Source organism: Ahaetulla prasina, chromosome 8 (assembly GCF_028640845.1).
Source record: "Ahaetulla prasina isolate Xishuangbanna chromosome 8, ASM2864084v1, whole genome shotgun sequence".
In the NCBI taxonomy this organism is placed as follows: domain Eukaryota; kingdom Metazoa; phylum Chordata; class Lepidosauria; order Squamata; family Colubridae; genus Ahaetulla; species Ahaetulla prasina.
Genome location: NC_080546.1, coordinates 85,990,313 through 86,062,401, shown reverse-complemented (window position 1 = coordinate 86,062,401; position 72,089 = coordinate 85,990,313).

The following is a 72,089-nucleotide window of genomic DNA, read 5'->3' as shown; positions in this document are numbered from 1 at the left end:
AGTCCAACATACAAAGGAATTATTGACTCTGTCATCTACACTTCCATAACTTCCTGGATTGGTTTTACAACCCAACAAGACAGACACAGACTTCAGAGGATCATTAGAACTGCAGAAAAATCAGTGGCTACCAACCTGCCTTCCATTGGAGAGCTGTATACTGCACGAGTCAAGAAGAGGGCTGTGAAAATATTTACAGATTCCTCACATCCAGGACATAAACTGTTTCAACTCCTACCCTCAAAATGATGCTATAGAGCACTGCACACCAGAACAACTAGACATAAGAACAGTTTTTTCCTGAACGCCATCACTCTGCTAAACAAATAAATCCCTCAACACTGTCAAACTGTAATGATTGTAACTTGTTGCTGTATCCTTACGATTTATATTGATTGTTTCCTAGTATGATTCGATTGCTTATTTGTACCCTATGACTATCATTAAGTGTTGTACCTTATGATTCTTGTCGAATGTATCTTCTCTTTTTATGTACACTGAGAGCATATGCACCAAAGACAAATTCCTTGTTGTCCAATCCTAGGCTTAGAAAACTTGGAACTCCGTCGCCTTCAACAAGACCTAAGTTTAACTCACAGAATCATCTATTGTAATGTCCTTCCTGTCAAAGACTACTTCAGCTTTAATTGCAATAATACAAGGGCAACCAATAGATTTAAACTTAATGTTAACCGCTTTAATCTAGATTGCAGAAAATACGACTTCTGTAACAGAATCATCAGTGCTTGGAATACTTTACCTGACTCTGTGGTCTCTTCCCATAATCCTAAAAGCTTTAACCAAAAACTTTCAACTATGGACCTCACCCCATTCCTAAGAGGACCATAAGGGGCGTGTATAAGCGCACAAACGTGCCTACCGTTCCTGTCCTATTGTTTTTCTTTTCTTCTTCCTATATATATATATGCTTATACCTCCTAACATTTACTCATATATATGTTTATATACTATATAATCTTTTTGTATAATGTTGTGACAAAATAAATAAATAAATAAATAAATAAATAAATAAATAAATAAATAAACCACACTTGGCCAATAAAGAATTCTATCTATCTATATTAAGTTTATTTGAAATTTCTTTAACTCTTACCATTAGAGAAGGAAAGGGAAGAGGAGGGAGGACAACCAAACCAATTTTGCAAGTTGCATAATTGCTTAGAAAGCAACATTTCTCTCTTGTTTCCAAATAATCTTCCATATTAATCTTCCTAAATATCTCATTAGTAACCTAATTTGATTTTCCAATTGCTTTTTAATATTAGAGCACATCTTAATTTGCTATTAAGATAAACACAAAGATTTCAGCTGCTTTTCTTTTCCCTATCCATTCAAGAGTATCAGTTTAATGGCATTTGATAGAAAACTTTATGTTATGAATAATCCGAAAGCTTGATTACTTGCAAGTAATCGAGCTTTCAGATCAAGTTATGAATGACAAACATTATTATTATTTTTTTCAGGGGCATCTAGAATATATTTAAATGTTTTCATTTTCAGAACTTCAGAATCAACAATTTGATTGTGTTCAGCGCAGTGTATCTGCAATGTTGCATGTTTCATGTGTATGCTAGTAGATTATAATCAACATAACTTTGTCTAAACTGCTGGGAATTATTTGTTTGTTTGATATAATGTAAGGGTTTAATGACATTTGTTTCAGCATGCTTCAAATATTCTGCAATTAATTGTATACTAATGGTTGAAAAGTTTAGCCTATTTATTTATTTATTTTGCCGAGCTGCTGGGATTTATTTTAACAGAGATTTTTTATTTTGTTTGCTTAATTAAAAAAAAAATGTTTGACACACAGCTACCAAAATAAGAAGAGGTGAGTAGGAGTCACACCAACAATTTATGAACATATTCCAAGTCTTGGGAAAGAACATCTAAACACCTGAGCCTCTGTGGCTCAAACTGGTAAGACAGTCTGTTATTAACAGCAGCTGCCTGCAATTATTGCAGGTTCAAGCCCCACCAGGCCCAAGGTTGACTCAGCCTTCCATCCTTTATAAGGTAGGTAAAATGAGGACCCAGATTGTTGGGGGCAATAAGTTGACTTTGTATATAAATATACAAATAGGATGAGACTATTGCTAACATAGTGTAAGCCGCCCTGAGTCTTTGGAGAAGGGTGGAATATAAATGCAAAAAAAATAAAAATAAAAACTGAATTATGCATTTCAAAGACGCTATTACAGAATATTTTTACAATGGTTGGAATGGTTTTCTATAAATGACATAGGTCTTCTTTCGGCGATATCTATAAGGTAAAGTTAAAGGTTTCCACTGTCCAGTTGCGTCTGACTCTAGGGCAGGGGTCCCCAACCTTTCGGACCTCAGGGACCACTAAATTCATAATTTTAAATCCTGTGGACCACTAATATGATCTGCCTAGTGACTGGCTGGGTGGATGTGGCTAGGCGGTCATGTGATTGGGTGGGCGTGGCCAACTTGATGTCACTCAGGTTGAGGGGTGCCTCGCCAGCCTCTACTCACCCCTCCCCTCCCAGCCACTTTTCGCCTCCCCGCCGGGGCTCCTTAGGGCCCCAACAGGAAGCAGTTTCTGGAGCTAAGCAGCCACCACGAGAAAGAGTTGGCAAAACAGCTGGCTCAGTTCAAATTGGATCTGGCCGAGAAGGAGGCACAGCAGAAGCACCTCATTGAGGACTACGAGCATAGGCTTTCCAAGCAGAGGGAAGACCTGAGGGAGTGCAAGGCCAGGTACCGGCATCTGGCAGCTCAGCAGACTGAGATGGTCAGCAAGTTCCAGGCCATGATGCAGTCCCACTGGAACAAGGCCCTCTGGCTCTTCGCCACCAGTGGTGCTTCCCTCCAGCCTTCCCCCAAAGCTCCACACCAGGAGGTTGAAGCAGACCCCAAGTTGGAATTTCTACCCCCCTCTGACCTGCACAAAAAGACCCCAAAGGGGGAGATTCTCTGCAGTAACACAAGCGTTCATTGCACGTATCCGTCCCAGGGGCCATAGTTTGAGGACCCCTGATTTAGTGCAATATAAAAAATGCAAATATTGCAGACCATCAAAATTTTCTCATGGACCACCAGTTGGTGACCGTTTCTCTAGGGGACCATGCTCATCTCCATTTCTTAACTGAGGGAGCCAGCGTTGTCTGAAGGTATTTCTGTGTTCATGTGGCCAACATGACTGTAGCCTAAGGCACACAGAATGCTGTTACCTTCCCACCAAAGTAGGAATATTCTGAGATGGAATGTTTGAAGCAGGGGTGAAATGCTCCTGGTTCGGTCTGGTTTGTCTGAACCAGTAGCAAGGCAAATTCCTTGTGTGTCCAATCACGCTTGACCAATAAAAAATTCTATTCTATTCTATTCTATTCTATTCTATTCTATTCTATTCTATTCTATTCTATTCTATTCTATTCTATTCTATTGAGTTTGGTTTTCAATAATAAATTCAATAATTTGTTTTTGGAGAAGAAGCGTAGCTTCTTCTCCAAAAACACTACACTACTAACCAGAGCATATAAAACATTTGCTAGACCAATTCTTGAATACAGCTCGACTGTCTGGAACCCATACCACATTTCTGACATCAATACAATTGAACATGTCCAGAAATATTTTACAAGAAGAGTTCTCCACTCCTCTGAATACAACAAAATACCTTATGCCACCAGACTTGAAATCCTGGGTTTAGAAAATTTAGAACTATGCCGTCTTCGACATGACCTGAGTTTAACTCATAGAATCATCTATTACAATGTCCTTCCTGTTGAAGACTACTTCAGCTTCAATTGCAACAATACACGAGCACACAACAGATTTAAGCTTAATGTTAACTGCTCCAATCTTGATTGCAGAAAATATGACTTCAGTAACAGAGTTGTTAATGCTTGGAATAAACTACCTGACTCTGTGGTCTCTTCCCAAAATCCCCAAACTTCAACCAAAAACTGTCTACTATTGACCTCACCCCATTCCTAAGAGGTCTGTAAGGGGCGTGCATAAGAGCACAAACGTGCCTACTGTTCCTGTCCTATTGTTTCCTTTTGTTATATCCAATTAATATAGTTATTACATACTCATACTTATATAAATGCTTATATACTGTATAATTATTTCATGCTTATGCTTATATATACTGTGTGACAAAATAAAATAAATAAATAAATAAAACATAGAGAAGAATATTTTTATTTGTTGATATTGTTAAACAATTAGAAGTGCTAAGAGCTTGTTTATTACTGTGAACAGCAGAGGTCCTGACTAATCTTCTGCCTACTGTTGAATGAGGAACTAATTAACATGACCCAGTTGTTAGTTGAGCAGGACGACAAATTTATTTATTTATTTATTTTATTCGATTTTTATACCGCCCTTCTCCCGAAGGACTCAGGGCGGTGTACAGCCAAATAAAAATCCACAATATACACTTTAAAACAAGACTAAAACAAAACATATTACAAGATGGCCAAAATTTAAAACAGTTTAAAACCCTAAAATATAAATAGCCCCAGTTAAAATTTAGTAAAACTTCTAAGCCAGTCCCGCTTGAATAAATAGGTGCGTTTTCAGCTCACGGTGAAAAGTCCGAAGATCAGGCACTTGACGTAAACCAGGGGGAAGTTCGTTCCAAAGCGTAGGAGCTCCAACAGAGAAGGCCCTGCCCCTGGGGGCCGCCAGCCGACATTGTTTGGTGGACGGCACCCTGAGAAGGCCCTCTCTGTGTGAGCGTACGGGTCGGTGGGAGGCATAGGGTAACAGCAGGCGGTTATGAGTAGCTTTATCAGCTCTTTCCATCTTTCTGGGTCCACTTTCCTGAAAGGAAGGAGAAAAATATCTCATACATAAACACGTACACACACAAACACACTCATACACATAGACACAGATAGACAGGCACTCTGGACCGTGGACACATGTCAGTGCCATGGGCTGGAGGTTTGTGGCTGCGCAAGAAGCCCACTTGGGTGGGGAGGAACATCCGTCTGGCGCCAGGGTAAGAGGCATGCCAGCCGGGAAGCGGTCATGCTCCCTTCGCAGAAGTGGTGGGAGGGGGGATACACTGGCTTGTGGCAGGCTGGGGGGGGGCTTCATTGACACTCTTCCATTTCCCAACACGTGCATGCATGCCAGAAACAGGAACACCAGGTGCCATGCTGGAAACCACAAGAACGTCTTCTCGGTGAGCGCATGTGCACCGGGCGGCTGCTCTTCCAGTCTCTGGCTTGCAGACGTGCATGCGCAAAGACGCACACTCCCGTTTTGGCACTCGGTGTCGAAAAGGTTTGCCAACACTGGAGTAGAAAATGTGTTCACCTCGACTGGCTTATGTTGAGGTTCTTCATAATAAGGTGCATGTTATGATCTTCTTCTTCTTCTTCTTCTTCTTCTTCTTCTTCTTCTTCTTCTTCTTCTTCTTCTTCTTCTTCTTCTTCTTCTTCTTCTTCTTCTTCTTCTTCTTCTTCTTCTTCTTCTTCTCCTCCTCCTCCTCCTCCTCCTCCTCCTCCTCCTCCTCCTCCTGGAATTCTGTTGTACTATGGTTTTGTACTTTAATTTTTAGGTTGCCCAGAGACACTGTTCAGTTGGATGGCCATTGTTGTTGTTAGTTGCGACGTCGTGTCCGACCCATCGTGACCCCATGGACAATGTTCCTCCAGTCCTTCCTATCCTCTACCATCCTCTGGAGTCCATTTAAGCTCACGCCTACTGCTTCAGTGACTCCATCCAGCCACCTCGTTCTCTGTCGTCCCCTTCTTCTTTTGCCCTCTGTCTTTCCCATCATTAAGCTCTTCTCCAGGGAGTCTTTAATATAACATCAGAGTTGTAAGGGGCCTTGGAGGCCTTCTAGTCCAACCCCCTGCCCAGGCAGGAAATCCTACACCATCTCAGTCAGTTGGTTATCCAACATTTTCTTAAAAATTTCCAGTGTTGGAGCATTCACAACTTCTGCAGGCAAGTCGTTCCACTTATTAATTGTTCTAACTGTCAGGAAATTTCTCCTTAGTTCTACGTTGCTTCTCTCCTTGATTAGTTTCCACCCATTGCTTCTTGTTCTACCCTGAGGTGCTTTGGAGAACAGCCCGACTCCCTCTTCTTTGTTGCAACCCCTGAGATATTGGAACACTGCTATCATGTCTCCCCTAGTCCTTCTTTTTATTCAACTAGACATACCGAGTTCCTGCAACCATTCTTCATATGTTTTAACCTCCAGTCCTCTAATCATCTTTGTTGCTCTTCTCTGCACTCTTTCTAGAGTCTCAGCATCTTTTTTACATCGCGGCGACCAAAACTGAATGCAGTATTCCAAGTGTGGCCTTACCTTCCTTCTCATTTGGTGGCCAAAGCATTTCAGTTTCCTCTTCAGGATCTGGCTTTCTAAAGAGCAGTCAGGGTTGATCTCCTCTAGGACTGACCGGTTGGATCGCCTTGCAGTCCAAGGGACTCGCAGGAGTCTTCTCCAGCACCATAGTTCAAAGGCCTCCATTCTTTGGCGTTCAGCCTCTCTTATGGTCCAACTTTCACAGCCATACCGATCTATAAATAAATAAAGTAGAACAGGTAGAAGTTATCTTGCTAGCAAGAACATTCAGACACTAATAATGAGCATAGTTGTAATTGCTGGCTTGAGAGTCCAGCAAAAATCCAGTTTCCGTGTAATAAATAATGCAGGAAAAAAGAAGAAGAATAAGGATCCACTGCCAATGCGTAACCATGGATGTATCAGAGTGTTCTGCAGACGCATTTCAACTAGCATATTAACGATAATACTTCTTAACCAATACCATTTCTGCATTTCTTTTCTCCCAACTTTCTTCACCTTATCAGCATCTGCCCTTTCCATAAATTATAGAATGAACTTTAAATAAAACATCGTAATGAACCCAAATTATGATTAATGGCCCCTAAAATTCAGGCCAAATCCATTTTTAGTATTTGAACGATTTTTCTCCCTTTCTGTTACTCTTTAGTAACCAGCCTGCTTGAGTTAATTTATGTTTCAAGGTTTTGTGCAAAGCCAGAAAATTAATTAATTCAACAACCGGCTTAAAGTGCTCTCCGAACACAGCCACATATTGATCAGATAGGGATGATGTATTTTTTCCGAGTTTTAACAAAAATGAAAGGATGAACTGGGTAATTTGTTTGTGCTGTAAATCATGGCACCCTCAGGTGGCAAATGCACGCATACACGCTAAGACACGTAACGATTGATTTCTAGATATGATCAAAATACCGAGGTTTCTTCATGAAAGTGGCAACTTTCTTTAACATCCTCCCAAATGCGTAGAAAGGAAAATGCAGTAACGCGAGTAGCAGCAGGTGTAAAGGTGACAGTTGCAATTTTTTTTCTGAATTCATATGTTTACTTTAAAACGAATAGTCTTGGTAATGTTGTGGTCCACCAGCAGTGTGCGGAGCTGGCAGCAGAGGCGGACAGTGAGGAGGCTGTGGGGGGACCATGGGCCAGTCCTGGAGTCTTGGGAGGGCTTTGCATCAGAGGCAGAGAAAGAGCCATCTGGGAGTCAGACTTCAACGAGGCAGAGGAACAAGGGGACCCTGTTCCCAGTGCGCACATGCGCATAGCTGCTAGAAAGCAAGAACAGCTAAAACAAAAGGGACAACTCGGGAGCAGGGCTGGGAGATGATTGGCCCCTCCCATAAGACTTAAAAGAGGAGCAAAGGCACATGGGCCTTTGCAGGAAGCAACGTTGTTCATTCTGTGCAGCTTAAAGTCTGAAGCTCTGTTTGATTCTGGACTCCATGTGGCTTTACAGATCCCTCACATCCTGGACATAAACTGTTTCAACTCCTACCCTCAAAACAACGCTATAGAGCACTGCACACCAGAACAACTAGACACAAGGACAGCTTTTTCCCGAACGCCATTACTCTGCTAAACAAATAATTCCCTCAACACTGTCAAACTATTTACTAAGTCTGCAGTATTACTAATCTTATTATTCCTATCATCCATCTCTTTCCACTTATGACTGTATGACTGTAACTTTGTTGCTGGCAATCCTTATGATTTATATTGATATATTGACCATCATTTGTGTTGTAAATGTTGTACCTTGATGAAGGTATCTTTTCTTTTATGTACACTGAGAGCATATGCACCAAGACAAATTCCTTGTGTGTCCAATCACACTTGGCCAATAAAAAATTCTATTCTATTCTATTCTGTTCTGTTCTGTTCTGTTCTGTTCTGTTCTGTTCTACATTCCATTATTCAATTCTATTCTATTCTTCATTCCATTATTCTATTCTATTCTATTCTATTCTATTCTATTCTATTCTATTCTATTCTATTCTATTCTATTCTTCATTCCATTATTCTATTCTATTCTATTCTATTCTATTCTATTCTATTCTATTCTATTCTATTCTATTCTATTCTATTCTATTCTATTCTTCATTCCATTATTCTATTCTATTCTATTCTATTCTATTCTATTCTATTCTATTCTTTGCCAATTAGGTCTTTGGCAGGTGTTAAGGGAGATAAAGGTGGGTGATTATCCCGAAGGACTTCTTTATAAGTAATTGGGACTCATCCAAGAATGAACAGAATTCACAGCTGTTGCAATAAAAGAGGTTTTTGGGACTACTCGTGTGTTTTAATGACTCCAAAGTCTAGATCAGAACAGGTAACAAGAAAAATATACTCACATCAAGAAGTCACAAAAGTGCCTACTTTAGCCACATCTAATCCTCAAACCCCAAAGTTGACAGTGAAATATTGCGCCTTTTAAAATATAACTAATTATACATGATAATTATGTATTAGATTAAATTTAAGAGAAGAATTATACAGGTGATCGTCAATTTATGACCACAGCTGAACCCCAAATTTCCGCTGCTAAGTGAGATATTTGTTCAGTGAATTTGGCCCCATTTTACAAACTTTCTTGCCCGGGTTGTTAAGTGAATCACTGCAGTGGATAAGTGAGTAAACCGGTTGTTAAGTCCCCATTGACTTTGTTGTCAAAAGGTCACAAAAGGGGATCGCGTGACCTTGGGACACAGCAATGGCCATCAGTATGAACCAGTGGCCAAGCCTCTGAATTTTGATCACAGGATCAGGGGGGTGCTGAAAGTGTTGTAACTTTGAAAAACGATCGTGAGTCATTTTTTTGTAACTTTGAATGGTCACTAAGTGAATTGTTGTAAGTCAAGGTCTACCTGTATTATGGATGTTGGTCTTTAGAATGTTGGTTATTAGAATAGAATAGAATAGAATAGAATAGAATAGAATAGAATAGAATAGAATAGAACAGAGTAGAGTAGAGTAGAGTAGAGTAGAATAGAATAGAACAGAACAATGGAATGAAGAATAGAACAGAACAGAACAGAACAGAATAATGGAATGAAAAATAGAATAGAATAGAATAGAATAGAGTAGAGTAGAGTAGAGTAGAGTAGAGTAGAGTAGAGTAGAGTAGAGTAGAGTAGAATAGAATAGAATAGAATAGAATAGAATAGAATAGAATAGAATAGAATAGAATAGAATAGTTTATTGGCCATGTGTGATTGCACACACAAGGAATTTGTCTTAGGTGTATACACTCTCGGAGTACATAAAAGATATCTTCATCAAGGTACAACACTTACAACACAATAATAGTCATAGGCTACAAATAAGCAATCAGGAAACAATCAATATCAGTATAAATCATAAGGATACAAGCAATAAATTTACATTCATACATTCATAAGTGGAAGGAGATGGATGATAGGAACAATAAGATTAGTAATACTGCAGACTTAGTAAATAGTTTGACAGTGTTGAGGGAATTATTTGTTTAGCAGAGTGATGGCATTTGGGAAAAAACTGTTTTTGTGCCTAGTTGTTCTGGTGTGCAGTGTTCTATAGTGTAGTTTTGAGGGTAGGAGTTGAAACAGTTTATGTCCAGGATGTGAGGGATCTGTAAATATTTTCACAGCCCTCTTTTTGATTCGTGCAATATACAGGTCCTCAATGGAAGGTGGGTTGGTAGCAATAGTTTTTTCTGCAGTTCTAATTATCCTCTGAAGTCTATGTATGTGTTGTTGGGTTTCAGAATTGTTGTAAGGCAAGGTCTACCTGTATTATGGATGTTGGTCTTTAGGATGTTGGTTATTAGTATTTTAATGATTGATTTGTTTAAATCAGTAGCTCTCAACCTTTTCTTCACCACGGAGCCCTTTAAATACCTTTTGTGGCAATCATATCCTAAGGTTATGCTTGCCATTGGTTTACTTACCAACAACTGAAAGAAAGATTTAAATGGGATAAAAAGTGTTACGGATTTGACTTTGTTAAAAATAAACTGGAAATTTCATTATGTGGCAATAATGAACGTATTATTGCTAAGATATATAAAATGTTGTTGAAATTTAATTTGGAAAATGAACTGCATGATTCAGTGGGCAAGGAATTTTGGATATAATTTGATGCTTGAAAAATGGGGAAATAGGTGGATGAAGGGTTTTAAATTTACATGAAATTATAATCTAAAAGCAAATTTCTATAAGATGATATATCGTTGGTTTTTAAAACCAGATATCTTTTTTTTTAAAGTTTATTTTTATTTTTTTACAAACATATCAATGCATGAACAGTGTGGCACCTGGGTATCATATATTCTAATACAAATAAAATTAGTAGAATTAATCATAGTTATTACATTCAATCAACATTATATATTTCTATTAATAATACACATTTATATTAAGTTGCAGTCTATCATTATCCAATTATTCTTTGTTTTCTCATTATTGCTTTTATTTTATTATATAGAAGTATATATACTAATATTCCCCCTTCTCTTATTTCTATCTCTTATTCTAACTTTTAATCATATCACCCTTTATTTAAAAAAAATGTTTTCTTTCTATCCTACCTAACTTCTAGTCATGTCACCTGCCTAAAAACAGCAAAGAGAAGAGAAAAGAAAAGCAAGTCAGAACAACAAAAAGGAGAAATCATCTATCCATCGTCTCTTGTCCGCTTCAATACTTTAATTGCTATATTTTTTTTTTTGACTTGCCTCCCATATTCCTTCCTTGGAACCCTATTTCTATCTACATCTACTTCTTGGTTGTTCAATCTAGATATTTCTCCTACCTCTACCCTCTTCCACAACCTAGCTTCCTAACTTCCTGTATTTCCAATTCTCTTTTCAACTCTCTGAATATGTTTTTTCCCCTCCTTTAATTCATCAGTCACTGTTATTTTCATTTCAAATAATACGTCAGATGAATGTTGGAAGTATAAAAGTAAAGAAAGGTCATTTTATCATCTATTTTATTTTATTTTATTTTATTTTATTTTATTTTATTTTATTTTATTTTATTTTATTTTATTTTATTTTATTTTATTTATTTTATTTTATTTTATTTTTCATATTTGTATATCTCCCAAGGGACTCAGGGCGGTTTACAGCCAAGTAAAAATATACATAAATACAAGTTAAAACCCCAATTAAAAAACTTATTAAATACGGCCGAATATTAAAACCCCAATAGAATAGTAAAAACCCCATTAAAACCAAATTTAAAATTTAAAATTCTAGCCCAGTCCTGCGCAGATAGAGAGATGTGTCTTAAGCTCGCGGCGAAAGGTTCGAAGGTCAGGAAGTTGGCGAAGTCCTGGGGGAAGTTCATTCCAGAGGGTGGGAGCCCCCACAGAAAAGGCCCTTCCCCTGGGCGTCGCCAGCCGGCACTGCCTGGCTGATGGCACCCTGAGGAGTCCCTCCCTGTGAGAGCTTATGGGTCGGTGGGAGGCAATCGGTGGCAGTAGATGGTCCCGTAAGTATCCCGGCCCAATGCCATGGAGCGCTTTAAAGATAATTACCAAGATCTTGAAGCACACCCGAAGGGCCACAGGTAGCCAGTGCAGTCTGCGCAGGAGAGGTGTCACATGGGAGCCACGAGGGGCTCCCTCTATCACCCGCGCAGCCGCATTCTGGACCAACTGGAGCCTCCGGGTGCTCTTCAAGGGGAGCCCCATGTAGAGAGCATTGCAATAATCCAGACGAGATGTCACAAGGGCATGAGTGACCGTGCATAGGGCATCCTGGTCTAGAAAGGGGCGCAACTGGCGAACCAGGCGAACTTGGTAAAAAGCTCTCCTGGAGACGGCCGTCAAATGGTGGACATGTGATAAAGCAAAGAAAGAATTGGAGTATGATTCATACTTTAATACAGAAAATTTTGAAATGAAACCAAATTTTTTCCTTTTGGGCCTAATGGAAAAAGACCTGGAGAAAAAAATTGGAACTTTGTTACTATATATGTTGACAGCAACAAGACTCTTGTATGTGAAAAAATGGAAGGACACTTCGATTCCTACTTATGGATGAATGGTTGCAGAAGTTGATAGAGTTGGCTGAAATGGCAAAATTGACTGTTTTGATTAAAGAAAAGAACACCTTTGCTTCCGCATGGAGACCACTTCTGACCTTCGAGCTTGATGTTGAAAAGAATGAAACGGTTGTGGTCCGCCATCAGCCTGCAGAGCTGGCAGCGGAGTCGGGCAGTGAGGAGGGTGGGGAGGACTATGAGCCAGTCCTGGAGTCAGGGGAAGGCCCGGACAAGGGCTCTGCATCAGAGGAAGAGGTGGGGCCAGGGCCATCGGGGAGTTATGTACGGATTCTGGACCCTCCAGAGGCGGAGAGCAGAGAGGTAGAGGAACAGGAGGGGCTGTTCCTAGTGCACATATGCGAAGAGATGCCAGAAGGCAAGAGCAGCTAAAGCAGCTAAGGGGTAAAATGTAGAATTTGTTACTACCAGTTCTGTGGGCATGGCTTGGAAGTGGTGGGTAATGTAACTGGGTAGGTGTGGTCAACTTTTTTTTTTACTTTTAAAAGTATTTTTTTTTTGGCCGAAGAGGTTGTAGAAAAAATGCTTTTAAAGGGTTTTGACGATCCCAGCTGAGCTGCCTGATCACCAGAACCTTTTAAAAGCATTTTTTTTTACTGTGGGCGTGGTGTGGCTTGGTGGGCATGGCTTGATGGGCTGCAAGGAGGCTGCAAAATCCCCATTCCCTCCCCACTACTGGGGGAAGGATATTGCAAAATGTCCAGTCCCACCCCACTCCAGGGGAAGGATATTGCAAAATCTCCATTCCCACCCAAATCTGGGTGCCAGCCAAAGGTGGTATTTGCCGGTTCTCCGAACTGCTCAAAATTTCTGCTACCGGTTCTGCAGAACCTGTCAGAACCTGCTGGATTTCATCCCTGCACCCAGCTATCTATCACTACATTGCCAGTTTGATGACACATGAAGCTAGCTACCTTCCACTCTCTTTTTCTCTCTCTCTCTCCCCCTCATCAAAACTTGGGGTGTGTGTGTGTGTGAAACGGTCCAAAAGACATTTAAATAATAATAATAATCATTAAAAAAAAAAAACGGAAGGGAGAAGGTTAAAGCATGAAATGCACACGCCGAAAAAGTGCAGCAAATGAGCTCCAGCAGAACTTTCTGCTGCTCTTAGAGGGTCTCGGTGACAATATAATAATAAGCTCCATGGCAACCAATTGTGCTATCACAGAAAGGGGATTAGGAAGACTTCAAGTGAACGAATAAGCAGCAGGCGAAATCCTGCTCACAGCAAGCCGTGCTCTTGCATTCATGTAATTTTCTTGCTGTTGTAATAAAATTAGGGACGGGGAATGTGCACGCAGAGGTAGAAGAGAATGTCAAATGAAGAGGAAGGGGTAGTGCGGTGTTTTCCCTGCATCCCAAACCTTTTATTTGTCTGACATTTCTGCAAACTGGTTCTTCCAACAGCACGTTAATACCACCAGATATGCAAAAACTCTGTAGAGATTCTCCGTCATCCAGCTCATGGTTGTCCCAAGGGGGCTTTATTTTTTTTTTTTTCCAGAGGCAACTGGACTTTTTTTTCTTGTGAAGACGTTTCGCTTCTCATCCAAGAAGCTTCTTCAGCTCTGACTGGATAGTGGAGAATGGAAGATTTTGTGCCTCGTCCTCCTCAGCCGGGCCCCTCCCGTCTCCTCCTGGGCCTGTTATCAGACTCTGAGTCTGATAATGAAGATGAACAGCCTGTCATGCCTCCAACCTCCAGCCCTGGCCCCATGCCCGGAAAGGAGTCAAGGAGTGAAAAGAGAAACCCAATACAGCTCACTCATACAGTGTGTGTTCCTTCGACGCAGCCTTCAAAGCAGGAAGTCAGCCAAGTGGTGCAATTACCCGGACCTGCTCCCTCTGACCCCTCCCTTTCCCAGATGCCGACAGTAGATCCAGCTGAAGACAATTCAGGGTGGGAGGATCCTCGCTTCCGGAGATCTGAGAGGCGACGCCAGCAGAAGGAAGGGAGGGGCAGGCCTGGATAAACGCTGAGTCATGGAGCCACACCCCACAGCCTATATAAAGGACCTGTTTGTGGCATTCCAACCTTGAGGCAAGCAAAGTCTCATCTAGTTTGCTGAAATCACAACGTGGACTCCTGCCTGCCCAGAGAAACCTCGAAGGAATTTGGCAAAGCTGCAGAGGCTTTGTTGCCACGTTTGATACGGACTTCCTTGACCCGGTCGTCGGAGGGGGAGTGGGACACGACAGGAAGGATTGAAAATACTGGGAGACAGCTGGTCATTTGCATCCTTTTAGAGCAGGCTGTCAAACTCCTGGCGAACAAGCCGGATGCGTCACATGCTGGCCACGCCCACGCCTTGTTTAGTGAAGGGGAAAAATGTCCCGATACGTCACGTGATGCTGCCGTGACAACGTGAGTTTGACACCCCTGTTTTAGAGGACTGCTGACACACTTGGAGGTTTACCTGTGTCCTCAGGGTCACCTGAGTGGCTCTCCTGGTTCCTGTAGTCTGCAATATTTCCTCTGGAAATCCATTCCTACTCCCACACCATTCCAAGGGTGTTCATCTCAAATTGCATAGCTAAAAGTCCGTAGAGATTCTTAGTCATCCAGGTCATGGTTGTCCCAAAAAGGTGCTTTTTTCAGGAGGCAGGTGGACTTTTTCTTGTGTTTTTTTTTTCTTTTGAAGACGTTTTGCTCCTCAACCAAGAAGCTTCTTCAGCTCTGACTGGATAGTGGGGAATGGAAGGATTGATACTCCTTGCAGACAGCTGGTCATTTGCATCCTTTTAGAGGGTCGTTGAAGCACTTGGAGGTTTATCTGTGTCCTCAGGGTCATATGAGTAGTGTAAATGGTTCTTGTAGTCTGCTATTTTTTCCTCTGGAAATCCATTTCTACTCCCCCACCATTCCAAGGGCGTTCATCTCAAATTGCATAGCTAAAAGTCCGTAGAGATTCTTAGTCATCCAGGTCATGGTTGTCCCAAAAAGGTGCTTTTTTCAGGAGGCAGGTGGACTTTTTCTTGTGTTTTTTTTTCTTTTGAAGACGTTTTGCTCCTCAACCAAGAAGCTTCTTCAGCTCTGACTGGATAGTGGGGAATGGAAGGATTGATACTCCTTGCAGACAGTGGTCATTTGCATCCTTTTAGAGGGTCATTGAAGCTCTTATAGGTTTACCTGTGTCCTCAGGGTCACCTGAGTAGTGTAAATGGTTCTTGTAGTCTGCTATTTTTTCCTCTGGAAATCCATTCCTACTCCCCCACCATTCCAAGGGCATTCATCCCAAATTGCATAGCTAAAAAAGGGGGCCTCTGGTGGCTCAGACTGGTAAGACAGTCTGTTATTAACAGCAGCTGCTTGCAATTACTGCAGGTTCTAGTCCCACCAGGCCCAAGGTTGACTCAGCCTTCCATCCTTTATAAGATAGGTAAAATGAGGACCCACATTGTTGGGGCCAATTAAGTTGACTTTGTATATAATATACAAATGGATGAAGATTATTGCTAACATAGTGTCAGCCGCCCTGAGTCTTCAGAGAAGGGTGGGATATAAATGCAAATAATAATAAAAAAAAAGTCTGTAGAGATTCTCAGCCATCCAGGTCATGATTGTCCCAAAGGTGCTTTTTTTCAGGAGGCAACTGGACTTTTTCTTGTTTTTTTTTTCTTTTGAAGACGTTTCGCTTCTCATCCAAGAAGCTTCTTCAACTCTAAATGGATGAAAAGCAAAACATCTTCAAAAGAAACCGAGAAAAAAAAACAAAAAACTAAGGAAGTCCAGTTGCCTCCTGAAAAAGCACCTTTGGGACACCAGATATGCAATTTGAAATATAAATATATATATATATATATATATATATATATATATATATATATATATATATATATATATATATATATATATATATATATATATATATATATATATATATATATATATATATATATATATATATACAAATGGATGAAGACTATTGCTTAACACAATGTAAGCCGCCCTGAGTCTTCGGAGAAGGGCGGGATATAAATTCAAATAATAACAATAATAAAAAAAAAACTATCCGTGTACATTAAGCTCTTTTATTTATTTTATTTTATTTTATTTATTCATATTTTTATACCACCCTTCTCCGAAGACTCAGGGTGGTGTACAGTCAATAAAACGACAAGAATCCCCAAAAATTTAAAATACATTATCAAATTTAAAAAACTAATTCAATCGCTGTAAGATTAAAATATTAGCTAAAATTTATCAAAACTAAAACCTAGGTAAAACCCTATAAAAACCCACTAAAATCCCCATACTAAAATCAATCAGGCCAGCCCTGCTTGGTGAAAAAAGAAAGTCTTGAGCTCGCGCTTAAAGGTCCGGAGATCAGGGAGGAGACGGAGTCCCACCGGCAGCTCATTCCATAAAGCCGGGGCCCCCACAGAGAACGCCCTTCCCCTGAGGGCCGCCAGCCGACATTGACTAGCCGACGGCACCCTAAGAAGACCCTCCCTGTGGGTGCGCACTGGACGTATTGGACAATGGGAGGTAACTGTCAGCAGCAGGCGGTCCCGTAAATATCCCGGTCCAATTCCATGGAGCGCTTTAAAGATGATAACCAACACCTTGAAGCGCACCCGGAAGACCACCAGCAACCAATGCAGCCTACGCAGGAGAGGTGTTACATGGGAGCTACGAGGAGCTCCCTCAATCCCCCGCGCGGCCACATGTCAGCTATCAGAATTTGCCCTATAAATGATATCTATTATCTGTGTCAAACAATGACCAATTCAGTCCCTTTGATGGTCTCTTTCTAGTCCACATAGATTTTTTTTTCTTGTTTTGAAGACAATTGCTATTTTTTATTTCTTTCCAATTTATGTATGTGTATGCAGGCGGTCCTACTAGTTTGACCAGTGGTGAAATATAAAAGTTGTTACTACCGGTTCTGTGGGCGTGGCTTGGTGGGGGGGTAATGTGACTGGGTGGGCATGGCCAACTTTTTTTTTTTTTACTTTTAAAAGCATTTTTTCTACAATCTTTCCAGCTGAAGAGATTGTAAAAAAAATACTTTTAAAAGCCTCTGACGATCAGGCAACTCAGCTGGGATCCCCAGAGCCTTTTAAAACCATTTTTTTACAAAAAAAATGCTTTTAATAACCTCTGACGATCAGGCAACTCAGCTGGGATCGTCAGAGCCTTTTAAAAGAATTTTTTCTATAACTTCTTCGGCCAAAGATGTAGAAAAAATGCTTTTAATAGGCTCCTCTGACGATCCCAGCTCAGTTGCCTGAGCATCAGAGGCTTTTCTTTTCTTTTAAAAGAATTTTTTTTGCCTTTAAAAGAAAAAAAGCATGATCATCAGAGGCTTTTTTTTAACTTTTAAAAGCATTTTTTGGCCAAAGAAAAAATACTTTTAAAAGTAAAAAGAAAACAAAAAAAAAACCCTCTGATGAACGCACGGTCAGCTGGGCATGGGGGAGGGCAGGGATTTTTGCTACCGGTTCTCTGAACCACCCACAGCCATCACTACTGGATCGGGTGATCTGATCTGAACTGGGAGTATTTCACCTCTGGGTTTGACCCTCCACAAAAATCCCAGTTTCTCGTGTAGTTTCTCGGAAAAATGAATTGCCCACACCTGGTCTATGTGCTATCACTTACTATTCATGTTTCCCTGAAAATAAGACCCTGTCTTTTTTTTTTTTTTTTGCCACCAAAAAAGGTACCAGATCTTATATTTGGGTGGTGGGTGTCATCCACTGAGTCACTTCATTTGCGTGTGTCGCCCCCAGCCTCCTTTTCACTGTTAGAGACCTTCAGGAATTTGTTCTGAATCCGGCAAGACTTTCCTGAAGGCTTCTGCAGCTGATGATGGAGGTCCGCATTGATCCAGAGCTCTGTGATTGGCTATAGAGGCCTTCAGGAACACCTCACAGGCCTTGCTGGCTGTGGAAGAAATGGGCTGGTAAGTCAGGTGTCGGGTTGTGTGAGGCCTGGCTGCAACTGTCTAAAGCAAGGGTCCTCAAACTATGGCCCATGGGCCGGATACGGCCCGCTGAAGCCATTAATCCAGCCTGCATGGGACCACAAGACTGCCCTGCCCACATTGCCCCACCTATCCACCAGCCTTCACCCGCCTTCTGGAAGCTGAGGTGAAAAATGGGATGCGCGGAGGCCTCGGGAGCTTCCCCAGCCTCCAGAAAAGGAAGGAGGAAGGGACACACACACACACACACACACACACACACACACACAAACTGAAGCCCCTCACACATACCCCAAGTCAGCCACATTCCTTTACTAATCACTTTTCCACCCCCGGGAGCATAACAAATGAAAGTTTAATTTGTGTGTATTGTTTAAGGACCGCTAAATTGACAACGCCCACCCAGTCACATGACCACCTAGCCACGCCCACCCAGCTGGTTCGCCCTCCCCCCAGCCATCAGAGGGACCATGAATTGGCCCGCTGTTTAAAAAGTTTGAGGGCCCCTGGTCTAAAGGTTAGTAGTAATTTTTACCTGTGCACCCTGGATTAGGGTTTATTTTGTGGGGTAGGTCTTATATTGGGTGCATTTGTAAAAAAAATCAAGCTACGACTTGCTTTCTGAGTAGGTCATATTTTGGGGAAAACATAGTAGTAGGTATTTACAAGTTTTATTGATTTTTTTTTTCTTACACATACATGTTTTATGAACAGAGTATTGACCGGGTCACATCTTTTATACTCTATTCCAATCTTCTTTTTTGTTTCCCAATACAATTTGCATATTCAATTTCTGCCAAAATATTATTTTCCCCTATTTTTTCCCCCTTACCTTAATACCTTCTATACATAATGTACATAATATATTAAAATAATTAATTGACATTGTTTTTAAGCTAAAGAATGTGACGGGGATTTTGAGAAACATAATAAATGGAAAAATAAGATACAGTGAATATTAACTATAGAAGATAAAGGTAAAGGTAAAGTTTCCCCTCTCACATACATGCTAGTCGTTGCCGACTCTAGGGGGCAGTGCTCATCTCCGTTTCAAAGCCGAAGAGCCAGTGCTGTCGGAAGACGTCTCCATGATCATGTGGCCGGCATGACTCAACACCAAAGGCGCACGGAACGCTGTTACCTTCCCACCAAAGGTGGTCCCTATTTTTTCTACTTGCATTTTTACGTGCTTTCGAATCTGCTAGGTTGGCAGCAGCTGGGACAAGTAACAGGAGCTCACCCCGTTACACGGCAACACTAGGGATTTGAACCGCTGAGCTGCCGACCTTTCGATCGACAAGCTCAACGTCCTAGCCCCTGAGCCACCGTGTCCCTTTTATAGAAGATATTAAGATAAAAAAAACAAAAAAAAAGAAGAAGAATGGAATTGATTATAAAAATTAATAAATAATTATGTTAGGTGTTTTCAATAATTGATGTTAGAAATGGAAATTAGGGTGGACCACTGATATTGTGTGTTATGTACCAAGAAGAGATTAAGATAAGATGTGGAAGGTTAATTAAGCTAAAGGGTTTTAATGTAAGAATTGAATAAGAAATAATGCTAAGAAATTAGGACTTGAAGAATGGATGGTGATACTGTTTATATATTAGGAAACACAGTAGTATGGATCAACTATTCTATAGGGATTTTTAAATACGATTCGGTTGGGGATCTTGTTTGATGTGAATTCAATTTTCTTTTTCAACCGGCAGCTGCATGGAACGATGAATTCAAAAGGCATCCACAGTACAGATAACTACATTCTAAACTCTGTATGGTGGCAAGGAGATCTCTTCTAACTTGCGTTAATTTTTAAAATACTTCGCATGGTTCCAATTGTGCGAGAAACTTTTCAAGTTAGAAACTTCTCTGCGGTTTCCTTGAAAGAATAATGAGACAACTGACTAGTTGAAAAAGTCCAGGGAAAGAAATCTGTATTCATCTGCTGAGAGAGAAAATGTCCCCTGGCAATTTCAGTCTGTCCTGTATCTTTTGCGTGATTTCTTCCCAGTGGATTAACAAAACAAAAAAATCTGGAGAGAATATTTGAAACAGCATAATGTATGACACCCACTCTCTTGGGGTTCTGGAAGGTCCTGAAGATTTGGAACTTGGGGTGCCATGGAAAGCCTGCAATGCTTTTAGTTGCTTCAGTTTTTTATTATTATTATTATTATTATTATTATTATTATTATTATTATTATTATTATTATTATTATTATTATTATTATTATTATTAAAGTGCAGGCTTTTGTTCTGATCTTTTAAATGTTTAATTATATCTTCTGGTGATGCAAGTCACCAAGATATTTTTGAAGTAAATAAGAAAGGAAGGAAGGAAGGAAGGAAGGAAGGAAGGATTGAAGGAAGGAAGGAAGGAAGGAAGGAAGGAAGGAAGGATTGAAGGAAGGGGAAGAAGAGGGGGAAGGGGAGAGGAGGGGAAGGGGAAGAAGAGGAGGAGGAGGAGGAGGAGGAGGAGAAGGAGAAGGAGAAGGAGAAGGAGAAGGAGAAGAAGAAGAAGAAGAAGAATGTTTTCAGTACCAATATCTGATATTGAAAGTCTACAGAGAATATTCTGCTAGGAAAGCCTGGGAGAACAAATTAACCCTCCTTCAAGTACTGGCTACTCTTCATATATTGGAAGACGCTATACATCTCCAGTGAGCCTTCTTTTCTTTAGGCTAAACATTTCTAGTTCCCTTAACAGTTCATTATATGGTTTAGCTTCCGGATCTCTTATCATCTCTATTGCTCTTCTCTACATTCTTTCTACGGCCTCAGCATCTCTTTTGTACCATTGTAAAATTCACTTTTAGAATAGAATAGAATAACAGTTGGAAAGGACCTTGGAGGTCCTCTATTCCAAACCCCTGCTTAGACAGGAAACCCTACACCACTTCATACAAATAGTTATCCAACCTCTTCTTAAAAACTTCCAGTGTTGGAGCATTCACAACTTCTGGAGGCAAGTAGTTCCACTGATGAATTGTTCTAATGGTCAGGAAATTTCTCCTTAGTTCTAGGTTGCTTCTTTCCTTAATAGGTTTTTCATCCATTGCTCCTTGTCCTGTCTTCAGGTGCTTTGGAGAATAGCTTGACTCCCTCTTCTTTGTAGCAGCCCCTGAGATGTTGGAACAATGCTATCATGTCTCCCCTAGTCCTTCTTTTCATAAAACTAGACATATCCAGTTCCTACAACCATTCTTCATACATTTTAATCCCCTAATGATCTTTATTGCTCTTTTGTGGAAAGGAAATTGGGTAGACGTGTATATCTAAGTATATATGTAAATAAAATAATCAGAATAATATAATATATTATAGTGATATATATATAATATATTAGAAATATATGTATAAAAGATACATTAGGATAAGAGAGAGAAAATGTATAAGTATTGATCACCGACGCTGATGTATAAGTATTGATCACCGACGCTTTTCAACAGTTTCAACAAAACTGTTGAAAAGAAGAAAGTGCTAATATTTCTTTTTTTCTTTTTTCTTTTTTTCTTAAAAAAATCTGTTTAATAAAAAATTATTTTTTTAAGAAGAAAAAAAAATGGTTAAATAACTTTTTTCTTCCGCCAAGTTCGCGGAGGCTGACGGCACGCAAACCCTCTGATTAGCTTTTAGCTGTTGGGTTTAATTATTGCAATTTCTCCTATTGTAAAGCTGCCTCACGTCGCTGCCTCAAGAACTAGGCGGGAAAAATAAAATGGAGAGGAAGCTAAGTGGATGAGAGAACCTCACGGTTGGACGACCAACCTTTGATTCCGAAGGGCTCGTTTCCTGGGAGAGGCTTCCAGCCGCCATCTCTCTTACGGCCTGCTGTTTTTGTATACGCAGAAAAACTGTTGCTTTCCTAGAAGCAGCCAATCTCGCCCCACCTGCAGTTTCCAGACTAGACAGAGGTTTATTATTTCATAGAAAATGGAGCCTTCAATTGCATTTAAAGATCATGGACTTGACTTTTATGAGAAAGTCATTTAAAGAGGCAGATTTCTTCCTTGGCGCTGTGGAGAATTTAGCTTCACGTACAGCATTTAAGGCAGGAAATGTTCCCAGCTGTCAACCTCGATTATGGTAACTGGTTGAGGAAGCCAGCGTAACATGACAGTTAGTGTAACCAGGTGTGACATGCCATCCCCATAATACATCAGGTTTAATAAAAGAGCTCTTTTTTTATCCCAAACCTTCTCCAACTTTGTTTTATTATTTTATAAGTTTCATCCTATTGAATGTATTTATAAGCAATAATAAAATGGACGGGTTATGCTACATAATGGCATGCCTCGGGCAAAGTCTCGAAGCAGAAGACCAAAAGCGAAGTAGCTTCAAATCGCCAAAGTGGTCTTCTAATTCACTGTCAGGTCTGCTGTATGCCATTGATTTAGCTGTGCGTACTTTCTCATATTTATACCAGAGGTGGGTTTCAGCAGGTTCTAACCAGTTCTGGAGAACCGGTAGAGGAAATTTTGAGTAGTTCGGAGATCTGGTAAATGCCACCACTGACTGGCCCTGCCCCCATCTATTCTCTGCTTCCCGAGTCGCAGCTGATTGGGAGCAAATGGGGATTTTGCAGTAACCTTCCCCTGGAGTGAGGAGGGAATGGAGATTTTGCAGTATCCTTCCCGGACAGAATGGGGATTTTGCAGTATCCTTCCCCCAGGAGTGGGGAGGGAATGGGGATTTTGCAGTATCCTTCCCCCAGGAGTGGGGAGGGAATGGGGATTTTGCAGTAGCCTTCCCCTGATATGCCACCAAGCCATGCCCACCAAGCCACACCCACCAAGCCACACCCACCAAGCCACACCACGCCATCATCCATGGGATCACGATGGGTCGGACATGACTTTGCGACTAACAACAACAACAACAACCACAAATCACCACTTGATCATCACCACATAGCAGTAAGACTATAGGTGTAGAATGTGACTCAAGCATGTTGAATCTATATTTGATTGTAATTAGCTAGCAATTGTATTTGTTATTGCATTTTTTTCTTTTCTTTCTTCCTTTCCTTTCCTTTCCTCTCTTCCCATCCCTTCTCTTCCTTTCCTTTCCTTTCCTTTCCTTTCCTTTCCTTTCCTTTCCTCCCTTCCCATCCCTTCTCCTCCTTTCCTTTCCTTTCCTTTCCTTTCCTTTCCTTTCCTTTCCTTTCCTCCCTTCCCATCCCTTCTCCTCCTTTCCTTTCCTTTCCTTTCCTTTCCTTTCCTGTCCTGTCCTGTCCTGTCCTGTCCTGTCCTATCCTTTTTTTTCTTTTCTTTTCTTTTTTTCCTTCTTCTGCTTTATAAAATTATGACAACGAAAACCTGGTCTGTCAGTCTTAATGCTGAACCTATCCACTTGTTAATTGTTAATGCAAATCCACAAAGTGGGATTATGTATGCACTCATCTGATTTATTTTTCTGCATGGTCAGAGACAAAGTGTCTTGAGGGATGTACCATCTGTATGAAGTTCTAAAGCAATGTAACAAGTTCAGACTTCACCAGGAGACCCTTTGTGATGAGAAGATAAGAAAAAGGTTCTGCTGCACAACATATTGGTTAAATACTTCAATATATATAGATATATAGAGAGAGATTCTGGAGTTTTGAATTTGTTTCACTTTGAAGAATCTGTACATTGGATGGAATCTTATTATGTTTATAGGGAGAAGGATGTGATGACCTGCGGCTTGGCACAAAGGCAATGCAGCCAGAGAACCGGTATGAGTCCCTTTATTGGCACCAACTTTACCCCCAGTGTCCTGTTTACTCTCTGGCCTGGAGAAAAAACTTTCCCGCAAACCTGCAGCAGCTTCTGGCTGCAGGATACTCCAGTCCAAATGCTGTAAGCAGAATGACTGCAATCCAAGGGTGAAATCCAGCAGGTTCTGACAGGTTCTGGAGAACTGGTAGCGGAAACTTTGAGCAGTTCAGAGAATCGGTAGCAGAAATTTTGAGTAGTTCAGAGAATCGGTAGCAGAAATTTTGAGCAGTTCAGAGAACCGGCAAATACCACCTCTGGCTGGCCTCAGAGTGGGGTGGGAATGGAGATTTTGCAATACCCTTCCCCTGGAGTGGGGTGGGAATGGAGATTTTGCAATATCTTTCCCCTGCCATCCCCACCAAGCCACACCCACTGAACCGGTAGTAAAAAAAAATTGGATTTCACCATTGCTGCAATCAATCACTCTAGCAAGGCAAGATAACGAGTCCCAAAAGTGAAGAATACGTGGCAATAATTCCAGCAAGACAAAATAAGCATACAGAAGCTCGGCACTGATTCAAACAGTCAGGAGGAATGCTAGGAATGCAGCCCCATTCTCAACACTAGATGAATTCAACAAATGCCCCTCCCAACTGCCTCTCCTTTAAATTCCATCCCCAGGTGTGCCTTGTGAAGGGAATCGTGGCCCTTTCCTTCCTCGTAAGCCACACAACCCACCTTGCTATCTTCTGGTGTTCTTCCCTGCGCGTCCTAGGATGAGGAGGGAGTGGACCTTGGTCTTCATCTGAACCCCCTCTCCCTTGTTCTACCTCTCCCCTGCTCTGTCCAGCCTGACTTTGCCCTTCCCCAGTTTCCTCCACAGCCAATGGAGCCACTCTCTCACTCTCTGTCAGCTGTTTGTCTTCCAACTCAGATTCAGACTCCGATGGGGGCATGACAAAGGGTATGAATGTAATATGTAGAATAACAGAGTTGGAGTGGACCTTGGGGTCTTTTAGTCCAATCCACTGCTCAAGCAGGAGATCCTATACAATTCTAGACAAATGGCTGTCCAATCTCTTCTTAAAAACCTCTAGTGTTGGAGCACCGGCAACTTTTGAAGGCAAACAGTTCCACTGATGAATTGTTCCTACTGTTTGAGAGTATGTCAATGAAGACCCAATCATACAGGCCAAGGGTATCTAAAGGTTGAATCATGGCAACTAGACCAAACTTTGTTAATCTGAGATGTCTCGTTGTTCATCCAAGCAAGTTCATCAATCAGAGAATTAGTCAGGCAGAGTCAGCGAGTCGTTGGAATGTACCGATTCTTGCCAAACCAACTTCAGGGATTGGCTGTCAGGAAATTAATTCTAGGTTGGTCTTATCAAACCTCTTTCTTTGAGAAGTTTCCATCCATTACTTCTTGTAGAGCATTTTCATTTCTGTTTAGAATGTCTTGTTTGTCAGGGTTCCAAGGAACACCCCCAACGAAATAAAGCTCTGAGGCTTGAGGTTCCTCAAAGTTCCAATTTATTAGAGATGTCATGTTGGCACAGTTGGGAAAACTCGAGTCTGAAAGCTTCCAGGTTTTCCACACCCAGTTTGACAGTTCACAGCTCTGCCCCACACCCACAAGTTCATCACATTATCCAATCAACTCTTCACACCCAATTGGATACAATCTTCAGGCAGCCTCCATCAGACGCAGGATGTCCTTGAATGCAGAATGTTGTTATGACTAATTTTCTACCGCTCCAACAACAACCCCCTCCCAACTTCCCCAGCTAAAATATGTGGCAGTTAAGAAGCAAAAAAGACAATTGTCTTCCAAAACTGACATTGGCATCTTTGGAGGTCACTCTCTTAAATTCTCCTTTACCTTACCTTGAAAGATTCGCTCATCCAAGTATGTCCACCTTAAAACTGCCATATATGTCCTCCTTTCAGATAATAGCAACGGGGAGCTCAGATAGTTGATGAATGATGAATGATGGTTGGTGAATAATTGAAAATGAGTGGGGAATGAATTCTCCCTTCATTATACTGCAAGATCAACAGAATGGCAGGAGTCTGATTGCTATCCTGACGTTGACAGATATGGAATTCATACTAATCTCCAGTGGTGTTGATTCTCTCCTCTAATGCATGAATACAATGCAGGCTTAGTGATTTCAGTTATTACATGCAATCAAATTAAGATAAAGAGTGTAATTAAAAACAATATTTTTATGTATTTATATTTAACTCTACGCAGAGTTCTTCCTCAATAGAAAAACTGTCTCAGAAATGGCTCTCTCTAGAAATGCTTGAAAAGCATTTCTCAGCAATGCTGATTTCTCTTCTTTCAACACAAAAAATTCAGCTAGCTTAAATGTCATTATTCTTCGATTATCCGTGTTTTCCCGAAAACAAGACCCTGTCTTATATATATTTTTTGCCATCAAAAAAGGCACCAGGTCTTATTTTCAAGGTGTGTATGTGTGTATGTGTGTCATCTACTGACTCACCTCACTTGCATGTCGCCCCCGGTCTCCTTTTCACTGTCAGAGGCCTTCAGGAACTTCTTCAGCTTCGATTGGTTGCAGCCAGGAATTGGACAAGCTGCAGAGGCTTCATTGCCACATTTGATATGGACTTCCTAGACCCGGTCGTCGGAGGGGGAGTGAGACACGACAACAGCAATCTCCACACTTTGGCAAGTGCACACAAGACTCCACAGATTCAATGTTTGTTCCCGACAAATGCCCCTCTCACCGGCACCTCCTTACATCTTGCATACCTCAGCCCATATTTTCTGCAGCCGGCAAGGCTTTCCTGAAGCCTCTATAGCTGATAACAGAGCTCAAAATCGATCCAGAGCTCTGTTATCAGCTACAGAGGCCTTCTTGCCAGCAGCAGAAAATATGGCCCGAGGTGTGGCTGCAACTGTCTAAAGGTAAGCAGTAGGGCAGCTCCAACCCCACATCCTCACCCTAGCTTAATTTTTACCCGTGCACCCTGGAATGGGCGGGGTCTTAATTAGGGCTTATTTTTTGGGGGTAGGGCTTATATTGGGTTCTGTCATTACCCGGAGTGTGGCACGAAAGTCTAACTCCTCTTTATTGCTCCAACTGTGCCCCAAAACGTTCCCACAGTCACTACAAAGCTCTCACATGCATCTTCAGAAGCCTGTGGCTTGCAAGTAGTCCAGTAAACCAGGTTAACCAAACAGCAACCAGGGCCAGCAGTCCAATAAGCCAGGTTAGCTAAACAGTAACTAGAGCAAGACGTTCAGCAAAGCAGGCAAACTGGCAAGCCCCACAAGACAGAGTACAGCTGTTGTGCCTCGTCCTCCCTCCTCTCCTCAGCCGGGCCCCTCCCGTCTCCAACTGGGCCTGTTATCAGACTCCGAGTCTGATAATGAAGATGAATGGCCTGTCATGCCTCCAGCCCCCGGCCCTGGCCCCATGCCCGGAGAGGATTCCAGGAATGAACAAACAAACCTGATAAACCTCATTCCTACAGCATATGAGCAGGAAGCCAGCCATGTGCTGGAATTACTGACAGCAGATCCAGCTGAAGAGAATTCAAAGTGGGAGGATCCTCGCTTCCAGAAATCTGAGAGGTGATGCCAGCAGAAGGAAGGGAGGGGCAGGCCTGGATAAATGCTGAGTCATGGAGCCACACCCCACAGCCTATATAAAGGACCTGCTTGTGGCATTCCAACCTTGAGTCAAGCAAAGTCTCATCTAGTTTGCTGCTATCAGAGTCTATCGCTGAAGTCACAACTTGGACTCCTGCTTGCCCTGATAAACCTCGAAGGAATTGGACAAGCTGCAGAGGCTTCGTTGCCACATTTGATATGGACTTCCTAGACCCGGTCGTCGGAGGGGGAGTGAGACACGACAACAGCAATCTCCACACTTTGGCAAGTGCACACGAGACTCCACAGATTCAATGTTTGTTCCCGACAAATGCCCCTCTCACCGGCACCTCCTTACATCTCTGTCCCCCCAGGTGTGTCTTTTTGAAAGGGGGAGGGGCACTCTCCTCCATCCTAGCCGTCTCAATCTGTATTGATCTCGCCATCTCTCTTCCCTCCGTGCTTTCCATCTCTGTCAGTTCTTGTTCCAGCTCATCTCCCCCTGCAGATTTAGACTCCGAGGGGGGTATGACAGGTGCATGTGTAAAAATCAAGCTAGGACTTATTTTCTGAGTAGGTTGTATTTTCAGGGAAACACGCTATTTATATTCCACCTTGCCTCTAGAAAGATTTGATACACATCATGTATAACATCTGGACCTTGGAATTGAATTTTTGAAGGTAATCATGCTTTTCTGAAACTATATGTGGATCAGTAATCAGGATTTCAGAAATCATAGTTTTGCTGCACACGGAACATTAATAAACACATTAATTATGGAAAAGACATTAACAAAGCCAAAGCAATGGACACCTATTTTAAAACAAATTATAAACAGAATCCGGGGAAGAATGTCTACATGCAGACTAATTTAAGATTAACTTTGAAATGAAAAACAGGGTGAAGAAGAGACTCCAATTTAAGAGTTAACGTCAATGGATGATCAGCTCAGAAACATATAACATAAGGAAATTATTTAGCATTTAGTGAAGGGAAATTTGAAATTTAAGAGGATAAAATCATGATGCTAAATATGTGGAGATGACAAAGGAAACAACCATTAAGGACATTTATTTGTAAATGCGTTTATTCAGTCTTAGCTTCATTTTAGGATATTAGTCTCATAAAGCAAGCTTCAGAAAGCATTTCTAAGTAAATATCGGCACAAAATACTTATCAAATAGTGACCTAAAATGATTTCTAAAATCCATTTGACAAGTTGGAATGTCAGGATGCTAATTCCAGTCGGAACATCTGGCTGACTGTGTGATGAACCATAATAATAATAATAATAATAAAAATAAAAATCGGGAAGACTTGCAAGAAATACAATTTGCCTGCAAGCAAGAACTGGTGGGACTATAAAATAGATGAGGTAATAGAAAATGAAGACGCTAAAGTGCTGTGGGACTTCAGAATTTAAATAGACAAGCATCTGCTACCTAACACCCCAGATTTAACAATTGTTGATAAGAGAGACAAAAAAAATATCTAGTGGATGTTGCAGTATCTGCAGGCAGTAGCACAAAGAAGAAAGAACTGTTATGACTGAGACCCAAGTAGTGATTACCAAACACAGTTCAATCCTGAACAAACTTATTTTATTAAAACAGCTGAGAATTCATTCATTCTCGGCTTAGTCCAAAACAAATTATTTATAAACAATCCTTCCACCTTGTCACCAACCTTTGTTGTCTTTGGCAACCCGCCAAAGGCTTTTCTTGGGAAAACCCCCGCAAAGTTCAAGGAGCTCACAAGAAGCAATGGAATTCAACGTTGCTTTTCCACAAAGAACCCACCAGCTCGTTGCTGCTCTTTTAAGCTTTATGGGAGTGGCCAGTCATCTTCTGGCCTTACTCCCGAGTTGTCCTTTTTGCTTCAGCTGCACTTGCCTTCTGGCAGCTCTTTGCATGCGTGCACTAGGAACAGGCTCCTCCTGTTCCTCTGCCTCTCTGCTGTCCGCTTCTGGAGGTTCCGGAGTCCGCACATTTTTCCCAGATGGCCCTTGCTCTATCTCTGCCTCCAACACAGAGCCCTCATCCAGGCCTTCCCTTGACTCCAGGACTGGCCCATCGTCCTCCCCAGCCTCCTCACTGTCCGACTCCATTGCCAGGTCCGCAGGCCGGACCACAACAAGAACTGGAAAGATCACAAAATATAAAGCGCTGCAAACAGAAGTAGAACAACTGTGAAAAAGGAAAGTAAAAATAGTATTCGTAGTAATAGATGCCTTGGGTACAATACCAAAACACCTGGAGCATTATTGAACACCACTGGCATTGACAAAATCTTATGAGTCAATTACATAAGGCAACTTATTTCCTCATTGACTAGTCTAGAGAAAAGAAGGACTAAGGGGTGACATGATAGCAGTATTCCAGTATTTGATAGGTTGGCACAAAGAGGAGGGGATCAATTTATTTACCAAAGCACCAGAAGGCAGGACGAGAAACAATGGATGGAAACTAATTAAGAAGAGAAGCAACTTGGAGTTAAGGAGAAATTTCCTAACAGTGACGACAATTAACCAGTGGAACAGCTTGTCATCAGAAGTTGTGGGTGCTCCATCACTGGAGATTTTTAAGAAAAGACTGGACAGTCACTTGTCTGAAATTGTAGAGGGTCTCCTGCTTGAGAAGGGGGGTTGAACTAGAAGACCTCCAAGGTCCCTTTCAGCTCTATTCTGATTGATTGATTGATTTCTAACTTTGAAATCATCAAACAAAAACATTCCCAGGTCCTTGGGAAGGACTCACTTGGCATACAAAAATACCAAATCCACTATAACGTCTGGCTGACTATGCAACCAACCACAATAATAGAGAAATATATTTAATAATCTGTCCGCCAGATGTTTAGATAAAAGGTTTGCATTTGCTTTGGATGAGGACAATGAATGAATGACTTAGTTAGCTCATGAGTGGAATACGCCAAGTTCCAAAATATATCTGGGATGTCATAGAGTCAAAATTCCAAAATATATCTGAGATGTGATGGAGCGAACAGGGGGAAAGTGAGAGAAATCATTTCCTAGAAATAACAATGATGTTAACCATTTCACATATTTCATATTTCTGTAGCTGATCACTTCCCCATTCTTATTCATTAAATGCTGAAGATTACAGCGAGCCCTTAATTAAGAACCTTCTGGCGTATTATTCGGGAAGTTACTCCCAGATCATATAATAAATTGTCTTTCATTCCCCATGTTTTCTAGTTTAATTCTTAATAAATATTCACATTCTGAAATCAGTACATGTTGCATCGTTTTCTCTAGAACTCAGAATGTGCCGAATTTTAGGACCCAAACTCAAAAATAAAATTTAATCTAAATTAATGATCATGTAACGTTGTGATTAATCATTCACAGTATGTTGGAATGCTAGAATGTTGTCACCAGCATATAAAAAACAGTATGTTATATTATTATATTAAGCAGGCACTGTCATACCATAACTATCATACTGCCAATGCTATGCAGTATTCTTCTGTCTTTATTGAACATATAAGTTAGCCTGGAATGGAATGTAAAGGACACAAAGATTATCCTCATAGATCTCAGCTAGACTCAACGATGAAAAATGGCTAAGAAGATAGAATAAAAAATAGGTCTCAGCGGACAAAACAATTCTCAGAACCGAAGATGTTTCCTGAAATAACAGATGGTCCTCTTGTCAACTAGATAAGGTGAAGTCACTTGGAAGAACACCTTGAGAAGATCGGCAAACCAACAGAAGACTCCACAATTGCTGTAACAATAGTGCCAAATTCCCTCAACCAGGTGTTAGATATATTTTTTTAATGCCAGAGTCTAAATTATCTTTGACGGCAACCTCTTCTGGTCTACATTTCCACATCTGGTTTGGATGTCACTACTGTATTGAGAACGACAAATATATCAGATTTGTCCAGAAAGTGAAATATCTATTCTAGGACATACCAATCTAAGTTAATCAAAAGTATTGTTAATCATTAACACTGTCCATGTTTCAACATTAACAGCATATCAGAACTTCCATCTCCAAAGTAAGTTATGGGGAAGGACTTATCTCAACAATGTCCATGGGACTGGGTTTAATGGGTTTAAATATAGTTATTGTAGCTAGTTGCAAAGTCATGTCCGATCCATCACGATCCCATGGACAACGTTCCTCCAGGCTTTCCTGTCCTCTACCATCCCCCAGAATTCATTTAAGCTCACACATTTAAGCTTATCTTTTCTAGCTATTCTCTGGAATTCTGCAGTCAATTGGGTGTAGCTTTCTCTTTCTCCCTTGCCTTTCATTTCTCTTCTTTCCTCAGCTATTTGCAAAACTTTCTGAGACAGCCATTTTGCTTTCTTGCCTTTCATTTCTCTTCTTTCCTCAGCTATTTGCAAAACTTTCTGAGACAGCCATTTTGCTTTCTTGCCTTTCTTTTTCTTTGGGATGGTTTTAGTTGCTACTTCTTGTACAATGTTGTGAACCTCCATCCATAGTTCTTCAGGCATCCTGTTTATCAGATCTAATTCCTTAAATCTATTTGTCATCTCTATTGTATGTTCATCAGGGATATGATTTAGTTCATATCTGAGTGGCCTAGTGCTTTTCCCTACTTTCTTCAATTTAAGCCTAAATTTTGCAACGAGAAGCTCATGATCTGAGCTACAGTCAGCTCCTGGTCTTGTTTTTACTGACTGTATAGAACTTCTCCATCTTTGGCTGCAGAGTACATAGTCAATCTGATTTCTGTGTTGACCATCTGGTAATGTCCATGTGTAGAGTTGTCTCTCAGGTTGTTGGAAAAGAGTATTTGCTATGACCATTGAAATCTCTTGACAAAATTCTATCAGCCTGTGTCCTGCTTCATTTTGTACTCCAAGGCCAAACTTGCCTGTTCTAGTTATCCTTTGGATTCCTACTTTATGAAACATGGAGGCCTCTGGTTTAAGGAACAAGTGACAGAAACAATAGTACACAATAGTGAAGACAACACTAAGCTGAGAGGAATAGCCAACATCCAGAACACAAGCTCAAAAGCCAAAAAGACATTGACAGATTTGAACATTGGGCCCTATCTCACAAAGTGAAATTCCACGTAGACAAAAGTAAGAAAAACCAGCTGTATAGGTATAGACTAGGTGATACTTGGCTTAAGGCCAGTAACTGTGAGAGGGATTTTTTTAAAAAAAATTGCATTTATATCCCGCCCTTCTCCAAAGACTCAGGGCGGCTTACAGTGTATAAGGCAATAGTCTCATTCTATTTGTATATTTTTACAAAGTCAACTTATTGCCCCCAACAATCTGGGTCCTCATTTTATCTACCTTATAAAGGATGGAAGGATGAGTCAACCTTGGGCCTGGTGGGACTTGAACCTGCAGTAATTGCAAGCAGCTGATGTTAATAACAGACTGTCTTAGCAGTCTGAGCCACCAGATGCCCAGAGGCACCAGAGGATCTTGGGCACCTCGTGGAGAATCATTTAAATATGAGCCAACAGTGTGCAGCAGCAGTCAAAAAAGCCAATCCAATCCTAGGCTGCATTAATAGAGGGATCGAAACAAGATCACATGACATTCTAGTACTGCTTTGCAAAGCCTTAGAAAGCCGACACTTGGAATACAGCATCCAATTTTGGTCACCACAATATAAAAAAGATGTTGAGACTATGAAAAGAGTTCAGAGAAGAGCAATAAAAACGATTAGGGGACTAGGAGCTAAAACATACAAGAACGGTTACAGGAATTGGGTATGTCTAGTCTAACGAAAAGAAGGACTAGGGGAGACATGATAGCAGTCTTCCAATATTTGAGGGGCTCCTACAAAGAAGAGGGGGTCAACCTATTCTCCAAAGCATCAGAAGGCAGGAGAGGCAGCCATGAATGGAAACTAATCAGGAAGAGAAGCAACTTAGAACTAAGGAGAAATTTCCTAATGGTAAGAGCAATCAACCAATGGAATGGCTTGCCTTCAGAAGCTGTGGAGTGTTTCATCACTGGAGCCATTTAAGAAGAGACTGGACAGCCACTTATCTAAAATGGTATGGGGTCTCCTGCTTGAGCAGAGGGGTGGACTAGAAGACCTCTGTGGTCCCTTACAACTCTATATTCTATGAAACCAAGTCTTCCACCTGCCCATTTTATCTCTGAAAAATGCTCATCGCCCTAAGGGGTTGTTCCGCTGCCTTCATAGGGCTGCAGTAACCAGACCTCTTCCGAACTAAAGGATATGCTTTAACATTTTCTTGACAGCAGCATTCAGACTGATGGGACTGAAGCCATATTTGCCTGCACTGCACCATAATTGATACCTGAGACCTGAAATTAATGTGGCAGTTCATAATTCTGTGCCTTTTCAAAACATCGTGTCACAAAGAGGCCACAGTCACTGTATTTTCAAACCCCCCGCTATAGCTGAATTGATTTATACACGGTCTATTTGCATCCAGGATAAATTGTGGCATGGTCTGATCTGGATGTCTTCATTTTTTTTTCATTTTCTTTTTGCTTATGGCTTCTCTCTCTTTCTCCTTTCCCTTCCTGTCAAGCTGTTGTTGTTTTTAAATGCGCACACACACACACACATACACACACAGAGAGAGAGAAACACACACACGAAATATATATTTGCTGATAAAGAAATAAAGGGAGACTAGTATAGATCTATTTCAAGCTTTTTAGCTTTCATCGGCTAGCCATACCCTTACTCGGATTCAAACTTACATATTTATGGGTGAAATCCAGCAGGTTCTGACAGGTTCTGGAGAACCGGTAGTGCAAATTTTGAGCAGTTCGGAGAACCGGTAGCAGAAATTTTGAATAATTTGGAGAACCTGCAAATACCACCTCTGGCTGGCCCCAGAGTGGGGTGGGAACGGAGGTTTTGCAATGTCCTTCCCGCAAGAGTGGGGAGGGAATGGAGATTTTGAAGTATCCTTCCCCTGGAGTGGGGTGAGAAGAGATATTTCACAATATCCTACCCCTGGAGTGGGGTGGGAATGGATATTTTACAATATCCTTCCCCTGGAGTGGGGAGAGAAGGAGTATTTTGCAGTATCCTTCCCCTGCCATGCCCACCAAGTCATGCCCACTAAGCCACACCATGCCCACCAAGCCATGCCCACAGAACCGATAGTAAAAAAATTTGGATTTCACCACTCATATATATAGGTGATAGATAGATAGATAGATAGATAGATAGATAGATAGATAGATAGATAGATATAGATATAAATATAGATTGGTCCTAGAAACATGATATAGATTGCTCCTAGAAGCATGAAGCTGATAACACCAGCCTGAAGATGACAAATGAGACTTCGTTGAAACGTCACCAAGTCACTTCCAATTTTGCGCGGGAGAAAACTCGAATAACCAAAGACCTACATAGATATAGATATAGATATAGATATAGATATAGAGATAGAGATAGAGATAGAGATAGAGATAGATAGATAGATAGATAGATAGATAGATAGATAGATAGATAGATAGATAGATAGATAGATAGATAGATGTATTCAGTATCCAATAAGAGGTTAATCACTTTCACGGCTGACTAGTTTAATACCCAGATGATCCAAAATGTAGCTTTTTGTGCATTCTGAGCTGCATTTCATGACAGTTCAACAAAATTCATCAGCAGTTCATCAAAAGTAGCTTAAGAGCAAAGCTCATTAGCACTTCAGTGGGAGTTAAGTATACATGAACTCTTGAGAGCTAATGATGAACTCTATCCACTGGGGTGACTTATGCCCCCAAGTCACTGCAAAAGCTGATAATAATTGCATAATAAGGTGAATGAGCCTTATGCAATCTGCCTAGAACTCTAACCAATAGAGACTGAAATGTGGATGTCAAAGGCTATGTTAATTTTATTTTAAAGTGCATTTACTTGTATTTCAAGGTACAATTCTCGGGGAGGAAAGGAGATTAAAGTTGGATCTGAACAATTTCACAGGTTCAGGACCTTATTTATATCTTACAGTGTTATTTATAGAGCACCTTTTTTTATGACACAGACATTAAAAGGCAGACTGGCATACTGTATTAAAAACTTAGAGGGACACAGTGGCTCAGTGACTAATATGCTGAGCTTGTCGATGGAAAACTCAGCCGCTCAGCGGTTTGAATCCCTAGTGCCGCGTAACGGGGTGAGCTCCTGTGACTTGTCCCAGCTTCTGCCAACCTAGCAGTTCGAAAGCACGTAAAAAATGCAAGTAGAAAAATAGGGACCACCTTTGATGGGAAGGGAACAGCGTTCCGTGCATCTTTGGCATTGAGTCATGCCGGCCACATGACCACGGAGACATCTTCGGGCAGTGCTGGCTCTTCGGCTTTGAAACAGAGATGAGCACTGCCCCTAGGGTTGGGAACGACTCTACCTTTACCTTTATTAAAAATTTGAAGTGGAAATTGTGTGTGCCTTCCACGCATGATTCCAGCCTTCTGTGCATGCGCTTTGCTTGCTCATGAGCCTTCCACGCATGCGCCCAGCCTCAAAAATGTGCCTAAATAGGACATGATAGAGCTGGGGCAGGGAAGTGAGGGATGGGGGCGATCTCTGCTACCAGTTCGCCCAAACTGGTACAAACCGGCTGAATACCACCTCTGGTTATGTTATATGGTATTAATAAAATCTAGGAGAACTTAAACATTGCAAATACATCCCTCTTTCTTGCTCAATTAGGCAGCGTTAATTTCAAGAGGGAGGAATACGGATTTTATGTTAGCTTGCTAAAACTGTGCACCAGTTTACGAATGAATGTATGAATTCTCAGTTAATTTAGGAGAAACCCTTCCATACTTCCACCTCTGACAATACTAGACAACACAGTATCAACAGTAGAAACCATCAAATTTCTAGGTTCTATCATATCGCAAGATCTCAAATGAACAGCTAACATCAAAAACATCATTAAAAAAGGACAACAAAGAATGTTCTTTCTGCACCAACTCAGAAAGCTCAAACTGCCCAAGGAGCTGCTGATTCAGTTCTACAGAGGAATTATTGAGTCTGTCATTTGCACCTCTATAACTGTCTGGTTCGGTTCTGCAACCCAACAAGAAAAACACAGACTTCAGAGGATAATTAGAACTGCAGAAAAAATAATTGCTACCAACCTGCCTTCCATTGAGGACCTGTATACTGCACGAATCAAGAAGAGGGCCGTGAAAATATTTACAGACCCCTCGCATCCTGGACATAAACTGTTTCAACTCCTACCCTCAAAACGATGCTATAGAGCACTGCACACTAGAACAACTAGTGAACAGTTTTTTCCCAAAGGCCATCACTCTGCTAAACAAATAATTCCATCAACACTGTCAAACTATTTACTGAATCTGCACTACTATTAATCGTCTCATAGTTCCCATCACCAATCTCTTTCCACTTATGACAGTATGACTATAACTTGTTGCTGGCAATCCTTATGATTTATATTGATATATTGACCATCAATTGTGTTGTAAATGTTGTACCTTGATGAACGTATCTTTTCTTTTATGTACACTGAGAGCCTATGCACTAAGACAAATTCCTTGTGTGCCCAATCACACTTGGCCAATAAAATTCTATTCTATTCTATTAATTGATTTTACTTACATTTTATTTTAATCATTCTGCTGTCCCAGTACAATTATCCTCCAGTTTAAAAAAAAAAAAAAAGAGGACACATTTATTAAAGTATGAAAATGTGCAGTGGTGAAATCCAAATTTTTTTACTATCAGTTCTGTGAGTGTGGTTTGGTGGCCGTAGTGTGACATGGTGTGGCTTGGTGGGTGTGGCAGGGGAAGGATACTGCAAAACTTCCATTCTCACCCTACTCCAGGAGAAGCATACTGCAAAATCTCCATTCCCTCCTGGGGGAAAGATATTGCAAAATCTCCATTCCCACCCGATTCTGGGGCCAGCCTGAGGTGATATTTGCCAGTTCTCCAAACTACTCAAAATTTCTGCTACCGGTTCTCCAGAATCTATTAGAACCTGCTGGATTTCACCCCTGAAAATGTTCTGAAAAGGGAGGGAATGCCCTTGTAACTATAAGGGGGGGGGAGAAATAAAATAAATAATCATAGAGTAATAATTTTAGACAGATGATAGAGGAGTGAAAAAAAGGCACCAGCCTAGAATCATTACGTAGCCACAAATGTACTAAGTTCAACCTTCCCCAGTTTATGAGTGTTGAGTCTTCCATTGTACAATTATCATTCCTGCGGGCAGCAACCTCCTAGCAATCTCATTTTTTTTTGTCCTCAATGTATAGAAAAGCATGAAATCAAGATCACCCAAGTTTCTTTCCAGAACTTTGTGCGCTAACTCACCCCAAATATTTTACTTTCATTGCCCGTGGTTTTGTGGCCCAACGGAAAGTTGAGAGGAGAAAAAATACATGCAGTTATCTCTTGCATTCTTTAAGATGAAACAGCGTATGGGGGGGAGGTTCAAAAATTATCCACATGGTGCTTGGAAAACAACCTGCACCTGAATATCAGCAAGCCAAAGGAGATGGTGTTAGACTTCCGGAAGAAGAGAGAGGAATCGGCCCCACTTTACATCGAGGGAGGCTATGTGGAGAGAGCGTCTTCCTTTAAATTCCTGGGAGTCTACCTCAGTGAAGACCTCACCTGGAAGATCAACAAAACCCAGGTGGCCAGAAAGGCCCAACAGAGACTCCACTGTGGAGCAACACCTGATGACCACCTTTTACCGGTCCACAATAGAAAGCGTCCTCACTCAGTGCACTACGGTGTGGTATGCCGGCTTGACAGCCACGGATAGAAAGACATTACAGAGGGTGATCATCACAGCACAAAATATCGTGGGCTGCCCCCTGATTCCACTAGAACAGGGGTCACCAACCTTTCAGACCTCAGGGACCACTAAATTCAGAATTTTAAATCCCGCGGACCACTAATATGATCTGCCTAATCACCGGCTGGGTGGGCGTGACTAGGTGGTCATGTGACTGGGTGGGTGTGGCCAACTCAATGTCACTCACGTTAAGGGACAGCTCACCAGCCTTTACTCGCCCCTCCCACAAACTCCACTCCTACCCGCCCGGGCTCCTTAGGGCCCCAACAGGAAGCAGTTATTGGAGCTAAGCAGCCACCGTGAGAAAGAGTTGGCAAAACAGCCCAGTTCAAATTGGATCTGACCGAGAAGGGGGCTCAGCAGAAGCACCTCACTGAGGACTAGGAGCATAGGCTTTCCAAGCAGAGGGAAGACCTGCAGAAGTGCAAGGCCAGGTACAGGCGCCTGGAGGCTCAGTGGGCTGAGATGGTCAGCCAATTCCAGGCCATGATGCAGTCCCCCTGGAATGAGGCCCTCCAGCTCTTTGCCACCACCCCTGATTTAGTGCAATATAAAAAATGCAAATAATTTTTCCGGGGACCACCAAAATTTTCTCACGGACCACCAGTGGTCCATGGACCGCCAGTTGTTGACCGCTGCACTAGATGACATCACTAGGGCTCGCTGCCTTAGAAGAGTGGGGAAAATCCTCAGGGACGACTCACACCCTGGTCAGCACTTCTTTCTTCTCCTTCCAGGGTCTTGTGTTTTGTTTTGTTTTCAGTGTATAAGCATTAATAGATTTTGTGTTGGAGGTGTTTCGTTTTGCAGTATATTTAAAGGTCACAATGTACTCTGAGAATACAAGAGAAATCTATTCCTCCTGATCTGTAAACAATCTTGCCTACTCTTATCACAACTGCATGTACTTATTTTGCCTTAACTTGCTTATAGGATTTCAAGATGTCAATGTTTTCATGCTTCTATAGCATAGTAGCCGCAGAAGGTCACTTGGATTGCAGTGAGGTTGTAATGGAATACAATTTATCCCCTGGCATCTCCTGGTTTATATTTATAAATACCTGTAAAATCCTTCCTTTTTAATGATCTTTCGCCCCTAATTGATTGGAGAATAGGCATTCTTTATGCATGGATATTTCTGTTCTCTTTCTAATTGATTATTCTTTATTTATTTATTTTTATATTACCTCTGGATTGTTTTGCTGTGTTGTGCACAGCATAGAATGATAAGCTAACTGCAGTGAGTAAACAAAACTGAATAAATATTGAGGGATATACTAAAAGAAAATAAGCAAACTCAATAAAATCCTGCATCCAAATATTTTTTCTACTTGCATTTTTATGTGCTTTTGAAACTGCTAGGTTGGCAGAAGCTGGGACAGGTAACGGGAGCTCACCCTGTTACATGGCAACACTAGGGATTCGAACCACCGAGCTGCTGACCTTTCGATCAACAAGCTCAACATCCTAGCCCCTGAGCCACCACGTCCCTCACATAATAAATAAAATCTGTCAATACCTCCATTTTTTCCCCATCTATTTGCCAGGATTGAATCTGAACTTGTAGGGAAAGATATGAAAGTATCTGAGATACTTCCTGCTCATTTCATTTCCAGTATGCCTCAGTGTTTTGTTTTGTTTTCAGTGTATAAGCATTAATAGATTTTGTGTTGGAGGTGTTTCGTTTTGCAGTATATTTAAAGGTCACAATGTACTCTGAGAATACAAGAGAAATCTATTCCTCCTGATCTGTAAACAATCTTGCCTACTCTTATCACAACTGCATGTACTTATTTTGCCTTAACTTGCTTATAGGATTTCAAGATGTCAATGTTTTCATGCTTCTATAGCATAGTAGCCGCAGAAGGTCACTTGGATTGCAGTGAGGTTGTAATGGAATACAATTTATCCCCTGGCATCTCCTGGTTTATATTTATAAATATCTGTAAAATCCTTCCTTTTTAATGATCTCTCACCCCTAATTGATTGGAGAATAGGCATTCTTTATGCATGGATATTTCTGTTCTATTCTATTCTATTCTATTCTATTCTATTCTATATTGTATAAGATTCTATTTTTCATGCAAACTGTTTCCTATTCTAAACAGCTTATATGACCAAAGGCAATCAAAGGTATTAGTCTATGTTTCTCCAACTTAGATAATGGGGAACCTGAGCTCTGAATGTCCACAGTTAGTGAATCAGGAACAAACTAAGATACCGAGTTTGAGGATGAGATCATGAAGTGAGCTAAATGATCATTGAACAGCTGTAATGTATTTCGTGCTCGACCGGGTCTTTTTTTTTTTTGGCCACCAAAAAAGGCACCAGGTCTTAGTTTCAAGGGCTGGTGTTGCCCACTGATTCACCTTACTTGTGCATGTCGCCCCTGGACCAGGGGTGAAATGCTACCGGATCGGACTGGATCGGGTAAGTAGGTAGCGGAGTTTGGGGCTGGTTCGCTGAACCAGGAGCAATGGCTGGCTGGCCACGTCCCTGAACCGATCCACGACCTGCAGTCCTGCCATGCTTGCTTGCCTTCCATGCTGCCTTTCCAGCGGTCCCCCATGCCTGCTTGCCTTCCTCTTCTCCTTGGGTCCTGCTGCCTGCATCCAGACCATGACGGGGGAACACTTTCTTCCTTCTCCTGCAGCAGCCGCTGCTCAGACCACTGTGTGTGTGTTTGTGTGTGTGTGTCTGAGAGAGAGAGAGAGAGAAGAAAGAAGAAGAAGAAGAAGAAGAAGAAGAAGAAGAAGAAGAAGAAGAAGAAAGACATGAGTGACGTCATGTTGGCTGCACCCACCAGTCATATGCCCAAGCCATGCCCACTAAGCCATGCCCACAGAACTAGTGGCACAAAAATTTAGATTTCACCCCTGCCCTGGCCTCTTTTTCACTCTCAGAGGCTTTCAGGAACTTCTTCATCCAGCAAGGCCAGCAAAGTTTTCCTGAAGGCTATTCTAGCCGATACCAGAGCTCTGGATCGATCCGGAGCTCTGTTATCAGCTACAGGGGCTTTCAGGAAAGCATTGCCAGATGCAGAACAAATGGGCCGAGGCATGGAACTCCTGGCTACAACTATCCAAAGGTACGTAGTAGGGCAGTTCCACCAACCCCATCCCCACCCTAGCTTAATGCACTCTGGAATGGGTGTGGTCTTAATTAGGATTTATTTTCAGGGTGTAGGTCTTATATTGGGCGCACGTGTAAAAATCAAGCTGGGACTTACTTTCTGAGTAGGTCATATTTTCGGGGAAATAATATATATATATTATCCATCCCTTTTAATAATCACAGGCAGTGCTTTTAAAATAAATATAACCAACTTCTCGCTGTACTGTTATGAATTCTCCATTTTTGAAATAGTTGTGTGATGACCTGCCTACTGCTTCTCCTCAGGTGGTTCTTCTGGTTTCCTTGGACATTCTATGGACGTTCCAGATAACCATTGCATGAGAAGTAACAATGTTATGAAATCCAGTTTCTTAAGTCTAGTATTATTAGTATGATTAGTTTAAGTATTCTAGTATTATTAGTTTAAGAAGAAAAGGATAATGTTTGTAACCTAAAGGGCTCATTAATTAATTAATTAATTAATCAATTAATTAATTAATTTTCAGATAGCTGCCCATGGAACATGACAGTATGGAGAAAGTGTCCATGAGCGGGCAGATTTCACACTGCAATTGGCAACCCAAGGAATTGCTGATACAGTTCCACAGAGGAATTATTGGAGAATTATTGAGTCTGTCATTGTGCCCAGGTTTCAAGTAACACCCCCAACAAAAGACGACTCCGAGGCTTGAAGTTCCTCAAATTCTATTTTATTAGACATATTGGCACATCTAGGAAAATCTGAATCTGAAAGCTTCCACCCAAAGTTTTCCCCACCCAAAGAAAAGCCCAAGTCCCTGCACAACACCCACATGTCCATCACATGGTCCAATCAAAGCACCGATCCCAACTGGAGATGCCTCCCAATTCCAACCCTCCAGGTGGAGGGAAAGATGTCCTTGATCCTTGACTCTCTGAGAAAGGAATGTTATTATGACTATAGATCACCCATACTCCATACAATCCCCCTCCCAATTTCCCACAGTAGTGAATGTGGCAGGCCTGAAGGCCCAATGCAAAAGATGGCTTCCAGGCCTGACACATTGTATGTTGTATGTACAACATACATTGTACATTGTATGTCTGACTGGTTTGGCACAGCAATCAAACAGGACAGGGACAGAGGTCAACAGTTAGTTAGGACTGTAGAAAAAACAATTACAGCCAGCCTGCCTTCCACTGAATACATCTGTATAATTCACAAGCTAGAAAGAGGGCTGAGAAAATAGCTATAGACTCCTCACACCCTGGACATCAAACAGTTCCAATGTTGTGTCTGCGCCCCCTGAGCCGGGCCTCCTGCCAGAAAGTGACTTGGAAAGTGAGGGGGAAGGACTGTCAGGATTTATCTCGGGAGCACCGGCTTCCCTGGCTCAGCTCCAGGAGCCAGAGGCAGGCCAGGTGGAAGAGATAATGAGGCCTCCATCCCCTGACTCTTCTCCCCCCCAGGCCACACCTCCAGACCCAGCTGATGGCAATCAGGCCTGGCTGGGCCCTAGGTTTCGTAGGCAGGAGAGGAGGGAACAACAGAAGCAGGGGTGGGCAGGCCTAGGAAGTGCTGAGTCATGGAGCCACACCCTACAGGATATAAAGGCAGTGTGCCTCTTCATAGCAGGCAAATTAACTGCTTAACTGACAGCTGAAGTACTGTTTGTTCCTGGGTGACTCATCAGCGTCGAGGGAGATAACAGACACACTTGGCAGACGCTCACTAGTTTGCTGCCAGAACTGATAGTGCCAGCTAATTAAGCCATCACTTGGACGGAGGCGAGGTGGGACAGAACATCCAACTTCTCCCCTCAGGACGCTGCTATAGGGCATTGCAATCCAGAACAACTAGACAGAGAGACAGTTCCCCCCCCCAATGCCATCACTCTGCTAAACACCTAATTCCCACAGCACTGTCTTATGTCTAAGGATATTTACCCATGTAGTGAAGCTGTATTCCTCTTATCCTTTGCATCTTCTCATCTTTCCTTCTACCTTTTCCTACTTGTATCTCAAGATTTATCACTTGTCATTTATATCTTATGGTTTGTGATTGTGAAGGGACATAATAATAATAACAACGGAACGGATAGAATTAGTGGGACAAAGCAGTAGAGTCTGCAGAATTGGTTTGTTTGTTTTGTAATTTGCATTTATATCCCATCCTTCTCCGAAGACTCAGGGCGGCTTACACTATGTCAAGCAATAGTCTTCATCCATTTGTATATTATATACAAAGTCAACTTATTGCCCCCCCCAACAATCTGGGTCCTCATTTTACCTACCTTATAAAGGATGGAAGGCTGAGTCAACCTTGGGCCTGGTGGGACTTGAACCTGCAATAATTGCAAGCAGCTGCTGTTAATAACAGACTGCATTAGCCTGTTGAGCCACCAGAGGCTCTGTAAGAATTGCTCTGCTAAGAATTAGAACTGACTCTGCCATTTGTTTTTTTTACCAGTGATCTCACTTCTGTGTTGTTTTTCTGTATCACTCTGTACCTGGTGGATAGCTTAAGAAGCAGGGTTGTTAAGCACCCACCCATCCACCTTCCTTGCTGCACTGCCAAAGGAAGGAATGGGCCGGGGGCTAGAATTGGGTACTAAGCTGATGCCTCTGAGGGTATAAAAAGGATGCCATACCTTCCCAAAGGTCTGCCTATCTCCTCACATGCATTATAACTGTATGTTCTGGATATAGTCCCACCCAGTATTTATTTATTTTATTTTTTATTTATTTATTTTGTCACAACAGTATATATAAGCATAAGCATGACAGTAACTATATAATATATAAGCATATATATATAAGCATAAGTATGCAGTAACTATATTGATTGGATATAATGAAAGAAAACAATAGGACAGGAACGGTAGGCACGTTTGTGCTCTTATGCACGCCCCTTACGTACCTCTTAGGAATGGGGTGAGGTCAATAGTAGACAGTTTTTGGTTAAAGCTTTGGGGATTTTGAGAAGAGACCATAGAGTCAGGTAGTGTGTTCCAAGCATTAACAACTCTGTTACATAAGTCATATTTTCTGCAATCAAGATTGAAGCGGTTAACATTAAGTTTGAATCTATTGTTTGCTCTTGTATTGTTGTGATGGAAGTTGAAGTAGTCTTTAACAGGAAGGACATTGCAATAGATGATTCTATGAGTTAAACACAGGTCCTGTCTAAGGCGGCAGAGTTCAAAATTTTCTAAACCCAGGATTTCAAGTCTGGTGGCATAAGGTATTTTGTTCTATTCAGAGGAGTGGAGAACTCTTCTTGTAAAATATTTCTGGACACGTTCAATTGTATTGATGTCTGAAATGTGGTATGGGTTCCAGACCGGCGAGCTGTATTCAAGAATTGGTCTAGCAAATGTTTTATAAGCTCTGGTAAGTAGTGTAGTGTTTCTGGAGAAGAAGCTACGTAAGATTAGGTTTACAACTCTTAAAGCCTTTTTTGCAATTTTTTATTTTTTATTTTGTTTTTGGCATAAATAAAATCTGCTTCTTTTTGAAAGCTTCATCTTGAGTTTTTCTCTTTGGCATTCTGATGACTCAAGTACATTTGGAGACCTTACAATTGCATCTTGTGATTTATGATCTATGACTTATCATTTTGTTGTTTTGCACGTACACTGAGAGCTTATGCACCGGAGACAAATTCCTTGTGAGTCCAATCACACTTGGCTAGTAAAGAATGTTCTTTATTCCTATCGTTTGGCAGTAACTGTCATGGAATAGAGGTGTTTTAATTGAAATGCACCATTGTTCTCTTTTGCAACGTTCAAAGAATTGGTATGAGGCAAGAGGCAGATAAACCTATTTAGGAAGATAAATAATGTGGAGCGTCTCAGGTGCAAATTAGAATTTTTTATAGACTACTTTTCAGTATTTAAACTAAACCAATAATTTGTTTGGCTGTAGTTGAGGAAGCTAAAGCAGAACTATTTATGAGATCACTGATTAGAACAGGCAAACCTGGACCAGTCTTGTAGCCAACTGTTCATTAGAGATGGATGAATCGTCTAACTCTCGTCCATTTGAATTTTCCCCACATTCAATCATGCCACTGTTTTGCCCTAATGCTGTAACTGTCTATAAATATCCTTGTATCTTTCCAAGGACTTTTCATTCTTCTCTAATTTCCCCAATACATGCTTTTAAGTATGAAGCTTTTCCAAAGAGAGAAGAAGAGAGAGAATATAAAAACTTTAAGCAGGAGAATATAGCACATAATAAATAAGGTAAAGGTAAAGGTTCCCCTCGCACATACGTGCTAGTCGTTGCTGACTCTAGGGGGTGGTGCTCATCTCCGTTTCAAAGCCGAAGAGCCAGTGCTGTCTGAAGACGTCTCCATTGTCATGTGGCTGGCATGACTCAATGCCAAAGGTGCACGGAACGCTGTTACTTTCCCACCAAAGGTGGTCCCTATTTTTTCTACTTACATTTTTAAGTGCTTTTGAACTACTAGGTTGGCAGAAGCTGGGACAAGTAACGGGAGCTCACCCTGTTACATGGCAGCACTAGGGATTCGAACCGCCGAGCTGCCGACCTTTCGATCGACAAGCTCAACATCCTAGCCCCTGAGCCACCGTGTCCCTCACATAATAAATTACATAATAATAATATTACATAATAATAAATAAAAATTACATCATAAATTACATAATAAATAATAAAACATAAAACAATACATAAAAGTAACACAAACTAAAGGAAATGTGGAAGAATAGAATAGAATAGAATAGAATAGAATAGAATAGAATAGAATAGAATAGAATAGAATAGAATAGAATAGAATAGAATAGAATAGAATAGAATAGAATTCTTTATTGGCCAAGTGTGATTGGACACACAAGGAATTTGTCTTTGGTGCATATGCTCTCAGTGTACATAAAGAAAAATAAAATACATTCATCAAGAATCATAAGATACAACACTTAGTGATAGTCATAGGTTATTAATAAGCAATCAAATCGTACTAGGAAACAAATAAAACAATATAAATTGAAAGATACAAGAAACATGGTTATAGTAATAAGTGGAAAGAGATAGATACTAGTAAGGAAGAGAAGAAGAATAGTAATACAGTCTTAGTAAATTATTTGACAGTGTTGTGGGAATTAGTTATTAAGCAGAGTGATAGCATCCAGGAAAAAAACCGTCCCTGTGTCTAGTTGTTCTGGTGTGCAATGCTCTGTAGCGTCATTTTGAGGGTAGAAGTTGAAACAATTTATGTCCAGGATGTGAGGGTTCTGTGGAATAAAAGGTAAAATAAGGAATTAAAAAACCACCAAAAATAAGAATACTGTAAAGGAATACATATCCATTTCCATTTCCATATCCATACACATACCCATACAAATATACATACATACCCTGTTTCCCTGATAATAAAACATCCCCTGATAATAAGCCCAGTCGGGCTTTTGAGTACATGCACTAAAATAAGCCTCCCCCAAAAAATAAGCCCTCCCTGAAAATATTTAAATGCAGAGCTAGAAATCAGGTAAGACAGCAAGAGGAATCCCGTCTTGCTCCTTGAGCCCCAAAATAGTAAAACCACCACAAAAATAAGGCCAAGTGCTTATTTTGGGGTTCAAAAAATATAAGATAGGGTCTTATTTTCAGGAAAATACAGTACAGACATATCAGAGGTGGGTTTCAGCAGGTTCTGACCAGTTCTGGAGAACCAGTAGCAGAAATTTTGAGTAGTTCGGAGAACCGGTAGTAAAAATTCTGACTGGCCCACACCCCCATCTATTGTCTGCCTCCTGAGTCCCAGCTGATCGGGAGGAAATGGAGATTTTGCAGTAACCTTCCCCTGGAGTGGGGTGGGAATGGAGATTTTACGGTATCCTTCCCCTGCCACGCCCACCAAGCCACGCTCACCAAGCCATGCCACACCCACCAAGCCACACCGGCAGAACCAGTAGTAAAAAAATTTGAAACTCACCATTGATATATACATACATGAATGAAATTTTAATATTGTTTTACCTTACATAGTAAGTTTCTCAATATTAAGCTTGGCTTCTGATTCTGTGATTCAGAAGAAAGCTTGCTTTGTCTTGAATTGATTTGGAGCTGATCCCCTATTCTGCCTTAAGTCTCATTCTGAATCTTGTTTTAAATATTCCAGCCTTACATATACATATACGTAAGCCATTTTCAACCTTCAGCACAACAAATGTAACAATTTTAGTATCACACTATCTTAAAATGCAACAAGTAATTTCTATTTCCTATATCCTGTTTCTTATCCATTGTTGAATCCAGAAACCACAATCATAACAGATCTGATCTTGTCTCATCCAAAGTCCATTAAGGGTTACAAGGAATCACAACATAACTATGTTACCCTTGATCAAATAAACCAACTTTATATTCCTTCCTTTTGCTTATCACAATTTTAATCTTTATTCCATTTAAATACTTCCATTTAAGAACTTGATTTATTTTCTTTTTTCTTTGTCTCTTCTCATGAGATTTTTCAAAAGATTAACAAACCTCTTTCCAGGTCACTCTCTTGGTTTATTGTTTGTATATTCCTTTTAATAATTAAAACAGCTAGTGTATTTATATGTCCAGTGCTATTTCTTATAGGCTATCATTTGTAAATTCATTTTCAATTCAGTCTCCAATCTTGTAATGTAAAACATTTCCTCTTACAAAGTATCTTAGACCCAATCTCTCCATTGAAGTACATTTCTCTGTTAACACTATTAATATTTACTTCTGATTTAAATTCTACATTTTCAATAATATCCTTCAATACATCTAATGTTAGAATATTTCATTCCATTCTGTAAAATTGTATGTTGAATTTATGTGTTCTCCTTTAATTATAATACCACCCCGGTAGTGTCCAATTTTAAAAATATTATCTTTTTTAAAAAAAATAATTTTTATTCAGCATTTATATCTTTAACATCTTTGTTATATTTTTACAGCTTTCCGATACCGGCATCTTTGGTAATATCTATTTTATCTTTTAACCAACTATATACACATACATTTTATATACTACTAGCTAATTCCTATATTCATTACACTTTATACCTATCTATTACACATGAACTATTTCATTCCTCTATAATCTCTTCTTTTACGTTTATACATTTAAAAATATTATCTTATTATGCTTTTTAAAAATATATTCAGAACTAAGGGCGTTTTTCAGGAAATGGATGAGAAATGGACTTAATTCATTTGTAGCTCTCCAAATTAAATCTTTAATCACTCTTGCTGTTTTTTTTTAAGGGAAGAAAAACTTAGCCAGTACAGTCATACCTGTCAATACAAATGTTTCTAGAAGTTGAAACGCTGTTAATGAGCAATTTTTGAAAGTAAAAATATACTTTACTATCTTTTCTAAGGCCTCAACTGTTGTTAGAGCATGATGGCTATTCCATTATCTCTTACAGCTCTAAACTTGTCAGAGACTTCGATCTATCTGCACCAGCTATCTGGAGCAATTGTGAGTGATCTCAGGTCCTGTCCTTGTCCAGAGAGATCCAAAAAGTTAGTCTACTTGCAAAATGTTTTTTGTTTGTTTGTTTGTTTCTTTTGCCACAGTCTTCATTTCTGTTTTTCATGGAACCTTCTTCAGTCCATTAGTTTTTTCCTCCAGAAATATATTAAAAAAATAATTACATCCCAATCTGCATATTGCTCTAGAAAATATAATCAAGTTCAATGTATGTAACAATGTGGATTAAACCCTTTTTTCTTTCTCTTTGATTTATTGATTGATCGTTTCCTGATTGCTTATTTGTTCCCTATGACTATCGTTAAGTGTTGTAAGTGTTGTACCTTGATGAAGATACAACACTTTTCTTTTATGTACACTGAGAGCGTATGCACCAAGACAAATTCCTTGTGTGTCCAATCACACTTGGCCAATAAAAATTCTATTCTATTCTATTCCTTTTTTTAATTTTTTTTCTTCCTTAATTTATTTTAATTTGGATTTAGTTTTCAACTTTGCTTTTTTCAAAAGTTTCCATAAAACCATATTTTAAAAACAAAAAGATTGGAAGGCAGGAATTCTTAAAATGAGATTCAGAATGAGAGTTAAGGCAGAATAATATAATATAACAACAGAGTTGGAAGGGACCTTGGAGGCCTTCTAGTCCAACCCCCTGCCCAGGCAGGAAACCCTACACCATCTCAGTCAGATAGTTATCCAACATTTTCTTAAAAATTTCCAGTGTTGGAGCATTCACAACTTCTGCAGGCAAGTCGTTCCACTTATTAATTGTTCTAACTGTCAGGAAATTTCTCCTTAGTTCTAAGTTGCTTCTTTCCTTGATCAGTTTCCACCCATTGCTTCTTGTTCTACCCTCAGGTGCTTTGGAGAACAGCCCGACTCCCTCTTCTTTGTGGCAACCCCTGAGATATTGGAACACTGCTATCATGTCTCCCCTAGTCCTTCTTTTTATTAAACTAGACATACCCAGTTCCTGCAACTGTTCTTCATATGTTTTAACCTCCAGTCTCCTAATCATCTTTGTTGCTCTTCTCTGCACTCTTTCTAGAGTCTCAACATCTGTTTTACATCGTGGCGACCAAAACTGGATGCAATATTCCAAGTGTGGCCTTACCAAGGCATTATAAAGTGGCACTAACACTTCACGTGATCTTGATTCTATCCCTCTGTTTATGTTGAATAGGCGATCAACTCCAAATCAATTTAAGACAAAGCAAGCTATCTTCTGAATCACAAAGTCAGAAGCCAAACCTAATATTGAGAACTTACTATACAAGGTAAAAGAATATTATTATTTCGTTCACCGCAAGATTATATCCATACCTAATATTCCCTGCTACCCTATCGCTATCAACACGTCCCAAATCTTTATCACCCTTCTTATATCAATTGATATGTTTTCTTATCAACAAACTTCAAGCTGATGTTTAGATCAAAATTACATTTGGATACACAGAAATGAAAAACAACAACAAAAAAAGAGCTCCTTATGGATTTTTAGCCCAAAAATGAAAAAAAAGTATGTTTATTTATTTTATTTTTATTTATTTATTTTGTCACAACATCATATAAAAAGATTATATAGTATATAAACATATACTATATGTATATATATATGTAATGTAATACTAAAGAGTGAGCATAAACCACAAAGGTATTTATAAGTGCTGATAAGAATTCAGAAGTCACTTTTTATAGCTTTTTTTATCTTCTTCCTTATCTTTTTCCTTTTCCTTTCTTTTTTTTTAAAAAAAAATTACTTTGTAAAAAAAAAAAAGTTTGCTGATTGAAACTAACTTAAAAAAAGGGAAAGAAACAAAAACACATCTACTTCTATACCATATGTATTTCTAACATGTGATGGGCAGGGTTGTTTTCTGCATTAGCATGATAGTGTACATTCATCTCTCTAATTATCCACGTTCCCCATCGGGTTTCAATTATGTCTTTTTAAATCCTATTGGTTTTGAAAGAGGAAACTGAAATATATCCTTTGCTTTCTAAGTGATTATGATTAATAAACTCAAACGTGCTTCATTTGCATTTGCTCACAAGCCATGTTTGCAAGGTTTAAAAAGATGAAGAGAGAAATGTCAAAACAATCATAGATAGATAGATAGATAGATAGATAGAGAGATGATAGATAGATAGAGAGAGAGAGAGAGAGAGAGAGAGGGAGGTAGGTAGGTAGGTAGGTAGGTAGGTAGAGAGAGAGAGAGAGAGAGAGAGAGAGAGAGAGAGAGAGAGAGAGGTAGGTAGGTAGGTAGGTAGGTAGGTAGGTAGGTAGGTAGGTAGGTAGATAGATAGATAGATAGATAGATAGATAGATAGATAGATAGATAGATAGATAGATAGATAGATAGATAAAATAAGAGCAAAACCTATTCCTTTCTAGCACTGATGATGTTACCTGTTTGGTAATGAAATGTCTGCCAGAAAACCACCAATCACAGAAAGCACCAAGGATCTAAAATAAAAAGTCAAGAGGGCCAAGCGCCTTCTTTCCTAAAGCTTGCCAGTTATTTAAAGATGAGATTTATTTAAAATGAATTTCACATTGTGAGAAAGGATTAACTAAATTCAGGAAGAAGCCTGCATAGCTTTCAAACAGAACTCTAGGAAGTTGGAAACATGCAGATGGCTTCCTTCAGAAAATAGAAGATCAGCCATAGTGAGCACAACAATAACAACAAAACACACACATACACACACACACACACACACCTGTTAAATTCTTTCAGATTCTTATTTTCTTATATCATTCACAAAATAAATCATCGCTAGTTATGCCTAGCCAGATGTGGGATATCTGACGGCACATAGATCTTTAGAGAAATAAATAAAATTAGGGAAAGGAAGGGAAGGGAGGGGAAGAAAGTAAAATAAAGGGAGGGGAGAAGAGGAGAGGAGAGGACAGGAGAGAAGAGAAGAGGAAAGGAAAGGAAAGGGAAGGGAAGGGAAGGGAAGGACAGGGAAGGAAAGGAAAGGAAAGGAAAGGGAAGGGAAGGGAAGGGAAGGGAAGGGAAGGACAGGGAAGGGAAGGACAGGGAAGGGAAGGAAAGGAAAGGAAAGGACAGGGAAGGAAAGGAAAGGAAAGGGAGGGGAGGGGAGGGGAGGGAAGGGAAGAGAAGGGAAGGACAGGGAAGGGAAGGGAAGGAAAGGAAAGGGAAGGAAAGGAAAGGAAAGGGAAGGGAAGGGAAGGGAAGGGAAGGGAAGGGAAGGGAAGGACAGGGAAGGGAAGGGAAGGACAGGGAAGGGAAGGGAAGGAAAGGAAAGGGAGGGGAGGGGAGGGAAGGACAGGGAAGGACAGGGAAGGGAAGAAAAGAAAAGGAAAGGAAAGGAAAGGCAGAGGGAGAGGGAGAGGGAGAGGGAGAGGGAGAGAGGAAGGAAGGAAATCTAATTCACACAAGCTTTATAATAAAGATATAAAATAAAATTCTTTATTTTTTAAAAAAAATCAAAGTCAGGATTTATCCACATGAGGAGAATTTGTGATCGAGCATGATCGTATTTACATCTTCCTTTCCACAGTAGAACATGACTGAATAAAAGTGGGAAAGTAGTACAGAGACTTATTTAGACAATAAGTACCCTGAGTCAGCTGGCGCAGTCTTTCAGGAAGGAAAAAAAAAATGGGTCAGCATATTCCTTCATCAGCATTTTTCTTCTCTTAGCTAAACCACCTGCCTGACTAAAAGACAACATGTAGCCCCAATGGAACCAAATTACATTATTAAAGAGACAGATTTCTAAATTTGTGGCCTACTTAGACTCTCCTCACTCCACCCTTAGAAAGCAACTGTACCTTTGTCATGAGGAAATCCTGCTCTTGATAAAGGTCTTTCAAGGAAAGGCATCGTCTTTTGAGCTGCCAAGAAAATCGAAGTCTAATTGCTAGACAATGTGACATTCTATTAATCCTTGGAGATGATGTGTTCATAAATTCTATATGGTCTTGCATTAAAGTGTTCCCTTCTTGCTTTATCCTGTCTCTTTTTGCCTTCTCTTTGAACTCTTCAACAATACAAACAGGCTGGCTGTGTTGAAGATTGCTTTTGAAATATTTGTATCAAATTTCATAGCTGATTCCTCCTTGCCCTCCAACGCTTCCTGGTGCAATAATTTTTGGGCTTTAGGTAGGAAACTATATAGTCCACCTGCTTTGTTTTGTGTTTGCTTTTTAATCTAGACCTTTGAGCAACAGCAACTGGTAAATCCGTCTACCTTTAAACAGCTGAGCTTGTTGATGGAAAGGTCGGCAGTTTGGCAGTTTGAATCCGTAGTGCTGCCGTGTAACGGGATGAGCTCCCGTTACTAGTCCCAGCTTCTGCCAACCTAGCAGTTTCGAAAACACGTAAAAGATGCAAGTAGACAAATAGGGACCACCTTTGGTGGGAAGGTAACAACGTTCCGTGCGCCTTTGGCATTGAGTCATGCCGGCCACATGACCACGGAGACGTCTTCAGACAGCGCTGGCTCTTCGGCTTTGAAATGGAGATGAGTACCACCCCCTAGAGTCGGCAACGACTAACACGTATGTGCGAGCGGAACCTTTACCTTTACCTTTTAACCCAATTCCTGCAATCATAGGGTTAAGGCCAGGGGTGAAATGCTACCAGTTCACACCAATTTGGGTGAACCAGTAGCGCCAGTGGTGGGTAGTTTGGAGAACAGATAGCGGCATGAAGCTCCGCCCACCCACCCGGATGTCATTACTTCCTGGTTTTAATCAGGAAGTAACCTGTTTTTTACCTTCTGCACATGAGCAGAAGGCTTTGCGCATGTGCAGAGGATCCAAAATTGTACGTGATGTTTATGCACGCATTTCTGAACTGGTAGGGAAGGTAAGTAGATTTCATCCTTGGTTAAGGCTCATGATGTCACTAAAAAGCCCCTTGGAAGTTTAACTTTAGATAAGAACTTTGATTTTTCCCAAAGTAACTTTTCCAAAGTGATAAGGAACCGAAAGCCTTTAACTCTGAAAACCACCAATGCGCCGATCATCTATAATATGCAGTTGCAGCAAGCTGAAAAGTAAAGGGTAAAAGGATCAGCTTGAATTAGATTGGATCCTTTTACACTTCATCTGTTGAAAGTAATCTTTTTCACTCCAATTGTGTAAGGCACATTTAGAAAAAGCCATTGTTATGGTGTCAGGTTCCAAGTAACGTACCCATTACAAATCGAACTCCGAGGGATTTCATCACCTCAAAGAACAAATTTATTTAGATACATCATCTTGTATCACAACTGGTGGAAAGCCACTATTGAAATTTCCCACGCTTTCTACCCCAGTATAAGTAATAGTTTCTCAATTTTCCAAAACAAACTGCCACACTGTCCAGCCAAGATGAGAACTGGTTGCTTGGCGATTTCTCTGCTCCTCCTCCGGTCAGACAGCCGTTGGACTGTACTTGACTCATTGGCTAGCCTATGTTGTTTTGGCTGAAGGTGTTGTGACCCAGGCCCAAGTAGGTAGTTGGAAACTCAGTCAGTGTAAAAACAAACAAACTTCTGCACAGGAGACATTCCTTGTGTGTCTAATCACACTTAGCCTTCCCTTCTCTTCCATTTTTATTTCCATTTTTCATTCCATTCTTCATTCCATTGTTCCGCTGTGTTCTGTTCCATTCCGTTCTGTTCCATTTTTCATTCCATTATTCTACTCTGCTCTGCTCTGCTCTGTCCTATCCTGTTCTGTTCTGTTCTGTTCTATTGTGTTCTGTCCCATTCCGTTCTGTTCCGTTCAATTCCATTCCTTTCCATTTCACAGGGAATATAAAATGGAACTTATTCTAAATAAAGCCTAGATATATGGGATAAAATAATGCATTATGTGATTCAGAACACCCGTATCTTTGTTTTTGTCTTGGTCTTAGAATAAGTCACAGGATATGAATAAGTTATTGGGGTTATGTAGCTGCTTGGATGACAGCCAAATTGTGGTACATGCACTAAGGATTCAAATAAAAAAAAAGGATATTAAGACAGCTTGGCTTCAGCACAGATGCTTAATGAAACTTTTGTTTCTGTTTTTAGGAAGGCTTAGAGCATTAAACAGCGGTGTGGTTAATCTAAATGAGAATCAGTTTTTACTTAAAAGAAGCAGGTGGAAATTATTTTTGCACGGCTGGAAATAAAGAACAGATATAAAAGATGGAGCCAATAATATATGAGGTCCTCTTCCTCCTCCTCCTCCTCCTCCTCCTCCTCCTCCAGGCGAAGTGATGTGCAAGCAACAACCACATCAGTTTTGAGGCCAGACCTGTGGTTGCTGGTGAAGGATAGACGGATCAGGCTAAATCTAGTCCTTGCAATGTTGGAAGATTTTACCAATAGATGCCTTCTATCAAGCATGCAATCAGCATTTATGGCCATTTGCAAATGTTTCATTAACTAGAATGCTGTGATTGATTGACAAGCCTGTCAATTTCAACACCTGGGATATAGTATGTCCTCCTCCCTAATTCACAGAGAAGACGCAGAGACATGCATCCACAGTCCTTCATATCTGCAACAGACCTGATTTTCTGTAGTGAATGAAAGGCTTGGCAGCTAGAGTGCAAAGGCCTGCCAAGTTCCGAGTTCTTTATCTCTTATGGAGACAGAAGCCCATGTGTCCAAGATCCGTTGCCAATAGCTCACAGAAAAAAGCCTTTGCACAGTCCAGGCCTTTAACTCCCAAACGACCGATCTGAAGTTTGCACTTGTCCATCACAAGGGCCAGATGGCAACTCCACCCGTTTTTATCCCCTGTGGGGTGTGGCTCAGTGACTCAGCAATCTCTGGGCCTGCCACACCTCTTCCTTTGCTGCACATGCTTATCTTTTCATCGCTGCCTCAGCTCAATCCAAGATTGATTCTCAGCAGCTGGAACCTGAGGCGTTGCCAGGGAGGAGGAGGGTCCGGGAGAGGAAGGCCTTGTCAGGTCCTCCTCCTGGCCTGCACCTGGGATCTGGGGCGGTGCCAGAGAGGAGGGTCCTGGAGAAGGAGGCCTTGTCATCTCCTCCCCATCACTCTCAGAGTCATCCTCCTCCATGAGGACAGACTCGGGGGCCAGAGTCACAACAGTCTGTCTGTCTGGCTGCTGTTTCTGTCTATCAGTCTGTCATGCCTTTTTCGGTTTGGAATTTCATCAAATTTACATTGTTTAGTGCATGCCTCCCTTCCAAAGATATCTTTTTTGTCTGAACAATTTATTAAGGCAGAGAACATTAAATCTTAGCAATATCCAAACACTTCATTTCAAGAGACTTGTAAAGCTTTGCAGACTTTAGAGCGAAAAGTCTCTTTATTATCCCGAGGGTAAAATGTGCAAGATGCAAATTTAATAAAATTCTTATGGTTGGTCCGACAGTCATCCAGATGTTTAGATTGAATTTGGCATTCTTGTCCACATATTGAGTCCTTCTCAAGGACCTGGAATAAGCAGATGTTGTTGTTTGATGGTGTTCAAGGTATCGTCACAGGATGTAAGCGTACCTTTTCAAACTGTTGTGCACTCGTTTGCCCTAAAAACACTGAAAATATAACCACAGCTGTTTTGAATAAGATAAGCTGACCTCAGTCCTCCAACAGAAGCATTTGCCAAAAACTACTTAAACCATTTGGAATGAATTTAACTCAAGTCTTGGAAGTAAATCTTCATGCACTAGAATCTCTCCCTCCCTCCCTCCCTCCTGCTCTCTCTCTCTCTTATCTATCATATCTATCTCGACCTAACTATATCTATTATCATCTATCTATCTGTCATCTACCATTATTTCTCTATCATCTGTCTATGTGTCTATCTATGTGTCTATCTACCTATGTGTCTGTCTGTCTGTCTGTCTATCTGTCTGTCTGTCTGTCTGTCTGTCTATCTATCTATCTATCTATCTATCTATCTATCTATCTATCTATCTATCTATCTATCTATCTATCTACAGTATCTGTCTGTCTGTCTGTCTGGCTGTCTGTCTGGCTGTCTGTCTGGCTGTCTGTCTGGCTGTCTGGCTGGCTATCTATCTATCTATCTATCTATCTATCTATCTATCTCTCTATCTATCTATCTATCTATCTATCTATCATCTGTCTGTCTATCTACCTACCTACAGTATCTATCTATCTATCTATCTATCTATCTATCTGTCTGTCTGTCTGTCTGTCTGTCTGTCTGTCTGTCTGTCTATCTATCTATCTATCTAAACTATCTAAACTAAACTAAATTAAATTATCTCTCTAAACTAAAATCCTACGGTATTTCAGGACCCCTCCACAATTGGATATCTGTTTTCCTATCAAACAGACAACAAGTGGTCAAAATTGGCAATGCTCTATCAAATCCTGTTCCTGTCAAAAGTGGTATTCCTCAAGGCAGCGTTCTTGGACCAACACTCTTCATATTATACATCAACAATCTCTGCGACCATATCACAAGTAATTGTGTTCTCTTTGCTGACGATGTCAAACTATTTAACACCAACAACAACACAACTACCCTTCAAAAAGACCTTGACTTTGTATCCGAATGGTCTAAAACTTGGCAACTTCAAATCTCAACCAGCAAATGCTCAGTCTTACATATTGGAAAAAAGAACCAAAACACTAAGTACAAGCTTGATGGACATTACCTTACAGATGACCCCCACCCTGTTAAAGACTTTGGAGTTTTAATATCAAATGATCTAAGTGCCAAAGCCCACTGCAACTACATCACAAAAAAGGCTCTAAGAGTTGTAAATCTTACGTAGCTTCTTTTCCAAAAACACTACATTACTAACCAGAGCATATAAAACATTTGCTAGACCAATTCTTGAGTACAGCTCGCCTGTTTGGAACCCATACCACATTTCTGATATCAATACAATTGAACGTGTCCAGAAATATTTTACAAGAAGAATTCTCCACTCCTCCGAATACAACAAAATACCTTATGCCACCAGACTTGAAATCCTGGGTTTAGAAAATTTAGAACTCCGCCGCCTTTGACAGGACCTGGGTTTAACTCATAGAATCATCTATTGCAATGTTCTTCCTGTTGAAAACTTCTTCAGCTTCAATCACAACAATACAAGAGCAAACAATAGATTTAAACTTAATGTTAACCACTTCAATCTTGATTGCAGAAAATATGACTTCTGTAACAGAGTTATTAATGCTTGGAACACATTACCTGACTCTGTGGTCTCTTCTCAAAATCCCAAAATCTTTAACCAAAAACTATTTACTATTGACCTCACCCCATTCCTAAGAGGACCATAAGGGGCGTGCATAAGAGCACAAACGTGCCTACCATTCCCTATCCTATTGTTCCTCTTCATTATATCTAATTAATATAGTTATTACATACTTATGCTCATATATATGCTTATACGCTATATAGTTATTTCATGTTAATGCTTATATATATTTTTATGACAAAATAAAAAAAATCTATCTATCTATCTATCTATCTATCTATCTATCTATCTATCTATCTATCTATCTATCTATCTATCTATCATCTATCTACAGTATCTGGCTGGCTTGCTGGCTGGCTGGCTATGTATCTATGTGTCTGTCTGTCTGTCTGTCTGTCTGTCTGTCTGTCTGTCTGTCTGTCTATCTATCTATCTATCTATCTATCTATCTATCTATCTATCTATCTATCTATCTATCTATCTATCTATCTATCTATCTACAGTATCTGTCTGTCTGTCTGTCTGGCTGTCTGTCTGGCTGTCTGTCTGGCTGTCTGTCTGGCTGTCTGGCTGGCTATCTATCTATCTATCTATCTATCTATCTATCTATCTATCTATCTATCTATCTATCTATCTATCATCTGTCTGTCATCTATCAGTTTAATTCACTAGTTTCGTTAAGCTTTTTAAGTTTTATGCAAATACCGATTTCCATTTTTTTTTCTTTGTTCTTGGGACATTCAACATACACCATGGTATAATTGCTTTGATCCCCTTAATTATAACAAGCTCCTATATACTTTCCATTCTGGCAAGTATAGTGACAGTATTCTTATGGGATCAGTTAAACAATTCATTTAGGTTGCTTCTTTTTTTTTTTTAATTCAAAAAGTTTTACAGAAAATACAGATAGATAGATAGATAGGTTTCTGCATTTTCTTCCCAAGCTTCATGATCTTGAAATCTTTGGACTTTTTATTTGTTCATCTTACTTAGCTGCTAAAGTGAAATCTGTCTTGGCAAAAAACTTTACTTTCCACAGTAAGTATTTTCTGGAGACAGATTATTTTTTTCCAAGCTGCTTTCAGGTTGTCTCTGTTCCCCGATCTGCACTTTTATTAGCTCTAGTTACCTTACCATTTGGATAGCTTCATGACGACTTAGGTCTTCTGTGGGCTGAATCCTCTAAGACAAACCGAATTGCCTTTAGCCCCCTACCTCTAAGATAGTCTTCCATTTTTTCCCCCAGCAAAACCACAACATCCTGTAAGTTCATAAAGGTCTCTAATGTAGAACCCAATATTTCATCAAATAACAATTTTATTTGCTAAAAAAGAAAGAAAGACAAGACTGTCTTGTAGAACACATTCCACTTCTGAATGAAATGAGCTTTGAAATTTAGCCAGACACTCTATTCCAGTGTTGGTGAACCTATGGCATGCATGCTGGAAGTGGCATATGAAACCGCCCTGTGCCAAATGCCCTTGCCGGCTCCTTGTTGCGTTTCTGCACTTAAATGTCAGCTGGCCGTCACACGCATGGTGCCGGTGAACGCCGGAAATGCGGCGATCCATCGCGCATGCGCGAGCTGGCACCCAGCCTTCCGGGTTGGCGTCACATGCATGCGCAATGGATCGCCACACTTTGGGGTTGCCGGCAGTGTGCACGTGACGGCCACTGTCCGGCACACATTTGAGCGCAGGAACGTGATAGGAGCCAGCGAGGCCGCGTATTCAGCACAAGATGGTTTCGTGTGCCACTTCCAGCACACGGTCTGGCACGTGAGAACACGAAAGGTTTGCCAACACTTCTCTATTCTTTATTTTTCTTCTGAATCTTTTTTCATAAATAAATCAATAAATCAATAAGTAAGTACATGGTTTATTATTATTTATTTTTTTATTTTTATTTTATTAGATTTTTATACCGCCCTTCTCCCGAAGGACTCAGGGCGGTGTACAGCCAGATAATAAAAACCCACAATATACACAGTGAAACAAAACTAAAACCGAGCATATTACAAAGATGGCCGAAATTTAAAACAATTTAAAACCCTAAAATTCATAAATAACCCCAATTAAAAATTTAATAAAAACTTTTAAGCCAGTCCCGCTTGAATAAATAAGTGCGTTTTCAGCTCACGGCGAAAAGTCCGAAGATCAGGCACTTGGCGTAAACCAGGGGGAAGTTTGTTCCAAAGCATAGGAGCTCCAACAGAGAAGGCTTACACATGTTGTTTTCTAACAGGGCAGAGAAGAGAATTTTGTAACTACAAGCAGCATGCAATATTTTTTCCTATTTAGACCCTGACACAGGACTATTCAAAGTGAAGGCATCTAGTGAAGAAGAATGAGACATTTTTTAAGTTTCCAAGTTTAGATTTAGTTTTATCCCATCACACAGAAGTTCAGACAATCGCAATCGCTGATGGAGAAAGACTTTATGCAGAAGGTGAGACTCAGAGTTGGTGGTGTAGGTTTCCTTCTGTTGTGGTTTTGTGTCCTCTATGAGTTGTGTTCACTGACCACACCCATTCCTTCAGAGAATTAAAAGAGGTATCCTGAAGGGTTTAAGTGGGTGGCTCAGGCTGTAAGATAGCCTGTTATTAAACACAGCTGCTTGCAATTACTGCAGGCTCGAGTCCCACCAGGCGTAAGGTTGACTCAGCCTTCCATCCTTTATAAGGTAGGTAAAATGAGGACCCAGATTGTTGGGGGGGCAATAAGTTGACTTCATATATAAATATATAAATAGCATGAGACTATTGCCTTATACAATGTAAGCCGCCCTGAGTCTTCGGAGAAGGGCGGGATATAAATGTAAATAAATAAATTTTAAAAAGTGTCTGTCATGCCCCAGCATATAACCTTTATATACTGTTGTAGCTCTCTAGCCCCATCCAGTGGCCGGAAGGACAAAATACCAAGTATATTGTTTGAAGCTGACCACACCCATTTTACTCATCAGCCCTCACTCTCAAACCAAGTGCATGCTGGGAAGCCAGACTCCATTTCCTTTAGCATTTGGAGAAGGAAGGAACACAAAGAAGAATCCATCTTAATCTGTGGCACATGGTCATCCAAGGACAAACCCACATCCCCAACACAGAGAGCTGGTGAGATTTTTTTATTTTATTTGAATTTATATCCCACCCTTCTCCGAAGACTCAGGGCGGCTTACATTGTGTAAGGCAGATTTAGATTGCTTGTATTTATTCATGGTTATGTTCAGCAATAACTCAATACTGCCTATCTTGTACTTGGTTCTCATTGTATGTATCCCTGTTTTCCCCAGTTTCACTCTATCCTGTTCTTTCAATAAAGCATTCAGATCTACACAAACAGTCTGTTTTATTGCAGACTAGGTGGGTTTGGCTTCATGTTACCCGCACACAGACTAATGTGTACTGAGGACAGAACAGTGTCAATGGAAGAGAGATTGGAAGTTGAGTTGGATTCACATAGAAGTTGAAGTTGAATTCATCAGAGGCAGGCATTCTCTTTAAATCAAAAAGTAAATCTCTTTTTTCTAACTACAATACTACTCTATAAACGTTTGACGTTATTGCTTTTGATTGTTTCCAATAGCCGAGTATTAAATTCTAGAAACTGGTATAAGAGCAAATGGTTGAAACTCTAACATCTTTATGACCCAACAAGATTCAAGTTGATATCTCAAAACTATGGCAAATAATCACCTAATCATTTCTTCTTGCTGTTGCCATTGTCATTGTTTTTACAGCTTCCATTTGCAGTAGAAATCGTTTGTTTTATAAAGGTTAAAAACCTCTTCAGGTTTTATTTGAGCCACACCGTTATGATTATCCTGATCTATGTATGCTATTAAAAAGTGCTGGAGAAGAAATGTTCTTCGTCAAGACTGCATGTGAATTTTTCCAAATGTAGTGTTTTGGTTTTGTAAAACCATGATTAATTTTATTTTAATTTAGATTTATCACAGTATCTGGGTGTGATATTGTTTCTCTGATCCATTTTTAGATAGATTTGTTAAGATAAATAAAATAATGTGCCCTAACTGTGCTGCTTGCATACACACACACACACACACACACACACACACACACACACAGAGAGAGAGAGAGAGAGAGAGAGAAATAGAGAAACACCCCCATAACATGAATAAACGTGACGATACCTCCCGTTTACCAAACATCTAGAAACTAGCCCTAGTCAAGAAATGAATCCCAGCTACAAAAATTGACACCAACACATGACAGGACCTCAAACTCGGAACCAGACAAGGGCCCAAAATGCTACTTCCCACACACACATCAACCCATTAACCAATTAGCAACACAGCCAACCAATCAGCTTGCAACAGCTAGGCCAGCAATTCAAAAAACACCCCCCTACCAGTATTTATAGAGAAACAGCAGTTAAAATCCACACTTTGCTCATATAAGAACAAAGCCAAAAAAACTCCAGCCTGAAGATGATGAGTGAGATCTCATCAAAATGTTGCCTAAATACTTTCATGCTTACACGGGAAAAGACCCGAACATACCAAAACCTCCATCTATCTATCTATCTATCTATCTATCTATCTATCTATCTATCTATCTATCTATCTATCTAGATCTTGGCATATTCGGGTCTTTTCCCATGTAAGGTTGAGAGTATCTTGGCGACGTTTCGACGAGGTCTCACTCATCATCTTCAGCTGTGGTCTGGCTTCTGGTCCTTGGTCGTGCTTCCTGATCAATGTGGGTTTGGGTCTGCTTTCTGGGTGCATGTGTGGTGGTGACATCCTGTGTGGACCTCGTGAGTGTGGTTCTGGTGTCATTCCTCGTGTTAGGGACTCGTTTGTCAATAAGGGCGGGTTTCCAAATGGCTGGTAGGCGGGAGGTATCACCTCGTTTGTTCATGCTGTGTGGGCGTTTTTCTATCTCGATGGCTTCTATGATTATTCTGTTGTTAAAGTGTTCAGTTTTGAACACTTTAACACCCCCTCCAATCCATACATACCCTCCAATCCATACATACACCCCCTCCAATCCATACATACAGCAGACAGACACCCACTATGAAGATGTAGCACGACCACAAACACGAAGCCAAACAACAGCCATGCAGCTCACCAGCTCAAATCCCCCTGCAACTCAGACTAATCTGAGCACAACCAAGCCCCCACCAACACAGGACACACCCCCAGCCAATCAGAGCACAGCCAAGCTCCCACCCAATCAGTTCAAACCCCCACTAGCAGTTAAAAGGAAGAAACAGCTGCGATCACACATTGCTCCCAGAAGCACGAAGCTGAAGCCTGAAGATGACCAAAGAGACTTCGTCGAAACGTCGCCAAGACACTTCCAATTTTACACGGGAGAAAACCGACACAAACAAAGATATATATATATATATATATATATATATATATATATATATATATATATATATATATATATATATATATATATATATATATATATATATATATATATATATATATATATATATATATACACACCACCCTTTCTCTTCATGAAAGCAAACTCTTTCCTCAGCCCCTCTTCTCAATGTCTTAATATCTGTTTCAAAATTTCCACTGGGACGAATTGGAATTATTTTTTTTTTAAAAAAAGAATCTTGCAAGGACATTTTAACAGCTGCAATTCATCCTAAAATATTGATGTGTCTTTTTAGGCCAGCTTTTCATTTTCTTGTTTGAGTTTCCCCCCCCCCCTCCGTGTTGCACTATGGTTATAAATGTATTTCTTAATATTTTGGTAATATTGGCCCCTAAATATTTTAAAGGTTTATACGCTATTAGAATTCTTAAATCTCCAGATGCTGCCTTTGAATTTGAGGAGGGGTTTGAAGAAATAACTTCAGATGTGATTTGCTAATCCTGACATCTTTGCAAATTCTTCCAGTACCTTCTTAACATACTTCACTGAATAGAACACAGGATCCATGTCATCTATGAATAGACTTTAAAGATAGATCTTATCAACTAATTGTGTCACCTGGATCTGATTATTATTAAAAAAAAGATATGCTACAACCAGATTATAATAAAATTTATGAAGTGTAGTCCGGTTCAATGCCTAATGCTTTAGAATTGTTAGTATTACTTTATAATGCATTGGTAAAAGGTCGGCAGCTCAGCGGTTGGAATCCCTAGTGCTGCCGTGTAACAGGGTGAGCTCCCGTTACTTGTCCCAGCTTCTGCCAACCTAGCAGTTTCGAAAGCACGTAAAAATGCAAGTAGAAAAAAATAGGGACCACCTTTGGTGGGAAGGTAACAGTGTTCCGTGAGCCTTTGGTGTTGAGTCATGCCGGCCACATGACCATGGAGACGTCTTCGGACAGCGCTGGCTCTTCGGCTTTGAAACGGAGATGAGCACTGCCCCATAGAGTCGGCAACGACTAGCACGTATGTGCGAGGGGAACCTTTACCTTTTTAAAACAACGCTTAGGATATTGCATCCAGTTACTTATAGATAGAAGTTGGAAGGGACTTCTATCTAGAAGTAGAAGTTGGAAATAGAATAAGTGGAGTTGGAAGGGACCTTGGAGGTCTTCTAGTCCAACCCCCTGCTTAGGCACAATATCCTACACCACTTCGGACAAATGGTTATCCAACCTCTTCTTAAAAAACTTCCAGTGTTGAAGCATTCACAACTTCTGGAGGCAAGTTGTTCCACTGATTAATTGTTCAGTCAGGAAATTTCTCCTTAGTTCTAGGTTGCTTCTCTCCTCGATTCTGCTAGGTTGGCGGAAGCTGGGACAAGTAACGGGTTCTCACGCCATTTCACAGCACTGGGGATTCGAACCGCTGAACTGCTGACCTTTCGATCGACAAGCTCAGCGTCTTAGCCCCTGAGCCACCACGTCCCTAAGAAGAATCGCGTTTATTAAACATGCGAAAAGTTCCAAGAGGCCTGTATAGACAAACAGAATGAGGGTTTGGCGTTGTCCTAACTATGATATTTCCAGGAACAGTAAGCATGTTTAGTTTATCAAACAGTAGATCAGACAGTTCTGCAACGGAGATCTCAAATGAAAATTAACTCAAGTTACCCTCCCATTCAATTCAGGAATATAGAAAGAGGCAATTTAACTCTGATTATACAAGATGGTTAGACAAGATTTCTGGTTTCAGAAAACAAGATCCAATTTTCAATCAAACAGTATTGTTCCCCAAGAATGCATCTGAAATAGGCACTCAAAAGTCTCCCTGGAATGGAATTGGAGGATAACTATCAGCTTTATTGTACAGAGAATTTCTTCTTCTTCTCTTTTTTTTTTAGTTTTGGACATTGCGCTGTCAATTTAAAAAAAAAAATTATGGCAAGAGACTAGTCAGAGCAGACAATTCGGTTTACAATTTGCATTGATCTTTCCTTCAAGAGATATTTAGGAGTCTGTACAGGTTTTTCAATTTTTCACAGATTTTTTTTCTTTCTTTCAGGAAATGCAAGGGAATGTAAATTTTGCATACAGTTTTGGCTGCCATGATGTGAAAAAAGATGTTGAAACTCTGGAAAGCATACGTGGAAGAGCAACAAGGATGATTAGAGGACTGGCAGCTAAAACATATGAAGATCGATCACAGGAATTGGGTATGTCTACTTTAATGAAAGAAGGAAGGACTAGGGGTGACATGATAGGAGTTGTTGTGACTCCAGACCCCGAACCTGGCCCCATGCCTGAAAGTGACTCCGAGAGTGAGGGGGAATGGCCGGTAAGGCTTACCTCGGGAGCACCGATTTCTTTGGCCCGGCTCCAGGAGCCACAAACCAGACCAATCGGAGGACATAATGAGGCCGTCATCCCCTGATTCCTCCCTTCCTCAGGCTACGCCTTCAGACCCAGCTGATAATAATAATAATCAAGCTTGGCTTGATTTGCACTTGAGAAGATTAGAGAGGTGGCGTCATCAAAGGGAAGGGTGGGGCAGGAGCCCTACCCCACAGGATATATAAGGAGCTTTGGGACTGCTCTCACTCCACGGGAAGCAAACATTTAGCTGAATCGTTTCAAAAAGAGCTGACAGTCTTGCTACGTGAGTCATCTGTTTGAACTTTGGCAGGCAGCTGCGGTTTCTCTGCCAGGACTGATAAGAGCCGTGATTCTACTGGCTGAAGGCCAGCTCGTTCTCCAAAGTGGGGAAGGAAACAGAACAGCAGTGTTCCAATATCTAAGGGGCTAAAGACAGAGGTGGTATTCAACCGGTTCGTGAGCTGGTTGCGCTGACTACGAGTGGACCCGCTTACCCACCCAGATGTAATGCCATCATATTTAGCTATGTTTTTGAGGCTGAGCGCATGTACAAAAGGACGGGCACATGTGCAGAAGGTGTACACGTGGCAAACCAGTGGTAAGAATATGTGGAACCCACCACTGGTTAAAGAAGAAAAGAAGAGGGAGTCAACCTATTCTCTAAAGCACCTTCAGGCAGAAGAAGAAGCAATGGATGGCAACTAATCCAGGACAGAAGCAATCTAAAATTAAAGAGAAATTTCCTGACAGTTAGAACCAGTGGAACAACTTGCCTCCCGAAGTTGTGAATCCCCCAACACTAGAAGTTTTTAAGAAGAGGTTTGTCTGAAGTGGTGTAGGGTATCCTGCCTAAGCAGGGCGTTGGACTAGAAGACCTCCAAGGTCCCTTCCAATTCTGTTATTCTGTTCTGTTAAATCTAGACATCTCAGGGATGCTTTTTCACATGTGCTTCTGTTCATAATAGTTTTTACGGACTGTTTTTTAAAGCATTGGACTACGTATGCTGTTGTGCCTTAAAATGGCTGCTACTGTACTGCCTTAAAATGGCTTCTACTGTACAGCACAATGGAGTGGGGTGTGTATTCTATTAAGATACAACCTGTTGTGCCTTAAAAAGGCTGCTACTGTACTACCTTAAAATAGCTGCTACTATACTCCCTTAAAATGGCTTCTACTGTACAGCACAATGGAGTTGCCATGGTAACGGCTTCACAGTACTCAACAAGAGGGTTCCCTCTGGTAAGGGGAAAAATCCAACATTACAAATTATTATAATAATAATAATAATATTTTAATAATAATAATAATAATATGTTTATGTTTGGTCCGGACCAAATTATGTTTGGTCCGGACATTTTCAACCAGGCTTTGATTATTCTTGAGGACAAATATATGGCCATGATCAATAAAACATTAATGCAACTCGGCCTGCCTGCACCACTAGGAGACCACCACAATGTACTTCATGCAGATTACATATGAGAAAACAACTACAACATTGAAAAGCTTAGTGCATATATCGCGAACAAGAGACCAAGATCTAAATCAAGATCAGAATAAAGCATACCAAATGATTTTATTTATTTATTTATTTTATTTTGTCACAACAATATATGTAGGTATCATACAAAAAGATTATATAGTAAATAAACACATATATGGGTAAATATAAGGAGGTATAAGCATATATATAGGAAGAAGAAAAGAAAAACAATAGGACAGGAACGGTAGGCACGTTTGTGCACTTATGTACGCCCCTTATGGTCCTCTTAGGAATGGGGTGAGGTCAATAGTAGAAAGTTTTTGGATAAAACTTTTAGGATTATGGGAAGAGACCACAGAGTCAGGTAAAGTATTCCAAGCACTGATGATTCTGTTACAGAAGTCATATTTTCTGCAATCTAGATTAAAGCGGTTGACATTAAGTTTAAATCTATTAGTTGCTCTAGTATTATTGCAATTAAAGCTGAAGTAGTCTTTAACAGGAAGGACATTACAATAGATGATTCTGTGAGTTAAGCGACGGAGTTCCAAGTTTTCTAAGCCTAGGATTTCAAGTCTGGTGGGATAGGGTATTTTATTGTTTTCAGAGGAATGGAGAACTCTTCTTGTAAAATATTTCTGGACACGTTCAATTGTATTGATGTCAGAGATGTGGTGAGGGTTCCAAACTGGCGAGCTGTATTCTAGAATTGGTCTAGCAAATGTTTTATATGCTCTGGTTAGTAGTGTGGTGTTTTTGATCACGGATCAACTAGCAAAACAACAAGGTGGTATCATTTTACTTGATGCTTCTGGGGGCATAGGGAAAACATTTTTAACTAATTTCATTCTCGCCAAAAATCAGGGCACAGGGTGAAGTTGCTCTTCCTGTCTAATACAGGATTGAGATATATAATACCCAGACAGTGTCGGGTTATCAACCAGTAGTTTATATAAATTTGCCGCAATTCTTATAAATATTTGGGTTTGCATTTTCTTAATTAGCTTATAGACCCAGTTCAATGCTGCTAGAAATCAGGAATTCTAGTCCTGCCTTAAGCACGAAGCCAGTGGGGCCAGTCCCTCCCTCTCAGCCCTAGGAAGGAGGCAATGGCAAACCTATTTCTGGAAATCTTGCCAAGAATACTGCAGGGACTAGTCTGGGCAATAAACACTGACTTGAAAGCCCAAACATACAAATTTTTTTTGTTGGAAGAAATAGCCATCTGGTTCAGTTCCAAGCAGGGAAAAAGATACTGGAAACATGGAGGCTGATTGGAAAGATGGTTTATTGATGAACGAGACCACATGGGTTTGAGGTCCTGCACAGTTGACCACATGGAGTGGAGAGTGAGGGTTATTTATACCCTCTCTTGGGCCTTGCCCTTGAGCTTCCTGTTCCTGTGCAAGAAATGTATCCTATTGGCTTTCAGACTCCCATGTGGGGTCGTGTTTGTCTGAATCAAGTTTGGTTGAAGCCTGGAGGGTGATGCAATGTCCCCAGGTGATTTTGCAATGCAGTGAGCCTTGTTGCTAGATAATCCTATTATGTCCTGGAGGGTCATGTCTTAATCCCATCACCCTGGGAGCTGAAGGGCTGTTGTTTTGCAGATAGGCTGGCCCAGTCCTTCTCAATGGGCACCAAATATCTGCTGGGGGGAGGGAGCTGTGGCTCTGAGTTTCTGTCTTTAGAAACATGTTTCTCTTTTAGGGGAAAAATAATATTCTGCCTTTTTAAATATTTCTCAAAATATTTCATTCTTCTAGGAGGGGTGAGTTCCCTCTGTTTATAGAAGGTAATTTCACTGGCAACCAATCTATGTCTGTTTTATATGTATGTAAGTATGTAAGTATGTAGGTAAGTATGTAGGTATGTAAGTATGTAGGTGTTAGGGTCCCAGTGGCTCAGTGGCTAAGATGCTGAGTGTGTCGATCAAAAGGTCAGCAGTTCAGCGGTTTGAATCCCTAGTGCCGCATAATGGGGTGAGCTCCCGTTACTTGTCCCAGCTTCTGCCAACCTAGCAGTTTGAAAGCATGTAAAAAATGCAAGTAGAAAAATAGGGACCACCTTTGTGTTCAGCATTCCATGAACCTTTGGCTTTTAGTCATGCCAGCCACATGATCATGGAGACATCTTCAGACAGCGCTGGCTCTTTGGCTTTGAAACAGAGATGAGCACCACCCCCTAGAGTTGGGAACAACTAGCACATATGTGCGAGGGGAACCTTTACCTTTAAATATGTAGGTATTATATCTAAAAAGGTACACTCAAATTTTATTTTCAAATATTCCTTTTCAAAGGGGAGCTAATAATATTTCCTGATTTAGAAACACATAAAAAACCCCAATTCAGTTGAAGATAAACTATCTGGTGGAGAACTTTACTTCATATGGAATAGTGGAATACTTCATCAGTGCTAAGTTTTAGGATGCGTACTTAACATTAATTTTCCCCCAGTGCGTAATATCAAACTTCAGAGTGTGACAACTATCTCGGATATCTAATTCATTTCTCTTCTCCCAGATCTGGAACATATGTCAAAGCCAGGTGTGCACCATCAATTAATCATCTGAACTAAGATAATACACAATTATATTGTGCTATTGTTTTCACAAGGTTTTGAGTGTGCTGAGGCTAACCTTCCTGGAATTACATCCCGAGCACAGCTTCTAGTGCATTACTTTAAATCCATTTCTGGTAGCACGCTCCTTTTCCAGTATGTCTCCATTTAAGCAGTGTGGCTTTCAGAGAGATGAAACAAACTCCAGTTCATTTATGAGCAATTTGAAGGTCAAATTGGAGTGCTCCAATGACAGCTCATTTTGTTCAATCTAGTGCTTCGCTGGCTGCAGCCCAACATGTTGGAAGTGAAAACAGAGACGTGTTCACATCATTTCTTCGTCCTCCTCCTCCCCCTGCCCCCACCAAAAAAAGAAAAAAAAGTAGATTGGAATATATCTAGGACAGTGCGCAAGCTGCCCTAAATATGTTGCAAGCTTCGATGAGAAAGAGATTTAGACAGGGGTGGGGCTGCTGGGAGTTCACAGGGGTTCGGGAGAACCTCTAGCTAAGATTTTGTGCAGTTTGGAGAACCCCCAAATCCCACTCCTGGCTTTCCCCCCCCTCCCCTCCCAGGAGCCCCCATGTGGCCTATTTCGGATGCAGGTAAGTGCAGGATGTGCACAGAGGCTCAGGGAGGACAAAAAATGGGTCTACTGGAAGTTCAGGAAGGCCAGAAATGGGCCTGTTTATGGCCTCCAGAGAGCCTCTGGAACCTGGGGAGGCTGTTTTCACCCTCCCAGAGGCTCGAGAAAAGCTTCCAGAGTCCAGGGAGGGCAAAAATGCCTCCCCACACACACACCATGGTGTGGGAGGCCAACTAAGCCACGCCCACCGTGGCCACACCCAGCCAGCAACCAGGCAGAGAACCCCTTGCTAAAATTTTTGAAGCCCACTCCTGGATTTAGACATTCTTCTGATCATTTAGAGCCTTACTTCCTAGGGCTCTGATCTATCATGTCTTCTCTGAAGCCGAAATTTTCCACCGATGGAAGCAAGAAGTTGAAGCGAATTGAGAAAGAAGGGGACCATGAGAGAGAGAGAGGTCAAATAGTCCAGGTACAATTTAACAGAATTTCAACCCATGAAATGTAAAAAAAAAAAATCAAATGAATTTTAAAAAAAGTCACAGAATGCGAATCAACAAAGGTCGTTTGTGGGATTAGTTTTAAAGATTACTATTGAAAATGAAAAGAGCAAAAATATGATTTTTTTACTACTGATTCTGTGGGTGTGGCTTAGTGGGCGTGGCATGGCATGGCTTGGTGGGCGTGGCAGGGGAAGGATATTGCAAGATCACCATTCCCACCCCACTCCAGGGAAGTATACTGTAAACTCTACATTCCCTCCCCAATCCAGGGGAAGATTACTGCAAAATCCCCATTTCCTCCCAATCAGCCGGGACTTGGGAGGCAGAGAATAGATGGGGTAGGGGTCAGTCAGAGGTGGTATTTACCGGTTCTCTGAACTACTCAAAATTTCCGCTATCGGTTGTCCAGAACTGGTCAGAACCTGCCGAAACCCACCTCTGGTTCCTGTTTTAGCAAAATTGGGATGAAGGAAGATTGTTCAAGATCCATGGTGCCACAATAACAGAATAACAAGAGTTGGAAGAGATTTTGGAGGTCTTCTGGTCCAACCACCTCTCAAGCAGAATATCTTGTACCATTGTGGACACAGGGCAGTCCAATCTTAAAATCCTCCAGTGATGGAGCACCCACAACTTCTGAAGGCAGGACGTCCCACTGATTAATGGTTCTACCTACTGGAAAATTTCTCCTTAGTTCTCAGCTGCTTCTCTCCTTGATTAGCTGCCACCCATTGCTTCTTGTCCTGCCTTCAGGTGCTTTGGGGAATAGGTTGACCCCCCTCTTCTTTGTGGCAACCCCTGAGATATTGGAACACTGCTAACAAGGAGTTAGACTGGTGAAATATTTTACAAGAAGAGTTCTTCGCTCCTGTGAAAACAACAAAATACCTTATACTACCAGGCTTGAAATCCTGGGATTAGAAAACTTAGAACTCCGCCGACTCCGACAAGACCTGTGTTTAACACATAGAATCATCTATTGCAATATCCTTCCTGTAAAAGACTACTTCAGCTTCAATCGCAACAATACAAGA